The 71798-nt window shown below is 45.7% G+C and overlaps 4 protein-coding genes and 2 pseudogenes across 12 annotated transcripts in view; 3 read left to right on the forward strand and 3 right to left on the reverse strand.

Moving 5' to 3' along the window:
* Positions 1 to 29289: 29289 nt before the first annotated feature.
* LOC136470111 (FHA domain-containing protein FHA1-like) lies at positions 29290 to 29940 on the forward strand (annotated as a pseudogene).
* Positions 29941 to 30444: 504 nt separating this feature from the next.
* LOC136470112 (uncharacterized) lies at positions 30445 to 33316 on the reverse strand. Its single transcript, XM_066468069.1, has 2 exons — positions 33307 to 33316; positions 30445 to 30869 (listed from the first exon to the last, which is right to left on the reverse strand). Exons 1-2 carry the CDS (start codon positions 33314 to 33316, stop codon positions 30445 to 30447), a joined length of 435 nt encoding a protein of 144 aa, XP_066324166.1.
* LOC136473905 (uncharacterized) lies at positions 33312 to 35165 on the forward strand. Its single transcript, XM_066471537.1, has 2 exons — positions 33312 to 34150; positions 34345 to 35165. The coding sequence occupies exons 1-2, from the start codon at positions 33770 to 33772 to the stop codon at positions 34939 to 34941; spliced, it is 978 nt and encodes a 325-aa protein (XP_066327634.1). The 5' UTR covers positions 33312 to 33769; the 3' UTR covers positions 34942 to 35165.
* A 6349-nt stretch (positions 35166 to 41514) lies between these two features.
* Positions 41515 to 44552, reverse strand: LOC136473906 (pentatricopeptide repeat-containing protein At3g62890-like; annotated as a pseudogene).
* A 2504-nt stretch (positions 44553 to 47056) lies between these two features.
* On the reverse strand, positions 47057 to 51311 carry LOC136473907 (transmembrane 9 superfamily member 1-like). Of its 2 annotated transcripts, none has more exons than XM_066471538.1 (12): positions 51125 to 51311; positions 50340 to 50532; positions 50132 to 50236; positions 49963 to 49980; positions 49795 to 49883; positions 49563 to 49715; positions 49260 to 49394; positions 48968 to 49134; positions 48462 to 48556; positions 48000 to 48373; positions 47581 to 47854; positions 47057 to 47506 (listed from the first exon to the last, which is right to left on the reverse strand). In XM_066471538.1, the coding sequence occupies exons 1-12, from the start codon at positions 51209 to 51211 to the stop codon at positions 47439 to 47441; spliced, it is 1758 nt and encodes a 585-aa protein (XP_066327635.1). In that variant the 5' UTR covers positions 51212 to 51311; the 3' UTR covers positions 47057 to 47438. The 2 variants fall into 2 exon arrangements, with proteins under 2 accessions (XP_066327635.1, XP_066327636.1); XM_066471539.1 differs by lacking the exon at positions 51125 to 51311 and adding an exon at positions 50652 to 51079.
* A 19201-nt stretch (positions 51312 to 70512) lies between these two features.
* LOC136477472 (uncharacterized) overlaps positions 70513 to 71798 on the forward strand; it is an 8032-nt gene continuing 6746 nt past the window's right edge. For 7 of the 8 annotated variants that reach the window (XR_010764024.1, XR_010764020.1, XR_010764023.1 and 4 more), the window contains exons 1-3: positions 70513 to 71040; positions 71122 to 71344; positions 71606 to 71693. The gene's annotated coding sequence lies outside the window, so the exon portion shown is untranslated. The remainder of the gene's footprint in view (positions 71041 to 71121; positions 71345 to 71605; positions 71694 to 71798) is intronic. The other variant, XR_010764026.1, reaches the window with a different exon arrangement.

Consider the following 71798-nt stretch of genomic DNA (forward strand, 5'->3'; position numbering starts at 1 on the left):
TACCTGTCACCTGCGAGCTTTAAACGGGATTTGATTAACTTATGTTATCATGTGATATGGGAATGTGGAGTAATATATCTAGACCGGGTGGACTCAATGTGTGTGAGCCACAAGACATGGAGGTCTTGTGAGCAGGTTCTTTCCGCCTGTGTCGATTAAGGCACGTCCGTTGTTGAACTGTGTGCGGTGAGACTTTGTAGTACTAACCACATACTCTGGTAAGCCTGATCTTGGCAATTCTATTACGAGAATGGCTACTCGTGCACTAGGAGTGGAGAGATGGCGGGAATAGCGTGTACCCACGTGGCAATGGGCTGGATTGGTGGAGTACTATATTCTCGGGTGGCGTGGACCCATTCTTGCTTTAGAGGATCTGAGAGTAGGTTGATATATGTAGGTCGGGGACCTGCATACGTCGTGTGGTCTGGAATCCCCAGCTGGGTTTAATCGGTTCGAATCATCGTTGCTCCTCGGTTATGGAGACTCACTTCTCTGTTCATCATCGTAGTACTAATAACTGGAACTCAAATAAGGCTTGTGAAGGTGTTGGATATGAAGTTTCATGATCTCAACATGGATCGTGTCAGCTTTGTATATGATTTTATGAAGTTTTCTATATAAAGAATTTTGTTAAAGAGCTTTTACGTAAAAGAACTTTGATTATTGTTAAAGCCATACCTTGAATCCCATGAACCGGCATTCCTGAGTCCTATCAGTTTTATTTTGGTTGAGTCTTGTTGAGTACTTTTGTACTCAGGGTTCGTTGACCCTTGTTGCAGGTGAGCCTCATGAGCAGATCTATTTTGGATCATGCTGCATGACAGTTGTACCTTGCGATGACGATGAGAAGTAAATGTGTGGCCCTTAGGCAGGGCAGTTTCATTGTGTGTTTTGTATTATATTATAATGCCACTCCACTATTTCGTTTTGTAATAAACATCAAACCTAGTTGCGAGGTTTGAAATTACTGTTTTGTAAATTATGTTATTGTAAGACTTCTGATGTTTTTACTCTAGTATTGATGTTTGAATAAATGTTGTAATACTGCAATGACTCTGTAACATGATCCTGCTCGGAAATCGTGGATGATTCGGGGTTCCCCGAGGACACCCGACAGTCTTTTTAAGTTAATGGAAACATATGCATAAATGTCAAAGGTCATCGGACAGTGACAGGTGCATGTGGGCCCTATAACTTAGGAGGTTCTGCCACACATCCCTTTTAGACATGTTAAAGATAGAACTTTTCTTTTTAGATGCCTTGGTGGGGGTTGTGCTAACGGTTTCAAGATTAGCAACTTTATTAGTTAGCTCATCACAATGTTTGCACATGGTTTCCATTTTAGCAAGCAAACTATTATATGCTTCTTGTGAGCTAGCTAACTTTTCTTTTAATTTTTCATTTTTCTTTAAGAGTTGCTCATCATTGATTGTGCATGCATTTGTTGTTGCACTAGTCTCAAGTTTCTCAATTTTAGTAGATAGTTCAACATTGAGATTAGCAAAGTTCTCATATTGTTCAAGCAAGGTTTTGTATGCTTTTTGTGAACTATCTAGCTTTTCTTTTAAACTTTTGAGCTTCTTTTGTTGACTAGTGCAAGCTTTAGCATAATTAAGATTTTCTTGCACAAGTTCATGATAAGAAGGCATATCATCATCACTATTATTCTCACTAGAGGAAGAGCTTTTGTTACCTCGTGCCATAAGACACACACGAGAAGAGCTTGATGATGAGTGCTTGCGGCCTCGCCTCTTGTGATGGGGTTCTTCTTCACTTGAAGAATCATCCCATGATCTTATTGATGTGAGGGCTTGGTTCTTGCATGCCTTCTTCTTTGTCTTGGGTGTGGGCTTGTTTGGACAAACTTCCACAAAGTGCCCCAACTTGCCGCATCTATAGCATCCTCTCTTTCTTTGCTCGTTTCTTTGATTAGTGAAAACGAGGTCTTGAATTTGGATGGGAGTACCCTTGACATTGAGCCTTATGATCATCTTCTCCACCTTTTTGATAAGTTTGATTGATTCTTCATCAAGGTCGGAGGTGGAGGAGGAAGATTGATCATCATCACTTGATTCTTGTTCATCATCATCATCATCCTCATCTTCTTCTTCACTTGAGGAGCTTGAGCTTGAGCTTGACTCAATTTTCTTGCCCTTCATCTTTTTCTTCTCGCTACAAGCGAGAGCTTTGCCTTTGCTTGATGAAGATGCTTCTCCTTGACCCATCTTACGTGACATTTCAAATGCCACTAGCTTGCCAATGACAATGCCCGGGGTCATAGTGCTCAAGTTCTCCATGTTGTGAAGGATGGTGATGATGCTTGCATATTTCTTTTGTGGTAGAACAGAGATGATCTTCCTCACGATGTCCGCATCATCTAGCTTTAATAATCCTATTGAATGGAGCTCATTGATGATTAGATTCAATTGAGAATACATATCACGAACAAGCTCATCATCATTCATAGCAAAGGAATCATAATTTTGTTAGCTAGACAATGTTTTTGCTCACGGACATTACTTGTGCCGTCATGGAGCTCTTGGAGTTTTAACCAAATTTCATGTGCCATATTTAAGGTGAACACTTGGTTAAACACATCCATGCTAAAAGATTCAAACAAGCAGTTCTTAGCTCTAGCATTAAAATGCATTTCTTTTTCGTCACTCTTTGTAGGCTTTTCGGGATTCTTAATGGGTTTCATCCCGTCACGAGTGACTCTCCATACACCCAAATCAACCACCTCAAGGTGGCAAGCCATTCTAGCTTTATAGTATGGGAAGTTAGTGCCATCAAATTGTGGAGGCCAAGCGGTATCCATCCCAACCACTCTACAATAGCGTCGGCTCAATGGCGGTTAAGCCAAAGGTCCAAATATGAGCCAACCGGCTCTAATACCAATTGAAGGGACTGTGACGCCTAAGAGGGGGTGAATTAGGCAACTTAAAAATTCTAACTCTAAACTATGGCCTCTTTTTCTAACCTTAGCAAAACCTATGCAAAAGATAAACTATCTAAATATGCAACTACAGTTTTGCTAGTGTGTCGCTATCTCTACCGCAAATGTAGTAAAGTAATCAATGTAAATGCGAAAGCTAAAGAGCAAGGTAGAGATATGCAAACTCCCATCGATGACTCCGGTATTTTTACCGAGGTATCGAGAAGCGCGCAAGCTTCCCCCTAGTCCTCGTTGGAGCCCCTCTCAAGGAATTCCTCACAAAGGCCAAGCTCTCGGTCGGGCAACTCCATGGATAGCCTCGGGCCTTCCCCACGCGCAAATGGGTCTTTGACGTGCCTTTCGGCAAGCCTCTCTTGGATGCTCCCCACCGTCTTCACTATCAAGCTTCCGGCCGAAACGCCGTGGGCCTTGTTCCCTCCGGTACACGGTGGCGGCCACACCACAAACGCGGTTGGTGTGATCTCGCAAGACTTCAAGCCCCTCCGATGTACAACACTTGTGCTCGCAATCATGGGGTGGCAATAGGTATGCAAACCTCACAAAACACTAGGCATAAACCTAGAGCAAGCGCATAAGCGGTGGTCTAATCAACCTAAGCACTTCGCAAAGCACTTATGCTAATCACCTAATAAAACACTAAGCACTATGCATGTGGAGATCACTAAAATGGTGTATCAACACCCTTGGTATGTTTCCTCAGCTCCACACCACTCAAATGGTAGGTTGGGAGTTGTATTTATAAGCCCCACTAAGAAAGTAGCCGTTGGGGTTGGATTCCCACGAAACTACTACTGACCGGACACTGAATCGTCCTGACCGGACACGTCCGGTCATCCTGACCGTTGAGCCGGCAAAATACTGATCGGACGCTGACCAGCGTCCGGTCGCCTGCCACCGGACGCGTCCGGTCGTAGATTTGCCACTATGGAACCTCTCTGTACTCGATCGGACGCTGCTGTCCTACGTTTGGTCGGTTTCCGCCAGCGTTCGGTCCAGTGTCCGGTCGCCTATCTGCTAAGCCACTTGTCCAGTGTCCGGTCACAGCGTCCGGTCCTGCATTCGGTCACCACAGTGAGCTCATTTCTTCGCGATCTTGCGTACGGCTTGGTTCCAATCTTCATGCTTGGACTTTGCTTGATCTCTTGGGTCTTTTCTTGTGCTCCTAAGGTCTTGCTTGAGGTGTTGATCATTGGATCATCACATCGCCTTTGTCCAAGTTATGTCTTGCACCCTATTGAGCTACAAAACAAACACTTGCAAATTCATTAGTCCAATTTGGTTGTGTTGGTCATCAAACACCAAAATCCAAAGTAAATGGGCCAAGAGTCCATTTTCCTTACACTCTGCCAGCTGGACGGTGGGCGTACTGGTGCTCGGTCCTGACCCTAACACCTCGGAGATGACCACCTCCACGATGTTATGAATCTAGTTGAGCTCTCCCTCGAGAGCGTGTCACTTCTCAAGGGACTGGGCCAGCGCCAGGCCCTGACCAACCGCTGACTTGGTCGTCTCTAGCTCCTGCTCCAAAGAGCTGATCTTTCCACCTAGTTCTAGAAAAAGACGACAAATTCATAAACAAAGGAAAGGAAAAATTATGGTATCAACCGAAGGTAGAATAGCTATGTACCGAGGCAGGCACTTTTGAGAATGGAGAGCCCTTCCCTCTTGCCAGGTCACTTCTCGAGTAGTCGAGCGTTTGACTCCTCTGCCCTAAGCATCTACCCCAGAGCACAGCCACTTCTTGTTCAGCGTCCGACTGGGCCTTCCGCTCTGCCTCTAGTGCCTCCAAGGACTTTTGAAGTGCCACCTCGATCATCTCCATGTGGACCTTCGCTGCATCGAGTTCCTGCTCGGTAGCAGTTGCCCGCTCGACTGCACGTAGTTCCGCCGCCCATGCTCCTGTCGCCTCGGCCGCCTAGTCCTGGGACTCATGGCTGGCGGACTCTAGCTGATGCTTGAGCTCATCGACCCACCACAATGCCGTTGCTTCCTGCTCCATCCGACCATGCTCCTCCCAAAGAAATTAGGACTTGCGGATCGACATCATCTCTAGATCTTGTGGGGCAAGAAGAAGGCATGCTGAGACAACTATTGAAAGGCCAAGGAGTCAAGGACAAACACCAAAAACATAGAGAGCTTACCTCTGCAATGCATGGCAGGTCGACTATCATGGCTTGATGGATGAGCTCAACCCTCTCCAAGGTCTCCATCAGCCTCGCCTTGGTAAGGGCGAGATCAAACTCCATTGATAGTCCTCTCTCCCCGAGCAGGTGCTAGAGCTTCACCCCTCCTCATCATGAAGGATGAACCAGGCTCTTCCTGGCTCACCAGCGCATGGTCACACCAGCTCGCGGGTCGCCCTCGAGCCGCTAGAAGATCTGACCATTGTAGCATCACGCAACGACTGGATCATCACCAACTCCCACGATGGTGGGATGGCCGGTGGCTCCACCCCAGTGTCTTCCTCATCAGAGTAGGGGATGTCCACCACTAGAACTCCACGGCCTAAAAGTAGTTGCTCTACCTTCGGTCTGACCGTGGTCCCTCTAGACTCCTCTAGCTCCGACTAGGAGGGCCAACCATGCGCTCCTCCGCCAGGCAATGCAGGAAGCCTGGTTTCCCTCCTCTCCTCCTCCATAGCCATTGAGGGTGGGACCGTGAGAGTCACCTCTGACCTAACCTCCACCATCACTATGGGGATTGCCGCCATCATAGTCGCTACCACTGTCGCCATGCTCGCAACTGGCCAAGAAGACATAACCCCCAGCAAGGAAGGTCATGCCACCGCTAGCCTACTTCATCCACCACTCGTCGCGACCCACTATAGGCTAGGTCTCCACTCCTCTAGCATGGGAGGTGGGGAGATTCCTAGTCCTACCAGCCCCTGATACTGTCAAACAAAGCACAAGTTAGCCACACTCAAAAACTCAACTATGAGAACAAAAGGAAGCATTGATGCATACCTGGATGAAAGCGACAGAGCCCTGAAGCCCCAATCAGCTGATGACAAGCCAACCGGACGAGGACCGCTCATGGGTTGCGACTCATGAGCCCTTGTATTGGCCAAGAGAGGAGCCAACCCGGTCGGTCCCTAATCAGCCCATGAAGGACCACGACCGCCAACTCATGGCGGAACCACCGGAGCAACTGGCGGGGCATCTCCCCATTGGGGGTCGCACACACATGCTGACCCCGAAGCTGCATAGGAATGGTCATGTCCCCCTGACCAACCGGCGTGCTCCACCACACTCGGAGCAGGGGGACACGAAGTCGATGACACCTCCGAAGGGCATGGCGACTACACCCACTTTGCCTCTCATTTGAGGCCAGTGTCTTCGCTCGCAGCGTGCTTCCTTGACTCAGGGACATCACCGCGCGTCTCTATATCATGCCTACCACCGATGGATGTGGCCGTAGGCTCATGGTGCTCCACCGAGGTCACAATTGTGCCCCTGTCTCCTTCATCTTCGGAGGCACTCACGTCGCCACCCATCTCCATGGGCTCCTCCAACTCGAGCTCTGACTCCACATCACTCCGGCTCTCACCCCACCAGGCCCGCTGGCTGATTTTCTTCTCCTTTTCGAATCTTCTCTGGGCCTTCTTAGCTTTCTTTTTCTTCTTGGCAAATGTTGCCTCCCTCTGGGCAGCTTATCGAGCTGCGCCCTCTGGCCCCCTCGGAAGATGCGGTCGGGATTTATAGCCCGAGAGTCCCTTCGAAACAAGCAACTCAAAATTAATCAAAACATCAAAACGAGGAGGATAAGGTCATGGGAAAAAAGCATACCAGATTAGACAGCTTCGTGGCATGAAGAGGTATGGTGTTGCGACAACGCGCGCCTCCCAGGCTGACCTAGATACATAATGACAGGCCAGGGCAATGATCTGGTCCCCGACCGGAAGGCCTAGCCAAGGTGGGGACACAGTCCAACTCCAACCTCCTTTTCTGACTAGGGATACGCCAGACCTCTGCTCATGATTCTTCGCCAACCAACATGGTCGGGGTCGACTGGGAACGACCGACCAGGGACGCCCGCTCGGTGAGGGCCCGAGGATCAGGCAGAGCAGATAAGGTAAGGTGCTCAAGTCAACCGCAATACCAAGGACCATACCCTGCCATACCCTACACACCTACAGGACGGTGCCACCAGGCCATGCAGACGGGCACTATGCAACCTTCTAGGCATGTCAGAGCACAAATAGTATTGTAGGTGCCAACGTTTGTGGTACCAGGCGAACACGGTAGAGGTTGCCACATGTGTCTGACATAAACAGTATTATGGGCGCCGACAACCGTCTCATACCCGACAGCGTGGGCAACAAGACTAGGTAGCACACGTATCCATTCTCTCTTTCTCTGACTTGTAAGGCCATCCCCTTCAACTATAAAAGGGGATGTGCTCTCTCCTCTCTAGGGAACATTCTCTCTGCCTTGCTCTGGCTCTCCCCAAAAAGAGAAGCTAGGCGATTCAAGGACTCAATGACCTGAGGACTCGAACAGCTCAGTTGCTCTAAAAATCTAAAGCAATACAGAGCATATGCTCCGATACCTAGCGCATGTTAGAGCACCCATCACTCTCTACCCTTTGGTTCAAAGTTCGACCGGGCCTTTAACACCCCCCCCCCTCATTCCTACTCGTTTGTAACCCCACAACAAACTTCGAGCACCTGGACTCAGGAATAAAGTCTCCGACCGACTAAAATTGGACGTAGGGCACGTTGCCTGAACCAGTATGAATCCTATGTCATTGAGTGCTAGGCCACATCCGATCACAATGCATGGTAAAACTACAAATATTTACTTGTTGGTCACTTTTCGCACTGACACAACTGTATAATCAATCAAAAACATTTGTGAGGCCTTCTCTTTGTCCAGATCTCTTCCACCCCCTATGTGTTCTTCTTTTCTTGTTTCCATGGCATGAGAATGCACCCTAGCTAGCTCGCCGATGCTAGAGCAACCACCCAAGGTGTGCTTTCCCCAACGGGGTCCTTCTCGGACGAGCGTTCATTGGTCTGTCCTGATGTAATTGGGTGGTCCGGTTTTTATAGACGACACTACAAGGTGCGCCCTCTGTGGATTTCATGTCACATGCTCATGTAGCGACTTGTGTGAACACCCCTATAGTATAATAGTTATCATAAATGGTTATAGAATCTTGTAGTAAAATTATGGCCACCATATATAGGCACTCGATCTCAGGCAACATGGAAACTATACGTGAGGAGAGGTTACGAGTGCCTATGTCTATGTGATGAGTCATTCTATATCCGCTTATTACATTTAGAAAAGCATTTTTACTTCTCAGGGATTGTTTGGTTGCACTTCAATCCACCTCGGTTTATATGGTTTGGAAGGGATTCAGGTGCAAAGTTAATTGGAGTGAAGCTAAACAAGCCTTTAGTGTAGAGCAAATAGCCCACCCAACCAAAGCCTCTTGCAGAAGAATATTGTGATACTCTTACCATTGTAGCTACCTTTGACACGTCGACGCTCAACTGCCTAATGTCAAGGGAAAAACCATAATGTTGCTAGTTAGCCTGCCGCTAAACCTATGGAGCACCATGTATGAGAGGTTGTAGATGATAGATCACCTACTGTCTTTGTTTCCACATGCCATCATCATATTCACGCACATAAATTAAAGAGCTACTAAAATGTACCATTATGTATGTGCGAGCCACGGGCCTCGCAGTGGTATTTGGGTACGTATGGCGTACACACAAATTCAAGTGACAATATAGTATGCACACAAATAACAAATTTGAGATGTGCACAAATAAATGTTTATGAAATTATCTCTAATATTGATTGACAGGCATGCCACTTTTTAAATTGTTTTCCTCCCAATATCTTCCCTTAACTCTAGTGTTTGGAGGCTTGATTCATACTCTTAGTTCTAAAATAATATTATGGACTTTCAATTGTTTCAAGTCAAATCATCCTAAGTTTGATCAAATTTATATAGAAGAATATGAATTAACATCTACCATATCAAAAAGGTAAATTGTGGAATACATTTCATAATATATCTGATGAAGCTCATTTCATGTCGTAAACATTCAAACTTAGGACAATTCAGCTTAGGACACAACAAAAAAATCCACTGTATTTGGATACAAGTTGGTTATGTGTTTTCATAAAGCATCGTTGTAAAGCTAGGCATTTTCTAAAGATGTGAAGTAGTTGGTTATGTTTTTGTAGATGGATCATTTAGTGCATACTCCAAATTAATTTGTCCAGCATTATTGGCGTATTGTCGTGAAAGTGGAAAGTTGGAAAATATATACGAAAGAGATATGGAATTCTTTGGATCCTCTGTGTTTCGATGGTATGTCTGCTCCGGTTCGGTCAAGGTCTTTTGGAGGAGTACGGTGTGCTTAACGCTATCACACTATGCAGGGGCGGATCTACAAGGGGGGCTGGGGGGGCTCCAGCCCCCCCCCCCCCCCCCCCTACAGCTGGTACATCAATGAAAATATAGGGAGGGTGATGGAGAAGAAGAGGTGGAGGAAAGAAGAAAAATGGAGAGAAAGAGGAAGAAGAAGAGATCAGCCCCCCCTTAAATCTTGTTCTGCATCCGCCACTGACACTATGCATCCATGTCATGTGCCCATGGGCAAGGGGGTTTTGTCATCTCACTACAAATGTTGTGACACAAGGGGGAATTTCTTTGCAACATTAGCTAGTCCTAGAGGTTTCTTTGTGTTGGACAAATAAGCTGAGGTAGAGCCGTTCAAAATACACCTATCAAACGCTTGGCAGACACACAGATGAGATGGACCGGCAACTGCCTCCCGATGTCGATTGGAACTGAAATTGCCAGGACAGTGCACGGCCAGTTCGAAAGCGAGGATGCATGGGGATGACAAAGAGATAAGGGGGATAAATTAGCTCGGCAACAAGTCTGCTCCCTGAAAAGAATTGGTCGTAAACATAACGTCCCAAAAAGAGCACTTCTAGCTTAAGTGCTAAGTCAAACAATTTTCAGTTTAAACCCAAAATGTTCAATAATATATAAATGTTTATAATATTAAATAAATATCATTAGATTTATCATAAAATATATTTTCATAGTATAATATATTTAGAATCATAATCATGATATTGTTTTATATAAACTTAGTTAATTTTAAAATAATTTGACTTGTACCGGATCTAGAAGTGCACTCTTTTTAAGACGGATGGAGTATAGGGGCAGTTCGGCTGGTCAGTTTTTCAGCCGGAATTTACTGTTCCCAGCTGAAAAACACTGCTCACTCTCTCACAAATTCCTCCAGATTCCTCCAAATTTCTCCAAGCGAACAGGGCCATAGTGTGAGAGTGGATACTATTTTCTGGAATTTTATAGTTTGAAATTACCTTTAAATTCAGCCACTTGTAAATTCGGCCAAAATTCCCATCATTAGTTCCCAATGGAAGCCGCCGGGGAGAGAGGCGCAAGATATTGCTAACTTTGAGAAGAAAAAAAAGGGTATATGCCATTTTTTTCAAATCATGTCATGAAACGAACACCGGCAGAAGAAAATTCTTAGGTGATGATCTATGTCTTCTTCATTCTTCTATGTTTTTTTTTTTTTTTGGAAATTGTTGTTGCAGGCTAGAGCATTGCCTTTTGGAAGTTCACAAGCACACCACTCTAGGTAGCCATCTTTTCCAAATAGCACGTTTTTAAGATACAACGTGCGCCTAGTGGTTTGGACATTTTTGCCCTAACCTCCTGTTTCCTCTCTCTATATGTCTACCTTCTTTCTAGGAGGGGGAAAAGGCACATGTGACAGAAACTTGATATACCTTGTCTACCTTCTGCAATGTGTTTTTGGCCTCACCTGTTTGAAGAAGGCGTTTGCTTTCAAAAATAGGGAGTGAGGGCAAAACCGTCCCAGTGTCAAATGAGCGAGTCCAGGTGCTATTTTGGCAAGATGGCAAGGGGGATCAGTGCACATGTAATTTTCAGGGGAAAGAAAGATAGGGAATATTTTCATTTTTCAGCAAAAATTTGGCCAGCTACTGGAGTGATTCAGGATTATTAATAACATTTGGGGCATAAAAGAAACCCGTAGTGTTTGAGTACTCGTGGCTTGAGACATAAGGCAGTGATTGAGATATAATGATTATATTCAGAGAATTAACAATAATACATGGTGATTTTCACAGGGTCTCTACTAGAGAAACTATAAACATATGCACAGTGCAAGAAAAATATCATTATTATCTGGGTTTGATTTAGTATATCATTAAACAATAGAAGTGGTCAGCCTGGCAATAATGAGTGAATTGCATCATTGGTCCTTAAACTTTCTGCATTATTATCTGGGTTTATGTACTCTTAAAGTGAACGTCTAGGTCCTTCAATTTTTTAGTGGTTCATTTGAAGTTTGAGCTAAGGTCCATGATCCACTTGAGTAGTTTGAGAGTTTATGGATCTAAATGAAAATGTGAAAAAAGTTTATGGAGCTACAGTGCATTTCACTCGCTAATTAAAATACAATCAATAGAGCAGTTGCAAGAAAAAAGCACGGACTCAAATTTAATGGTGAAAACAAATACAACCCTTAGAGTTCAAACTTAGAAGAAGGAACCGTTGCATAATTTTCACTTGGAAAGAACAAATTAGGAAAGTGTGTATATATATACCAAAAATTTGCAGGTAGCATAATGACGTTTGGGAGTGTGAAGAAGGCTAGCTTTTTTCCATTTTTAATAAATATAACTAGGCAAAGAGATTTGCATGGAGGGTCTGATGAGGACATTACTCCTTTGGATGTACCCGTTGATCCTCCAACCGTCATGCAAGGTCCAATGACCCGGGCTCGAATGCGTCAACTCAATTTAGAGGTGAGCTCGTTCTTAAGCGATCATTTTTCATACTTTTGAGAATAGACTACTACCTAATGATGTTATCTTGCTTAGGAACATTGGAGAGGGTCATGAGGGACTTAGAGGAAGAGGTGGAAGCGTTGATGACCAGCAAGAACGTTCAACAAAAATCGGAGGCCCAGTCCAACATGATTTCGAGTCTGCCTCGGCCTTCAGGACTAGTCTGCCTTAAACTAGTCACCCAGGACGCATCCGGACTCGGTTTTCGACTATCCATATATGGTTGGAAAGCTAATTTGATAAGGAAGCCAATCCAAGTGGTCTCACATCAAAATACCTTCAGAATCAACGGGAATCATCGAAACAAGTTAGCGTCTAGAATCTGCCAGGGTGCTGCGACACCGTCTTTTGGCCCGTTGGACCGTGTATCGTGTTTGAGCCCATTAGAGGGCGCGTCCAGGGTAGGCGACGACCCTAAGACCTTTATAATCATATGCCGCTGCTGTCATTAGGTTTTGGGTTTTGCTTAGATTAATCTGTCAAGAACAGTTTCGCCGTTCGTCGGTTTGTGAGACCCCAACTTCGTGAGATTAATTATTCATCTGCAATTTGGTTGCTTTCTTTCTTGTTCTTGCTTGTGTTCTTCGTTGCGCAGGCAGGGATTAGCCTTCTTAGCGAGGTCAACCGGATCCGTGTCTCAGTTGATAACCAGAGGAGTTGTGGTGCTAAGATTGCAGGGCTCGATCTTTCGATCTGAAGCCGGGTCGGTGTGTCATTCTCCGCCACAACGATAGTTACCTCTACCTGACGGAAGATCGGGATCCCGTTCCCATTAGGGCCGACATGCCTTTCTTTGAGTCCGAGTATCACTTTCTCCTAGAACCTACAAACATCAATCTCATTTAGCTAATTAACACTAGTACATAAAAGCTTTTTTAGGGGCGGTTAAAACAGGTTCTCACGGGCAGTTTGAAAAACCCGCTACAATGCCACCAATTGTATAGAGCATTTGTAGCGTCGGTCATTTAACCGTCCCTATAAATACATTTCTAGGGCGGTTCTGTTAGGATAGCCGCCACTGAAAATGGTATTATCAGGGGCGGTTGCAATACGAGAACCGCCCTTGATAATATATTTTCAGGGGCGGTTGTAGTAGGAGAACCGCCCCTAAAAATAAATTTTCAGAAGCGGTTGCTGCACTACAACCGTCCTTGAAAATGGATTTATCAATGACGGTTGTTGCAATGCAACCACCTCTAAAAATATATTTTTAGGGCTGTAAATTGAACCGCCTCTAAAATCAGTTTCAAACTTTTGAATTTGAAATTTCCCACCATATTTCAATCGCATTTTCCCACCAAATTTCAGACCCGATTGCAAATGATTCAAATTAACTTCATACATACTACACAATAGTGAACTAGTTAACTAATACACACATGATCAACAAAGTATTTGTAGCACAATTACAAATACACATTACAAAATACTAATTACTAATTGTGCTCCCGCCCAAAAATGAAAGGAAGGGATGAAGGCATGCAACATGAAGAGACTCAAACTTGGGATCTATGGCATACTCCTAGTCAGGATCAAAGAATAAGCCCCCTGGTTTAAGAACCTCACGCATCAAGAAATTGCAGAAATCATCTTGAACTTCTTGAATATCCTTTTGTTCAATTTTTTAAGCCAAAAACGATTGACGCTGCACGAAACAAAAGGGGCAAAATTAGCTAGATTCAAATTAATGAACATATGCATATGATATGGTTCGACAGATCAACTTACTTCTTCAGGGTGATTGTAGTAATACTCGTTGGTTCTCATCCATTGACATACAAAGTAGCCACAAAGCATGGTTCAGGGAGGCTGCCTCTGGCACTGTAGGTCAGTGACATAAAAAACAATATATATAGTCAAACGTATTGTTGTATATAATCAATATTCACGTTGTTTGGGTTAGAAAATGGTCGTATCCATGGATGAAAAGAAATAGTCACCCTATCCTTCTTCTCTTGGTCATGCACTCCACCTTCTTTAAGGTAATATCTATAGGCACTGTTCATAGGAAAAAATAATCAGTTTCGATATAACAACAAACGGATGCAAAAAAAATAGTATCACAAGTAGTAAACTACGATTACTTACGTCTGTAAAACGCTGATGAAACCTTTGTATGCTTTTTTATCCTTTTTCATAGAGTCAAAGATGATTACGCTTCCAAATCTCAAATTGATGCTTAGAAAGATGAAGTGATCGCTACATTAGTACCAAAAAGGAATGGTATCAATGTAAACCAAATTGCATGAAATATGATATTGGTGTCACTGGGCAAACGTAAACCAAATGTCGAAGGAAATAAGATAGTGGTGGATCTTACCCAGAATGGTACGGGGCAAATACATATTGGAACCTCTGATGAGCTAGGAGTGCCTTCCCAATATATACTGTAGCTGCTTCCTTTGCTTGTTTGTGCGCAGCATGCCTAATTTTTTTATTTTGCCATGCCCTTGGCACCCGTGAATGTGGGATGATTATCTACCCAAAATAGAGGTCCAGCGTGACTTGCCTCGCAAATGACATTTGGGTCAAGGTATGCGTTCTTCACGTTCAACTTGGCCGCATCCATCCACTCTTTGCTACATGAAAAGAAAGCACATGTGTGGTCAAAAGGATAGCACATGCACATATAACCAAATTTGAGGATGAGTTTAAGGAAACACTACTTACATGCACCATGTGGATCTATTCGTCGTAAACAATTGAGCCAGATCAGAAGTAGTTAATAAAAAATTTAACAAACAATTTATGGCTTTAAAATCTTTTTGTTTTTGTTTAAATCTAAAAAGAAATATAGAAATAAATATCAATGACCATACATCCCCTGGGTATCTCATCGAGATGTTTATGTCGAGCTAGCTCAAGAATTCCGCCCTAATCGTCTGGCCAACGGGGCCAAGGCTGACCCCTCCCAAAAGTGTCACCGTCACTCAGATTTGGGGGCTCCTCGGGTCCTACTATAAGTCTTCTCCCTTAAGAGCATCTCCAGCAATGCTACCCAAATCAATCTACCTATTTGTCTGTTTGGGTAGCCATCTATTTTCATACTACCCATATTTTGTTCTTGTCTCCAGCGATACTACCTAAAATAGGCTACCCAAACCCATTCTGCTAGAGAATGACATGTGGGTCCCACATGTCATGCTCTCACGTGTTCTTCTCGATGGAGCACAGATGGAGCCAGAGGTGCGCCGTTGCGTCGGGGCAGGTCTGCCGTGCCAGGGGAAGGCCACCGCGCTGGTGCAGGCCTGCCGTGGCGTGGGAATTAGGCCGCTGTGCCGGTGCAGGCCCGTTGTGCTGTGGGAAGGTCAGCGTGCAGGGGGGCAGGCCATCACGGCCAGTGCAGGCCTGCCTCACTGGGGGTAGGCCACCACGCTAGTGAAGACTCGCCACACCAGGGGAAGGCTATCGTGCCGGAGGCACAACCCCTCGGCTATATAAGGGGGATGGAGCACCCCCTACATATAGATAGAAAGACGCACAAAGAGACATCTAACAACAACACATCTAGACACATACATCACTCTTTGTAACACACCCCTACCCGAACTTCAAGAACTCATGGCACAACAATGAATCTCCTCCTCACACTAGATGTCAGGTTGGATTGCCTGAGCTAGTATAAATCTCTATTTCTTGCATGCTAACACGTTGAAGACACTGTGTGCAACACAAAACACAAAAATTTACTCATCAGTGGTCAAAACATCAACATTTGGCACGCCAGGTAGGGGCAGTGTGCACATATCTATGGCTTCAATGGGTTTCACCATCAACAATATCAGTGACTTCGCTCTCGGTAGCCGCATGACGAGAGTCTAATATAGGAGTGTGTTAAGTCCCTTATTAAGGGTAGGATAGTCTAGCTAACCCCGACTGATTCTTCAAATCAGCTGGGGGCTCAGGGGCTACACTAGACGTGTACGCTCGCACGTACACTCTGGGTATTCTGCAAATGGCTTGGTGGACCTTTAGGGCTAGCTCCCGAGAAGGCCTCGGCAGTCAAGGGACAAATCCAAGACACCTTGTTCCCGTCGAAGCCGTCTCTTGCTCGGGGGATCAGCCAAGGTGGGGGAATTCCTGACTTAGGAGAGCCCCGGCCGAGCCTAAGCCCTAGCAATTGTCCCCATCCTTAGCTCAGGGTGAATGTTCGCCCCGGGCGAAGCCAGAAGCTAGCTCCGAAATCTATCAGGCGCTCAGAGCCCAACAAGCGCAGAAGCACCACACCATCGTCCCGTTCCATAGCCGTGAGGCGTTATCGGCCACTCCCTCCGCAAGGTCACGCTTGGGGCATGATGCGTCAGGACAATGAACTCTCCTAAGCCCACGAAGTGGGAGGATCTAAGCCCACTTGGTAGCCCCTCCAGACAGAAGGAGAAGTATGGCGTGGTAAGGAAGCCAAGAGAAGGCCCACCCATGGAAGGTGTCGCTACAGCGGGTAGCACCTAGCTGTCAGCACTAGGCTGCAGTAATGGCATCAAGGAGTGGTTGCAGCTTTGTTAGCCCCTTGCTACAAGACAAAGGAGGATCGGCGGCACCAAGAAGAAGACCGAAGCTCAAGACGAGAAACTCTAGGATAGATCACTTTGTATCCCCATCACCTTCCTGGTATATAAGGGAGGAAATGGGCTCCTGTACAAGCAGGATCAGACCCAACGAGACTGGACCTGATCCAAACCCTAGATTAGCATAGCGCTTTCCCCTACACCTCACTCTCAGTTTCATCTCCACTGTAAGAACTCACGATTGAGCATTCCTAACACGAAGAACATCACTACTAGTTGTAGGGCTTAGAGGCCTGAACCAGGATAAATCCCTTGTGTTTTTAGTGTGTTGAGTGCTCAAGCCACCGGAGGCACACACATCGACCAACTGAAAGCACAATGCCATTAAATCCTGGAATATTCGCTCCCACGGGGAGTCGAATCTAAGAGGTCAGATGCTACTGGCTCTTATAACACTAGGCTATATGTCCTTTCACCCTTGCAATGGCCTGTTAACCTATCTGTCCAGATTCTTGTATGAAATACTCTGTTTCCGGTTCAACCTTTATTTTAAGAATTCTTACAACCGACACTTCTATATGCTATTGTTGTTCATCCACGCGTAACATGGTTTTGTTGTGTTGTCCAATAAAAAAGATGCTACGGAGTATTAGTCACTTGAATGGGAAAAAAACAGAAGTATATTCCAATAAAATATTAAGATGCATCAATTGCCGGAGGAAAAGCAGAGATTTGGCCCAAGCGAGAATCCAAAAAAGGAGATCTACATAGTGGTTCGAAGATATGGATTTGATGCAATGCACACAAAATGCATTCCCTAGGAGTGCTAAAGGACCAGAGCCCCCCGGGAATTAGGTTTTTGAGCAAGCAAAGGCAACCTTTTTTTCTCTCTCCTTTGTGATGGGTTTTGAGCAGGCAACTCGAGCATAAGAAAAGGAGGTATCCCCTAATACTTGCTCTGTCCGATTCATCATCTCTCACTTGATGCCAACAGATGTCGCGACGAAATGAGATTTTGAGATGTGAGAATCCTTGATGGTCACATGGTGAACCATGCATTCATTCCAAGGTCTTGAAACGAGCAATGTAAGAGATGATTAGTCTCGGTAATGCGAGAGCAGACGGCGATATTACCCACCGTCATCCTCATCGTCGTGAGTGGCACGGATTATCATCACGGGGTTGAAATGCTAGACGCAGATAAAGTAAAAGTGAGAGGACGAGGAGACGAGATGGAAGGAAATGAACATAAAGCTAATAATGTGGGCACGCCATGTAATCATTTGGATATCACACATATCAAATGGAATGTCTCTTCACACCAAGAGGGTCCGGCCGGCCTCTCGCACGCCATGTAATCATTTGGATATCACACATATCAAATGGAATGTCTCTTCACACCAAGAGGGTCCGGCCGGCCTCTCGCTCTAAAATCACCCCGTTCGGCTTACCCCATATTGGATTTGTTTGGCTTATTTTTTTAGCCGGAACATTGTTTTTCTCTCACAACAATTCAACCAAAACGACGTTTTTCAGCCAGTTTTAGCCAAGATTCAGCAAGCAAACGAGACCTCGTCAATCCAACCAATGGCCTTTGATTTTCTTGCCTACCAGCGCTATCTATATATTTAGCACCATCGACAATCACCTTCCTCAAAAAGAAAACGGGAAAAAGAGAGACAATCACTTAACAAGATTGGAAGATCTTGTCCAGGTTTCTCCAAAACAAAAGCAAATAAGTCTCAAATGTATTTGTATTATTAGTATATTCACATAAACAGTTAATGTTACCTTTATAGACTTCCAACTTCCACAAGTTCCTTCCCTTTAGGCCCTCTTTGGCAGGACTTCATCGGCTCGACTCCGGGTAACACGGAGCCGGAGAAGCTCCAAATCATGGCTTCACCGGCTCCGGCTCTCTCCAGTTCATTTTTTTTTTTTTTGCCTCGATTTCCGAAACGGCTCCTGCTACAGTGTCGCTATAGTGAATTTGAGGAGGAGCCGGAGCCTCCAAGAGCCCTGCCAAATGCGGTCTTAGTATGGAAAGCCCAGGAGAAAAGGAAATTATAATTAAGAAGCTTCTTTTTCAGTAGTCCATATCTCACTCTCACTTTATGGAGTAAATATACGTAATTAACAAGTAGAGTAGTAGTAATGATACACACTATCTTAATGAAGAGATTAGAGATGGACCAGATGTTGATACCCCATCACAACATAAATAAAGAGCATGTATTCTCCTATATATATACCAATGCAAGTGAGAAAAAGGAGAAAGGAATGCCTATCTTTTTTTTGTAAAACAAGGGGAAAATGGGAAAAGGAGGCATCATATCTGTTGTACGAGTTCGGCGATGTCTTGTTCACCAACTAAAGAATCATTCTTATTTGTCAAAAAAAAACTAAAGAAACATTCTTTGCAGCCCAAATACCATCAATCACCAGCACGACATCACTGCTACTATTGATAAACAGGAGAATGTATGTACTCCCCACACACTAGAATATTTGAGTAGGAGTTGGTAGGTCCTCCTATTATTCTGCGGAATAAACTACCAGCAACAAGTACTCTGATCTGGGAAATGAAGGCTGTCCCTGTTTAATTTGCTACTGCATGCAGTAGTACTTGTTTGTACGCCGTGACTAAAATTTAGAAGGTGTTACGTGAGAGTGTTGTATAGAATGTTTGGATATTAATAAAAAAACAAATTACAGAATCCGTCGGTACTCCACGAGAGGAATTTATTAAGCCTAATTAATCCGCCATCAGCATATGTTACTGTAGCACCACATTATCAAATCATGGACTAGGTTTAAAAGATTCGTCTCGTAAATTAGTCGCAAACTGTATAATTAATTTTATAATTAATCTATATTTAATACTCAATGTATCCAAATATTGATGGGATAATGACTACAATTTAGGAGTAACAAACACCCCACCCCCTAAGCTAGCCAGGATGATACCGTGGTCCGCGGTGGTTCTTTGGAGTGACTGCATGCAAATTCAGGGTCATGATCATCATCCCCATGGCCCCATCGTGCCACTGTGGGTGGCCATTTTGGAGGGAAGATTCGGGTCAAGTCATTAGTCAAATTTGGGTAAGATTCTCCATCATTTACGTTCTAAATTGCTAGTATTACACGGAGTAATCTACGGCAAGTCTCAGTAGAGAGTTTTATACCGTTGTTTCCAGGAATGGCACGTTAGATAGAATGTAATAAAACTAATGAAACAATTATTCTCGATGTATAGTTTCATTCTATAGTTTCATTGACATTTAATTACATGACTCATTGCAAGTTGGTAACTGTGCCGGGAGAGTTTCATCCCCATAAAACTTATTTTTCTCTCTCTTCTTAAATATGGTGTCACATCATTAAAAATGTCTTCATGGCAGCTCATTAAATGCGGATAAAACTCCCACTAAGATTGGTCTAAGTGTATTCACCTCACATGATACAATTGGGCACGGTGGAATTTTCAGAGCCACTACACTTACTGGACAAAAAGTTTGTTAAGTTAGCCTGTGGCTCATTTCAAAATCGTTCTGATTGTATTAATTTTCTTTTAATACAAAATTAGCGTATCTTAAATAAAAATGGCTCAGATTGTTGATACTTAGGGCCCGTTTGATAGGGTTCTATGATTCTTATAGAAACGTTTTAGATTTAGATTCTCTAAAGAAACGTTTCAAGTGGTGAATCAGAATCGTTTCGTGAAACCGTTTGGCTGTTAGGCTGGATTATGTTTCCTAAATAAATGATTTTTATAAAAAAATCATATAAAATAAAAATATGTTTCACAAAATCTTGATTTTTTTATGGGCAAATAACAACCTATATGCAATCCATTTAAAAATTGTTGCAATAAAAAAGAATAAGGAAAAAAACAATCGCTAGTGCATATGGGGGAGAGTAGAATCAGAACCAGCGAAACCAGCCAACTCCCATTTCTCTCCTGCAAGCAAAGAAACCACGGAACGGGAGAAATGTTTCAGGCGCGGAGCGTTTCGCGGCAGTGCGTTTGGCGCCGATCCTTTCGTTTCTGGCCAGAAACCGAATCGTTTCGGCCAGCCAAACGAGCCCTTAGACTCGGCTCATCAAGCTCTGTGTAAAGTGAAGTCTCAAACAAAACATGAAACTATAATAAATAAGAATTAATTAATTACAAGAAAAACTCGAAAAGAAAAAGAACTTTCCCTGGCTCGTTATCTATCCTTCTCATGTGGCGAACCCTTGTAACTACGGTGGGCTTCTCGCCCCTATCCAACCCTGAAATCCTGAACCCTAAGCTTGCTTCCTCATCTGCATCTCCTTCTCATACTCATTTCGTCTCAAAAGAAGTGTCACTTAGGATTCTATGCAAGTTAATTAGTTTGACTAGATTTATAACACTAGCCTCTAACAATACGTGATTCTCATCTAGGTCCCCAAACTATGAAATTGCATATCTAAGTCCCTAACAGATTTAAGTATCCCATCCTGGTCCAAAACAGCCATGTCACTGTCCATTAGCTGACGTGGTGCTCCAGTATGGAACCAACATGTGGGTCCATAGCTCATAATTACAGGGACGGCCCCTAAACTATCATAGGATTCTAACCTAGGTCCCAAACTATAAAATTACTTATATAGGTCCCTAATCTATTAAGGTATTACAATCTTAGTCCAAAGCAATGTCTTTGACGCCATATGCCAGTACGAGGGCTCTGGGATGGGCCACTACGGGATACTGTGTATTTACCGAGTGTGAGTAACACTCGGCAAATAGTGCTACACACTCGGCAAACTCTTTACCGAGTGCCACACTCGGTAAAGTGGACTCGGCAAACAACGACTCGGTGAAGTTATTTTACCGAGTGTCTAATATCGGCGCACTTGGAGCAGAGAGTTACCGAGTGCTACAATGACACTCGGTAAACAATTATGACTTGACGGTCGTCAGCCTCCAAACTGACCATTAACGGCGACGTTTACCGAGTGTCACTAGCAGCACTCGGTAAATAAATTAGTATTTCGTGATTAAAACAATTCCGCAAATAAATTTTTTGAATAATGTTTAGCGAGTGTAGCTCCTAACACTCGGTAAAAGAATAACCATTTTCGTGATTAAAATAATTCCGCAAATAAACTTCAGGAATAATGTTTACCGAGTGTTCCCACTCGGTAAAAAGTAGTCAAATATTTCCGAGTGGGGACGCGGCACTCGGTAAAAAATGGCACACTCGGCAAAATTCACAGAATCAGAACCAATTTGGTTCTGTTCGCTGTTTTACCAAGTGCTACACTCGGTAAAACTAACAGAATCTCTGTTTTACCGAGTGCTACACTCGGTAAAATATGTCCACAGAATTTTTTTTGTTTGTTTCAGTGCATATCCAGTCACAATAAGCAACAAAATCACAGGAAATTATAATAACATGACAGATAGGCAATATATATCACATATATGTCCACAAATGTCACATCCACTCACAATAACCAACATATGTCGACAAGCACCATGCAAAGTCCACAAACACCATCAACATATGTCCAAAGTCCACAAAGTTCAACCAAGTCCACAGTTCAACATACAAACCCATCAAACAAGGTCGGATGGCCTGTCACATGGTCGGAGGCCTGCGGAGAAACGGAGTCAAGTCCAGGTCTTGATCACCCTGCATATCGTTGTTCGATCCAGCTGTAGAAGGTCCCTAGAATGAGATTGCACATGTGAGTTATCTGGATCAAAGCAAATTCTAAGGTCTAAGCTATGGTAGGTCAAACTAAGGTATAAGTCGAAGGTAGCTCTATATGACACGAAAGTGAAGAGTGCATCTAAGTGACTCACAGGAGTGCCGTCGCGCGGAGGTGGAGGCACCAACGGTATCATCGGTGGCGGCGGAGGCGGTGGAGGCTGGCCCATGCTCTGAGAAAAATGGGCCATGTACTCGTACCAGTCCTTGTGCGCCTGCTGGAAGGCCTCAAGCTGGGCCTACACTCGCACCCTCTCCTGTGCCAACTTGGCCTGGTGCGACAGCTCGAGGGCCTGAAGCTGGCTCTGTGAGGCCTGTTGTGACTCCTGCAGGGCTTCAATCTGGACCTATAATTATTTATCACATAGTTAGAATGCAAATAAAGAATGAGTAGAAAATGAATGGACAACGAATGCAACAGAACTAACCTGGAGTGCTACCACCTGGGGCTATGAGCGTGGGCGTATGGCCGGACTCGAACTCATGCTCCGGGCTCTAATCTGGGCGAGTGTCTGAGTGTTGGCCGTGTCTATGGTGCTGTTGCCCATATAGTACTGCCCGTGTGGCTTACCTGGTCCCAACCTCATGACGATGTCACCCTCGAGGTCAGCGGTGCTCGGATCAAATTCTGACCCATGGATCTCTCTCGCCATCGCCATGTACTCGCTGAGGTGCCTGTGCACGCTCAGGTTGTTGTATGCCTCGGGCGGGTCCTCCGCGTTGTAAACGAGGTCGGGGTCCTTTGCCTTGCCCTTGTGTGCCAAGGCATATGCCTTGAACGAGGCGCACTCCTGGCCAGGGTGGAACCGCGTCTGCAGGAAGAAGCACAACAATAAGATATTATGCATTCAGAAGTTAGCATAGCAACAACGAAATGAAATCCGCGTACATATCTGGCTGCATATTCCTTGAGGGTAGTGGGGCCTTGTTTGTGCGAGGAACCCTGCATCATCGCACGGCAACGTGAGCGTACGGCGTGATATTGCTCGTACTCCTCACTCAACCACTTGTCCACAATGGCCTCCCAGCAGTTGTCCATCCCCGCACACCAAGCAGGAGGCACCTGCACGTACACGAGCACATGACAAATCATAAATCAATTTCAGTGTAATTAATCGCAGACGATGTAATCTCATGTTTACCGTCAAGTATTGCTCCTTAGTCAGGGGTAGGTGCACTGCCTGTGCTCTGGTGACTCTGTGTCCTCTGCGGGCATGGTAAATTCTTCTACACAGGAGCTTTGTCTCGTAGAAGAGGTCCTGCACTCGGTAAACACAGACTCTATTCACCACGTCATCTGCGTCCTCCCTACGTACTCCCTCCGCTAAGGTGTAGTAATCCTACAAGCAAATACAGTCAGTAATATACAATTAATGTGATGTTATTATCAGCATAGTGCGATGAACACGTACCCATAGCTCTTTCATCACCCGGTCGGCCTTGCTGTTATAACACCTGCCAGCTCGATCAGTCTGATCGCTGGTGGCGTGCTAGTGGGACCACTTCATGGTGGGCTGCACAACACCATCGATCCTCACCATCCCGGGGTAGTTTGCCCTACACAGAAGACCCAGGATCCCGTTTACTCGGCGAGAGTGACTCCCTGGGATCACCATTTCCCAATCCCTGCACAAAGTTATTGAGATTGAATATTAGTTTTTGTTATAACTTAAAAACCTGTGAAGTAGTGTTAACATGCAAAAATTACTTACTTAGTTCCGGAGGGTCGAATCACTGGCCGTCTCTGTATGGGTAAGTCTGGGAGGCGCGACGACCCTCGCAGCCAAACCGTAGGCACCCCATTTTCCTCTGCCAGCAAGTCGGCATCCTCCTCGCGCTCAGCCCGCTCAGCCTCATCCTCCCTCCGTGCCTCCTCCACCGCCTCCGCTATCTCCTCCCTGGTCTCCTCCTCCTCCTCATCCTCCTCCGTGGCCGCTACGAACTCATCGTCATCGTCCTATGGAGGAGGTGTCAGCTCTCGACGCCCTCGTCGTCGCCGTCCTCCTCCTCCACCTTGGGCTCCTCCTCCACCCTGGGCTCCACCTCCACCCTGGGCTCCACCTCCCTGGGCATGCCCTCGTCGTCGTCCTCCTCCTCCCTGGGCACGCCCTCCACCCTCAGTCTGTGCACGCCCTCCTCCTCCACCCTGGCTGGACCCCTCGCCACCAGCCAGTAAGGTCATAACCGACCTAATCTTCCTGATTCCACCGCCCACCATCAATCACCTGCAACAAAAGGAATAAACTATCAGTACGCATATACAAAAGTAAATGTATCATACATGTATAAAAGAGATGCAAAATAAGTAAATGTATCATACATGTATAAAAGAGATGCAAAATAAGTAAATGTATCATACATGTATAAAATTGCCATAAGTACTACAGATCTTACATGTACTAGAAATAATCATCAAGATCATCGATAGGTGGGCCAAAAATCTCATCATCGCTATTGTCGACGTAATTATGATCGTCTCTCAAAGTCTCATCACTAGCGACACTGCCTGAATGGTGTTGCTCAAGTAATAACAAGTCCTTCGCGTTGTGAACCTCCTCTCCATCATCCCCGTCAACAATGACCGTATCATTGTCTACTTCCATTGCGAGATCTACATCTAAGACAATCTCAAAACTCCCTTCTAATCCTTCTTCTTGAAAGAACTCTCCGTCATATGTGTTTGCATCGATGTTATAATCATCATCGTTTGGGACAAGTACTTTACCATGCGGCGATACCTTGTACACAACATCATACGCCTTAAGACGGTCTTTGGTTTGGCACGGGTATGAGAGATAATAAACTTGCGTGGCCTGTTGGGCCACAATGTACACGTCGTCTCCTAGCAAGATGGATGACTTTAGAACTTCGACTAACCCAAGCTCAGGGGTCTTTATCACTTCTTTGGGATCAAACCAATGGCATTTGAATATGACAGGACGAAGAGGTACACAACCAGGAAACTTGAGTTTGTATATTTCTTCAATTATTCCATAGTAGTCCAACCCATCTGTGCCTGGCGTGAAAACACCGGTATTTGTGGTTCTTCGATTCGGCCGACTCTGCTCGTGCTGAGTTGTGTGAAAGCGATATCCATTGACATCGTACACAGAGAATGACTTGACCCTAAATTCAAATCCATTGGCAACTTGCCTCAACTCGGCACTCATAGACACGTCAGTTTTGGCCTGCTAGTTCAAGTAGGATGATTCGTTATATATTTGTCAAGTTGAGAGTTAAGTACAAACAACAAATGAAATTGAACAGTACCTCCTCCTTGAACCAACAAATAAAAGTGGGATTTCGTTCTCCCGCGCCATGTCTTAGAAGGGTTTCAACTTCCGTTTTGATGGGTTCCCTCCATGATGGACGATGGTAGAGGAGAACAAATTTGCTGTAACGGCCGTTAACAAGAGGGTTGGATGGGTGCATGCGAAATATTGACAAGAAAAGAAACAAGTTTGTGTAAAACTTACGCAATGTACGGGCCAACCTCTTCAAGGTTCTGCAACACATACAGCTGGATAGAGCGCCACTCTTCTAGGCTCAACATCTTCAAGGTAGGTTCACTTGCACTTCCGAGTTGCCCTCGGAAAAGGCTGAGGGTCGACTGATTGTCGACAGCATTGTAACGAGGGGGTGGATTATGCATGTTAGGAAGGTTGTCGGCATAGTATCTTGTTGTGAAGTATGACACCTCCTCCACAATGGATGCCTCTGCACAGGAAGCTTCAATTTTGCATTTATTTTTGCATTTTGTTCTAAGAACCTTTAGGCATCGCTCAATTGGATAGCACCAACGGGCATGCACAGGGCCCCCCATTTTTGCCTCATATGGTAGGTGTAAGAGCAAATGTTGCATCGGATTGAAGAAGCCAAGGGGAAAGATCTTCTCCAACTTGCAGAGCAACACCGAGGCCATTCTTTCCATTTCTTCAATCTCGGTCTGAGATATCTCCTTAGCACATAGCTTGCGGAAGAACATGCTCAACTCTACCATCACTCGCCAGATGTGATCAGGGAAATAGCCACGAATCATCACCGGAAGAAGGCGCTCAATCCATATGTGGTAATCATGACTCTTGAGCCCTGTGATTCGCATGGTACTTAAGTTCACACCCCTCCTCCAATTCGCTGCATACCCGTCAGGGAACATCAACGATTGGAACCATTGAAGAACTTCTTTCTTTTGGGCCCTCGTTAGGACGAAGTCGGTCTTAGGCTTCTTCCATGACTTCCCGCGTAAGGGAGGCAACATGTTTAGCTTTGGTCTATCGCACAGCGTTGCTTGATCCAATCTAGCCTTGACATTGTCCTTTGACTTTTCCCAGTCCATGATTGTGTGAAGGACCGCCTCGGCGAAATTCTTTTCAGTGTGCATTACATCAATGTTATGTGGAAGAAGGAGGTCCTTAAAGTAAGGAAGCTTCCACAAGCACGACTTGTGTGTCCAGGCATGCTCTTTTCCGTATCCCACGAAGCCCCCCTTTTCATTGTCGACCACAAGACCATCTAACATCTCAAGAACCTGGGCACCTGTCATCATTTCCGGTGCAGAGTCTTCCACTGTGACACCTTTTCGAAAGTTCTTCTTGTCTCTCCTGAATGGGTGGTCAAGAGGGAGGAATTATCGATGTTTGTCAAACGAAGAAAACTTGCCCCCCTTCTCCAACTGAAAGAACTCCACAGCTGACTTGCATATCGGGCATGGCATCTTCGTGTGAACACACCAGCCACAAAATAACCCATAAGCCAGGAAGTCATGCATGGAATAATAGTACCAAATATGCATTCTGAAGTTTGTCTTTGTGAATCGGTCATATGTCACTACCCCTTCGTCCCATGCACGGACCCAATCGTCTATCAAAGGCTCCATGTACACACTCATATTAGCCCCCGGGTGTCCTGGAATTATAAGTGACAAGAAAATATTTTGCCGTTGAAAGGCAACGCTAGGTGGGAGGTTGAGAGGGATGACGAATATGGGCCAACATGTGTATGGTGAAGAACCCATTCCATAAGGATTGAACCCATTAGTTGCCAGTGCAATGCGTACATTACGAGCCTCATCAGCTTTGTCGGTATGCTTCCGATCGAAGCTTTTCCATGATTCACCATCGGACAGATGTATCATCTTGTCAGTGTATCGGCGTCCAGTTTTGTGCCACGTCATCTGTTTTGCGGATTCCTCGCTCATGAAAAGCCGTTGGATCCTCGGTATGAAAGGCAGGTACCTCAGGATCTTTGCGCCGACTTTTGTTTGCGTCTTCCGACCATCACCAGATTCTAACTCAATGTACCTAGATGCCTTACACTTCGGACAGTACTTATCGTCAGCATGTTCTCCCCTGAATAAGATGCATCCGTTCGGACAAGCATGTATCTGCTCATACGACATCTTGAGTGCACGAAGGATTTTATTTGACTCATACGTGTTCTTTGGCAGAACGTGATCATCCAGAAGTAGGGTGCCAACTACTGTCAACAGTTGATCGAAGGATTCTCTACTCCAGCTAAACTGGGACTTCACAGCCATTAGACGTGCAATGGCATCTAGTTTAGAAACATTGGTGCGCCCGTGAAGGGGTTGTTGTGCCGCATCCAACATGGCGTAAAACGCCTTTGCAGTTTGCTCTGGCTCCTGCTCTGCACTTCCTTCATCGAAAGCCATGTCATGGTCGTTTAACATTTCTGCCACCCCGGCTTCAGAATCAAACTCCTCGATCCGTTGTCTCACGACCTCTTCTCTCGCACGATGGCGTTCACCATGCATGGTCCACCGGGTATAGTTCTCTACAAATCCATTGTTGACAAGATCTTTAGTCATCTCCTCATATGTTTTCATTGCCTTGTTCTTACACTTCCTACAGGGACACCAGGCATGTCGCCGTCCGTTTGCAAATGCCTTCGTCATGAAATCATTGGCCTTCTCAATCCATTCATTTGTGTATTGACCCCTCTTCTAATAGCCCGTGTACATCCACTAACGGTCATCCATCCTAACATATAGACGATATTGCAGTTTAGAGCAATAGAGTAGTAGTGCTAGAGAAAAACCATATGAGATGATAAAGAGACATTCATGTTCTTGGTCGATTCACATAGAAGATGTTTGCTAGATTGGATGATGAGATTTTACCTAAGGTTGAAAGGCCGCTATGTCACTTGTAGATGGAGGAATACATGGAACCAATTTTTTTGTAGCCACAAACATCACTAGCAAGATTTGTTCAAAAAGATTTGTACAGTATATATTATTTCTCTCCTTGCTTCACAACCATCAAGGCTATTGTGCAGGCATCACTATCAAAAAGATTTGTTCATATGGTCTCGTAGCCCATCATTTTTGTTCAAAAAGATTTGTACAGTATATATTATTTCTCTCCTTGCTTCACAACCATCAAGGCTATTGTGTAGACATCACTATCAATAATCAAAATCACAGGCTAACTGTGGTCCTTCATGTATTTTTACATTATTACTTTGATATATCATTTTTTCAACAGTTCTGTTTTTGAATCTTGATATAGAGAGTTGCTATTAACATATAATTTTAGGGCCATGCCATTTTTTGAAAGGCATTCATCTTTTACCTTGTTAGAGGTTGATCCACACATTATGATAGGGGAAAATAGTGTTGTCAGCTGTTAGTTGTTACCCTTCAAAACACAATAAGGCAACGTACGGCCAGACACTTGGAAATACAAGCGTCACGGTATCTGTCTGGATCTAAGAAGCATAGTGTAATTGCACACATAATCTTATATTTTTATCAATAGCACTGATAGATATTGGAACAAAATATGGAACTTTTGTTCCCCAAAACTGTATCTTCGTGAAATCAAAGACATTACTGAACTATATTAAAGTCACAGTGAAAATTGGTTTCATTTGTACTGTGCACTATGTCTTATGTGGAATGATTTGAAGGAAGCAAAAAAGTCTACTTCTGTAGTTACCTCCAGTGTATTCTCTAATAGCATAAATTTGTTGTTTTGGACCCTTTTCTCATATCAGTATGTTTTTACAATGTTTAGTTCATCTAACATCATTACCTTAGCTGTCTAGCAAGAGACTGCATAGACATATAATGCAATTCAGCTAATATAATCCATTCATACTGTATTTTAACAAATAACCTATTTACTCCATACAAGAAACTGAAAGTAAACACATAATGTTTTCTTTGACTACCAGGAACACCAGAGATGGCAGCCTCAAATTCTGCAGTGACATCTATTGGCCAGAGTCAAAAGGTGCCTGGTTTTGCCAAGCTTCAGGGTGAAAATTTTGTGTACTTTATACAAACTTATTCAGTCATCTTGGGGCGCAACACTGAAAGCTATACTGTAGACTTTGATCTCTCAAAATATGAATGTGGAAGCCAACGAGTTTCCCGTTGCCATGCATGTATATTCTATGACTTTAAACTCCACCATTTTGCCATTAAAGTCATTGGAAGAAATGGATGCACCATTCGGGAGGTCTCTTATCTCCCAGGTAGTGTCCCTATTAAATTGAATTCTCAGGACCTCATTGAGATTGCTGGAATAAAATTCTACTTTCTCCTACCATCTCGCTCCATCTTTGCCACTCTTGCTGCTCGGGATACTACTTCCTTGCCTCCACAATCTTCATCCCTTTTGCACCCTGCTGATTACCCTGGGCATCGAAATGCTAATGATTTTGGCCATAGCAATGGTGAGAATGGGGCCAAAATAATCAATGACAGGCAAGGAAAGTTGGTGAAACAAAATAGGAGTTTTTCTGGAGAATTGGAGATATCTAACTGCTAAGGCATCAGTAATGCTGACCCCATTGGAACGCTTGATGGATGCGGTACGCTATCTCTGCTATAGTCTTATGCTAGATCCATTTTTCTCCTTTTTTTCCCTACATTCTAGCATACTAACAGAAAGTGTGGAATCACAAAATGACTTTATCCACATGGTTTATTTGCCAAATAATTCAAGTATACCTTGACTGCTATATTGATTGTTGGCAGGCATTTCCTCTCTTTTTTTATGCTTTGCAATAATATACATTTGCCAGTGCAGGCTTGTCTTATTTTTTAATTATAGATGTATTTTTTTAATTACTAAGAATGAATATTGATAATGGGAAGGCTTCCTTTTTGTTGGCCACAAAATATGAATATGTTGTAATTAGTTTTGAACCAAGTGTAACGTGAATGACTTTTCCTATGCCTTTTTTTGGAGAGGGCAGGAAGGATTGCCCCCCTACTGAGAGAAAACATCAAAACCAAAAGTAGCAAGATACAAGAAAAAATGAAACAAGAAAGAGATTGCACAAATGCATATAGTCATAACTCGAAAAAAGGAAAATATGGTGGCTTAGGGCATTTACCGGTGGCGGCGGCGGTGGAGGACCGCCCGGTGGCGGCGGTGGTGGAGGGGAGGAGGCGGCCGCGGCGGCGGCAGTCCCGCGGTGGCGGCGGTGGTGGAGGGGAGGAGGCGGCCGCGGCGGTGGGGAGGCGCCGGCGACAGCGGGGAGGCGGTGGGGAGGCGCCGGCGACAGCGGGGAGGCGCTGGCGACGGCGTGGAGGGAAGGAGGCGGCCGCGGCGGTGGGGAGGCGCCGGCGATGGCGGGGAGGTGCCGGTGTCGGCGTGGAGCGCGCGGGCGCGGGCGCGGGCGCGGGGAGGCGCGGGCACAAGTGCGGGGGACTGCGGGGAGGCACCGGCGATGGCGGGGAGGCACCGGCGCGGGGGACGGCGGCGGTGCGGCGGGGATGCGCGGGCGTGTGCGGTGTGTGTGTGTGTGTGTGTGTCTGTGCACGATTTGAGGGAGAAACGGCTAAGTGTTGAATGCTTCTGTTTACCGAGTGCCTAGATGTACGGCACTCGGTAAACTCAAGCACCGCAGCCCAATGACATGTGTGCCTGGTACATGTTTACCGAGTGCCCAGATCTACGGCACTCGGTAAACAGAAGCACCGCAGCCCAATGACATGTGGGCCTGGTACATGTTTACTGAGTGCCCAGATCTACGGCACTCGGTAAACAGAAGCATGGCAGCCCAATGTGGCAGACAGGTGGGCCGTGGCTAACCTTTACCGAGTGTTTGAGGTCACACTCGGTAAAAGTATCCATTATTTCATGCAAAACAAAAAAGAAAAAATGTCAATTTAATCCTAAAATTCACCAAACTTTCACATGAACTATTTCATGTCATCTATTTACTATCTAAAAAATTCCAAGTTCAAATCATAATGTTGAATTTCACTCTTAATAGAAATCCTACTCGTCATTGTGAATGTTTAGCGTCTCTTTGGGAGATGTACCGGTTCGGCAGCGACGAATGTAAAAATACTTCTGAAACGTTATGAAAATTTTTCTATAACATAGATGTATGCTTCAATGTTAATTCTTCCAATCTCGTGATTTATCGAGTTCGATTTTAATTATTACAATTAAATTTACACAATATGTACCTAATTTTCATAAAGAATGAAAATTTTGTGAAATATAGTAAATAAATCGAAATAAACACCATATTTTGGAATGGAGTACTAAATATCATATGTGGATAGAGGAAAAAGAATGAAGGGAAAAACAAGAAATTTGGTTGAATTTTACAGAGTGTTGCGCCAATACGATAGTGTTTACCGAGTGTTGTGCACTTACACTCAGTAAAACTTTATTATTACCGAGTGCAAATACTTCTACCGAGTGTGACACTCGGTAAATATTTTTGGTCTTTTTTATTTGCTATGAGCGCTTGATGGGCGGAGCTGTTATTACCGTGATGTTTGCCGAGTGTATGCTCATAACACTCGGTAAACATGTCATGCCGTGACGCCGTTTGACGCACGGTTGCTATCCTAGGTGACGTGGCACCTCAATACCGAGTGGTTGTTTTTACCGAGTGCGCCCCTTCGGTAAACTTGTAGTTTTAACGAGTGTCTGAAGTTACCGAGTGTGCTGACTCGGTAAAGCGGTCGACTACTAGGTGTTTATGTTTTCCGAGTATTGGGACTCGGTAAGTACTGTTTTCCGAGTGCCCCGACTTTTGACACTCGGTAATTGTCGGGGCACTCGGTAACTACACAGTCTCCGGTAGTGGGCATTGTTCTCAAGTGTGTGCTAAGACACCTCACTCGCTCATGATGGCATGGAACAACTGGTCAGCAACAACTTTGCGGCTATGTTGGTTGGTTGTTCCATGTCACCGTGAACTAGTGACGTGTCTTAGCACACACACTTGATGGCTATGCCCACCAGCGCGTCCCCTTGTCCAACCCATACCAGCAGATGGCGTCAAGACGTTGCTTTCCAAGATAAAACGAGAAGCAGTATCTAGCAATCCACGCGACGATGAATAGAGTGTGAAGAGGTTGCTTTGGACTCGAATTGCAGTACTTTAATAGATAAGGGGCCAAAATGTGTATTTTTTTAGTTTGAGACCTAGGTGAGAATCTGATGATAATTTAGGGACCACACATGTAATTATAAGCTATGGATCTATGCTGGTTTTACCTTGGAATGCCACGCTAGCTAATGGACTGTGACATGACTACTTTGAGCCAGATGTGACAATTAAATAGTTTATGAACCTAGATATGCAATTTCATAGTTTGAGGATCTATACAAGAATCGCGTAATAGTTCAGAGATCGTCTGTGTAATTTACTTTAAAAAATATTATCAATATTTATGTTTGTATGAAAATATCAGCTAATCCATAAATATTATTAGTTTTTTATATATGTTTGATTTAACTTCTCCAGAGGTGTGGAAAGAAGTCAGCGCGAAATGACATGATTCTTCTTTTACCTCGTTCGTTTGGAAGAATTCTGAAGAAATCTAGATGAATCTGGAGGAATTTGTGAGACGAAAACACTATTCTGAATAAAAAAACGGATCTAAGCCGAATTTAAGGTCACACGAACGGTAAAAAAGGCAAGGCATCCGACTCCACTCCTTAATTCCAAATTTCCAATCCTGCCATATGAGATGAGGCCATCATCATAGCTCGCCTCTCCGGAACCGGAACGGTGGTGGTAAACCGTCCGTGACCGACCCCGGCCGGCCCGTTCCGTTCTCTCTGCTCACTACTGCATCCATGATGGATCCATCGTCATCCCTCGTGCTGCTGCTACTGCTGGCTCTAGCAGCGCGTGTAGGCTAGGCGGCGCTTCACCGAGTGGCCGCCGGCCCTAGCTATATAAGACGCAGCAAAGATTGCCCTCCAAATCCAAACACCTACCCATCTCCATCCTACACTCCACCAACGGCTGCCTAGCTAGCTAGCAACCATGGCGCCAAGCAGGCACCAGCTAGCACCACGCATGCACCTGAGCTGAGAGATGGGCCGACGCCGACCGATCGAGAGCCGCTGCTTGCCTGCCTGTTGTGTGGTACGCGTACGTGTTCCTTCCTCCACTGCACCGGCCGATCCCTTGCGTCGTCGTCGTCGTTCGTGACTAGCCTAGCCACCTAGCTAGCTAGCTTACAGCCCCGTCACTGTCACTGCCTATACTAGCTTCTCGGTTCCCTTCCCATCGAGTAAGAACAAGGTCGCCGTCGCTCCAGGCAACTCATCCATCCATCCCGCACGGTTGCACCGTCGCGCTCGCGCCATTATCTATCACAGCTAGCACTGTCTGTCGGTCCTCCTCTTCCTTCGGAGCCAAGCCAAGCGAGCGAGCAGGCCCGCCGATCGATCGGCCATGAGCGTCAAGCAGCCACCGTCCTCGTCCACGGCGGCCGCCTTCTACGCGACGCTGGCGCGAGGCCTCGATGACCTGGACCGGGCGCTGGCGGCGTCGGCGTCCTCGTCGGCGTTCCTGTCGCTGCCCACGCTCCGGGCCGTGCTGGCGCTGCTCCACGCCGCACACGCGGGCCTGGCCCGCCTCGTCGCGTCGCTCCACCTCCCGGGGGGCGCGGCCTGGCTGGACGAGTACATGAACGAGGCGTCGCGGCTCTGCGACGCGTGCCGCGTGCTACGGCTCGGCGCCGCCGCCGTCGAGGGATACGCCGGCAGCGCCGCCCAGCTCGCCTCGCTCCTCATGCAGGCGCCCTCGAGCCCCCACCTCTCGACACACACACAGGTAAGTATATTCTTATTCTTATTCTTCTCGCGAGCAACGACGGTCGACGGATATAGCAAGAAGCAACCAACGGGCCTGATCCGCTGGCTGATTTCGGTCAATAATTGGTCTGCGAGGAAAAATAAGCCGAAATAGCCGCTGAAAAGTAGTACAAGCTGGCGTGGCATGGCTGATGCCTGATGGCACTATGGCAGGTGTCGCGTGCGATCAGCGTGTGCAGGCGCGAGGCCATGGCGCTCAAGGAGGAGAACCGCGCGCTGGTGGAGACGCGCGCGGAGGCGCTAGCGCTGCGCCTCAGCGAGGGCGTCCCCGCCAACGCGAAGCTGGGCGGCTTCAACGGCTTCCGCGGCGTGCTCTGCGCCACCCGGATGCTCACATCCTTCCTGCTCACGCTGCTCTCCTGGGGCGTGCTCCACTACTGGCCCGCCCCGAACGCGGGCGCCGGGGGGGACTGCGCCGCCTACTTCGGCTCCGCGTTCGCGTCGGCGCTGTCCCGCGCGCAGCAGCGCGCCGCGGCGGAGGCCGCCAGGTCCGTGGCCGCGCCCGCGCCCGGCGGCGGCGGCGCCGGGGTGATGATGCACGAGTTCCGGCGCGCGCGGACGGCGGTGGAGGAGGCCAAGGACGCCGTCGAGCGCGGCGGCGACGTGGCGGCGGCCGCGGCGGAGGTGGGCCTGCGCGCGGGCGCGCTCCGCGCCGCGTGCGAGGACGTGCTGGCGCTCATCGACGACCTGTTCGACGAGGTGGTGGAGGCCAGGAAGAAGCTGCTGGACCTCTGCAGCGGCGGCAACTGAACCGATCGACTGACCAGCGCACACACGATGAGGTGCATTGGCAAGAGGCCATGGTTCTTTACGTACTCCTTGTGTTCTGGTTCCTTCCTCCTCGGTCGACTGTTTCTCCTTGCTTCTTCCCTCTAGATCGATGGATATCTCTCGTGAGTGTCCTCTACTCGAGCATGTCATGATGTCTTATTCATAAATGCACTTGCACAATTGAGCCTCGGTTTAGTTCCCAAAAATTTTCACCACAAACTATCACGTCGAATCTTATAGCACATGCATGGAGTATTAAATATAGACGAAAAAAACTAATTATACAGTTTGGTGGAAAATCGCGAGACGAATGTTTTAAGACTAATTAGTTCATGATTAGCCATAAGTGCTACAATAACTAACATGCGTTAATGATTGATTAATTAGGCTTAATAAATTCGTCTCGCAGTTTCCAGACGAGCTATGTAATTAGTTTTTTATTAGTGTCCGAAAACCCTTTCCGACATCTCCAGAACATCCAATGTGACGTCTAAAATTTTTTATTTCGCGAACTAAACTATGCCTGAATCTAAATGCAACCAAAGAAGTTGGGGAAACAGCCTTGCTTAGTTTCAGTGTCCATCGGGTGTTAAATGAAGGTGTCACACGGGGTATTTGGATACTAATAAAAAAACAAATTACATGATCCGTTAGTAAATTATGAGACGAATTTATTAAGCTTAATTAATCCGTCATTAGTACATGTGTGTACCGTAGCACTTTATTGTCGAATCATGAACTAATTAGACTTAAAAGATTCATCTTGCGGAGTAATCGTAATCTGTGCAATTAATTATTTTTTAGTCTATATTTAATACTTTATGCACGTGTGTAAATATTCGATGTGATAGGGTGTAAAATTTTGGGAAGGAACTTGACAAGGCCTAACTGATAATCCTAGTCCTAGGATGTGATGAAGCAATTAAGGTTAGCTTGTCTCGCAGTTTGACATGCCATGAAATGCTAAACAAATAGTGACCTATGATGTGCACGACGACGAGATCACAAGTAAGGATGGCAACGGATCGGGTTTGGGGCGGATATCCACGGGTTTCGGGTTCTGCGGGTTCGGGTTTGGAGATGGTTTTTCACCCATGGTTTTCGGGTTCGGGGCCCCGAAACTAATCGGGTTCGGTTTCGGGTTTGGTTTTCCACCCGTGCATATCCAATGGATATCCGAAATAAATCATTTAGAATTAAAACTCATATTTTATAATATACTAATAATAATTTATTTACTTAGATTATTAAATTTATTTAAAGTTGACTCATGAAAAATATTTATTATTTGTTGCCTCTTGTTTATACATGTGAATATGTGTATATATATCCGCGGGTTTCGGGTATCCATTCGGGTTTCGGGTATCTGTTCGGGTTTCGGGTATCCGCGGGTTTGGTTTTGGTGATGGATTTCCACCCGAATCGGTTTTCGGGGCGGATTCGGGTTTCGATTTCGGGTTTCGGTTTTGGGTGCACGGAGACTCCACCCGATCCGAACCCGACCCGTTGCCATCCATAATCACAAGTTTACATATCACAGCCATGTGTAGGGGCCGGGAGTCTATGACCCCCCCTCCTCCTCCTCCTCCTTTGCACAGACTGCCTACTCACCAGCACTGTACCTTGTTTCACCGAGACGAGAGCAAGGCCAAGCACAACAGGCAAAGTCAAACCTCTGTATGTTTTCATACCGTTTATCAGATCGGAGGAAACAACTGCACGCTGGAAATGAAACTTTTCGACAGCTAGCTAGCAGCAGCAGGTAGCTAGAGAGGGAGATCACTCCAAGTCTTAGAGCACTTTGATTCGAACTCTAGTCCATGATAGTAGAGCAGGGACCTCCGCTCCCTGATCTGTTTGTTGCACGGCAGAATCCCAACTGAGACTCCAACGGCGCACGCAAAAGCCGATGCACAGTGTTTTTACTTTCCAAAATCACGCTCCAACAGAGGACGCATTCAAGCCAGCCATTTTGCGTGGCAGCGGTGTCGGGAGGCAAAAAAGCGTCGTCGTTCTCGACGACGCAAAATAGAGAGAGAGAGGGAGGAGCGACCGACGCCGGGGCCCGGCACAGGGGCGGGGCCGATGGAGGTTGGTGGAGGCGCGGCTGCCGTCGTGGAGTCCAGATCCGCCCGGCCGCCATCAGAGGGAGCAGGGGTAGGCGGCATCGGGCAGGGGAGGGGCTGCGGTCGCCGATGGAGGTCGGTGGGAGCAGGGACAGGCGGCGTGGGCAGGGGAGGGAGGATCCCGCCGGCGAGGTCCGCCTGCGGTGGAGCAGCGCCGCCGGCAAGGGCCGCTCGCCGCCCTCGCAGCAGCAGCGAACCGCTCGAGCTCCTCGGAGATGTCAGAGTTGAAGCTAGAGGTCGGAGAAGTCCCGCGACAACTCGAGCAGCTCCGTGGCGACCGCATTGATGGTGGAGGACGACTTGGCGATGGCCGCCGGGTGCGCGGGCCCTGCGGTGGCGGCGAGCTCGCGGAGGTGGATCTAGGAAGTAGAACACCGCATGTCCGCCCATGGTCCGCGCCCGTAGCTTGCTAGCCGCGGAGGCCTGCGCGACGGCGGCGCTCGCGCCCGCGGCCTGCTCGCCAGCAGCGGCGGTGCCCGCGCCCGCGGCCTGTAGGTAAAGTGGCGGCGGCACCCGTGGCTTCCTCGGGCCCGCACCCGTGGCGCGGCGGCCTGGAGAAGACGACCATGGGAGGAGGAGACGGAATCTCTTGCCTCTGGCTCCATCGCGCCTGCTCAGGCCTACGAGAGGAGGAAGGGAAGAGGTGGCGGCGCTCACGAGAGGAGGAAGGGAAGAGGGCTCTGTCGCGCCCGACGGTTGGAGAAGGAAGTTTATGGGTCACGGACCCTTTCACTGTGCGCGATGTAAACCGATGAATGCGTCTTGTTTTTAGGTGCTCTTTGTTGGAGTCGGTCCGAAAGTGTGTGCCTGTGTGGACTGTGGAGCACCTGCAGGTGCAAGTTTTTTTTTTTTTTTTTTGCCAGGTTTATCTAGTTGTTGACCTTGGGGGCAACTGCTGCTGCAGGGCGGCCAGGACAGGTACTCCACTCGCGGTAGGAACTGGAACTGAGCAGCTGCTGTAGCCTGTAGCAGTAGAGTACTACAGTAACTTCACAGGGACAGGGGTAAGGCTGCCATGGAAGATCTCTGCTTCTCTCTTCTCTCTTCTCTCCCATCCCATGACTGCCCGTCCGTCCGTCCGTCCATCCATCCATCCATCACGAGCCCATAGCTTGATCTGGACTGACACTTTCTATCTGATACTCTCTGTGATCTCCCTCGGGTCAGTCATCCCGTACAAAGTTGACCCCCAAGTCCCCAAGAGAAGAGAACAAACTTGGCAGGTGTAAAGTGTACGTAAAAGCAGTGGCCACAAGTGGACAAAGCTGCAAGGAATTCTTCTAGTACTCTTTCATTGACCATGTGAGAGCCTGACCAGAGTTGAACTGCCTCCTTTGGATTGCAGGTTGTGTAGGATTTTTATAGGAATACTATTTGTATAGGATTTGTTCCTATCCTATTATTTAGTTTGCAGGAAACATAAATAGTACTTCATAGGAATTTACTCCTTTACATGCCGATTCCGAAGGAATGGTAGCATCCAGAGCTCTTGGTAAAGGGCCTGTTCGGCTGGTATTAAAGTCGGTTGATAAGCTGGCTGAAGTTGTTTTTGTTGTGAGAGAAAAATACTATAGATTCTAGCTGATAAGCCGGCTGATAAGTTTTGTGATAAGTATTTTTCTCTCACAACAAAACAGCTTCAGCCGGCTTATCAACCGGCTTTAATACCAGCCGAATAGGCAAACATACAGTATGCACGATACATACTTGTGTGAGTGTCCATCGTGCATACCGTATATTTTCATATTCATCCTGCACTTTCTAAAATAGTGAAGCCCAGCACACCACATGCTACACTTTGTTGCGTACACAATAAAGTAATAAACAGCTCAGAGTGTCAATATTGCTTGAGCATGTCACAGAATAGACATGTGGTTGGGAATTTTCTTCTCCTTTGCTGCAATGCAACAGAATGAAGACACACTGAGTAAAACACTTACAATCAAAGTCAAGAGATATTTCCACGCACACTAAAATGATATTCACCGCAAGGAAAACATTCCCAGTTAGGAGCAGAATTGCAGAAATATGGAATATGACAGCACAAGTATGCGCAAACCATCAAGTGTCTTAGATATTGCAGTCTGGATTATGATCATGTAAGAATGTGCAAACATATGCAGCATCTTGGGAGCAAAACAGAAAAAACATAATTCTCTTTATTTCTGACGTGTTTACAGAAACACCAGTTCAATTTTACAAGCATTCAATCTCAGTTTAGCAAACCATGGTACACATATTAGCAACACAGGAAGTGCTACTCTGATTCACATCATCACTGGGACTTCTAGGTAACATCTATTTGAAGCAAAGTACTATAAACAGCCTCCTCACAAGTAACACATTAATACATTTATTCCCTGGCAACCATCCAAAAAAGAGCGCTCTGAAGCTGTAATATCTTCTACAACATCTATTTGAAGAGTAAGGTAGCCATTTGTCTAGTGTATATGACGACAGTATTCAGTTCCCTCATAGTGCTCATATGTGTGTATGCGAGTCTCCCTGATCAAATGAAACATAACAAAGGTCAAAACAAAAGCATTTGATCGCATATTCCTATGGCATCAACAGCAGAAGTGTTAAGCTAAGACAATTAATAACTGTCTGGTACTGTAAAGTGTAAACATGCAAGAACAGGAATACAACATCCCAGTGATACCTAACGGCATAGAAATGATTCAAGAGTACTACCTTTATCTCATAGATACTAGATCACCTCAATCAGAATATTTGACCCGTTGGTTAACTTGTGTGATCAATCAAGTGAATTTACAGAGTAGAGCAGAGTGGCACATGTATGCTAAATTGCTAATAACGATGAGATCAACTGCACCATCAGTCTAGTGTGATCAATTACCACATATTGAACAACCTAAATAGCCCTTCCAAATTTGTTCTCTCCACTCCACACACATCACATCTGTGTACTTCAGAACATAAACAGAGCATAGTAGCTTGAATGGAAACAACATAAGAGTGACAATTGAAGGCCGGGCCTGGTTCTAGACAGGAACTACTGTCGTTCAGAAGGAAGCATACAGTTTAAAGTCATCCCTTTCCTGGTCCCTACCTCCCTGGATTTGAAGGTACCCTAATTATACTGATTACAGGCAAGTTGCCAAAACATGCAGCGCTAAACCCTGAAGCTCTAATCGGTGCGGAGTGCAGGAACCTCTGCAGACGGGTCGATACGTCCCAACAGTTGGAACATCGAAGCGATCACACCACGATGAATCCAATCCAAACCACCCCCACAGTCCAGTTCGGGCTTCGGGGCAGCTGGCAGAGTGGCAGCCCAGACCGATCACGCGACCCACGGAGTAAGGCAGCTAATCGCGCCGGCGGCTGCCTCAATTCGGCATCCTCCGTAGTTCGAACCGAGGGAGCGCGTGACACGGAAGAAGTTAATCTACAGGAGGCGGTAGGATCGGCACCTGCGAGTGGAGAGTCCACGACCCTAGGCGTAGGCTGCGGCGCGGTGGTCGACGTGGGGCTCGTCGGGGAAGGAGTTGCAGCAGTAGCAGCAGCAGAAGCAGCGGCACCAACGGCGGAAGCAGCGGCAGTAGCACCACCGCGCCCGCGACCTCCTCGACGCCGACGCGCCACTCGAGTAGTCCATCGGAATTCAGGGAGAGACAGAGAGGAGAGGTGTAGTCGGGTTGGAACAGAACAGAAGTCAGAAGAGCAGAACGGGATAGACTGCTGACGTCTTGCTTCGGAGACGATTAGAAATGGCCTGGAGGAGGATTTTAGCGGTCTCTCTAAAATTTTGCCAATAAATCATTATTCAGATAGTCATTTAAATACAAATTATTTTTATATATTTATACATTGTAACACGCGCCTCATAGAGCCATTCTTGCTCTTTAACTTTGACTAGCGAAAAATTCGAAATAAAGTAGATCTATATTTGAATATTCAATCGAAGAGGTCGTTGAAAATTTTTTTCCAAAATTTCTTTTCTAATATAAATTAGAAAGGATATAAAGAGTCAAGGAGTTGCTTTTATTTAGTGTTTGGTTAGAGTAATTCTATGACCCTTCCTTCCTAATTTATAGGAATATAGATTTTTGTAAAAAAATACCCTACAACAGCCTCTTTAAATTGGATCACAACCTTTTTAATTATATTCCAAATATAGACATTCTCTGGTCCAGATTTCTCGCTAACCAAAAAATAGAAAATGATGACGACTCTCTAGAGTACGCGTAGATACTAAAAAGCTTTTGGATGATACAAAGGCCTTGTTCACTTATCAGCGGTACAGTATTTTTCTCTCATAATAAATCAGCGAACAATACTTTTTGGCCTAGCTTTTCAGCGAAACGAGCATGGCCTTATAGAAATCAACTTTTACTCAAATAATTTCCAAATAATGATTTAGAGACTAAATTTTAAAAAGACTCTTGAAGATGCTCTTAGGACGTTTTATATTTGTTTTACAAACATTAGATGTGGAATGAGTATTGGTGACAGTAGACTCCATGTATCAGCATGTTATTTATACTATCTTCCCACCGATCGTTTAATTTCAACGCCATCACAAGAAAAGAAAAAAACACCAAACGTGTCGCTCCTCTCTCCGACTCCGTTGTCGCCTTCGCCTCCACGCACCTCACTCAACCCGTCGGCGACGCCGGCCCGTGCCTCTTCCTCCTTGGCTCCTTACCAGCGCGGCTAGGCTCTGCACCCTCAATCTCGGCCTGCGCGGTCACCCGTGCAGCTCGACCGTTTGCTAACCGGCATGGCTCGCTGATGTGCCTCTTCCTCCTCCCCGGCCATCGACCTCTCGTACAGGCTATCCCCGACCCTCTTCTTCCTCCGTCACAAGCATCTCATCCCCGGTTTCCATATCGGCACACAGCACAATGAACAGATTGATAAAGTTGGTTCACATTCCATGCATGTCTTCTGTAAAGAAAATTGAAGGTTATTATTCACTCATCCAAAGAAGATGGCAAAAAAGACCGTATGCTTACCAATGCCAAATCCAATACATGGTATTAAATTATCATAACCAAAAGGTGACAACTTGCTCATATGAATTTAGGATGCCAGTAAGTTTTCTTCTAGAGGAGTGCCTACCTGCAGAATTCAGAAGAGCACTTCTTTAAACTTCTTTGAGAGACAAAAAAAGATGACCTTAAGTAAAGTTGTTACAGAGCCAAGACGTAAAAGGAAATAGGATTACAGAACTAACCGGCACCTGACCATCAATTTATTTTCATGAAGTCAATACCAAGAATTAGATTTGATGTTGTGGGGCCAGCTTTTCTAAGTGAAGTATTGACCTTCATAAATCAAAATGAATGAAAATTATACAGCAGCATATAACACAACCTTCAGAAAAAAAAAAAGAAAAGAGGGAGAAAAAAGGGAAGGCAACAATTGAAGCCATTTACATGTAAAAAAACCTCAAAATGCTCATTGTTTCACGTAAACAAAACACTATCCATGATGTGTTATTAGGAAAAGTATTATGGATAGAGAAAGTTTACCACATTCTCTCTCATATCTCACCCTCCAAATACATGGTTGCAACAGTCATGTGTCATGATCATCCTTTCTAGTTGATGTTTTCAGAATGATGTCCATAACTATGCCATACCCAATAGTCAGTAACACTGTCACCAGAAGTCATTGCAGGAGCAAACTCCACCACGGAACAAGTGGAAGCGATGGCGGTCACGCACAATGATCTCACGTTGGTAGAGCTTGGACACAAGTTTGGCATGGACATGGCAGTCACGGCACACTCGAAGATTCTTGACAATTCGAATAGGCATGTCATGGGGAATATTTAGAATACCAAATGCTAATGCAAGCCTCTCACTGTGGTACGACAAGGTATTTCCCTTATCTTCCTCGTCGTCCATGTCCATGAGCACTTGGCCAGTATCCTTGACATAGCCAATCAGTTGTAATCTCTGCTCCATATCTTCCAATAATGCATAGATCAGCCTTGTTTGGGGGTGTCTTGTATCACCTGATCTGAACTCATGGACCAAACCATTCCACTCTATAAAGCTCAAACCTGTCTCCTTATTGGCTCCCCTCTCTTCCATCATCTTACGAAGAGCTTTTGCATCTTCCCACAAACCATTGACTGCATATAGATTGAACAGAACAACATAGCGTCCACCATCATCTGGCTCTAGCTCAATAAGTTTCTTTCCTACACGTTCACCCACACCAACGTTATTGTGCATCAGGCATGATGACATTAGAGCCCCCCACTGTGATGCATGTGGCTCCATCGGCATGTCCAGTAACACAGCCTCGGCTTCTTCCAGGAGCCCTGCACGTCCAAGGAGATCAGCCAAGCACCCATAGTGCTCCCTCCGTGGCTCAATGCCATGGTCACGCATGGACCTGAAAACATCCTTCCCTTCATCCACACGACCTGTGTGGGTGCACGCACACAAGACAACAACAAACGTTGACTCATTCGGTACAAACCCCCTATCAAGCATCCTTCTGAACAACTCAAGTGCGCGTTTTCCATGGCCATTCATTGCAAGCCCACCAATCATTGCATTCCACAACACCACATCGTGGCTCTGAACTCCATCAAAGACCCACCATGCCTCATTCATGCACCCACACTTGCAATACATATCGACAAGCGCTGTCTCAAGCATGACATTCCCTGGCCTCCCCCCAAGCCCCTCTGCTTTGAGAAACCTATGAACCCACCGCCCCCTCTCAAGAGCGCCCAGATGCGCGCAAGCCTTGAGTATGCTCACCAGCACCACGGTGTCTGGCCTGAACCCATTTCCCGTCATCTGATCAAACACCCTCAGTGCCTCGCTGAACTCCCCGGCACGCACGCTAGCGTCGATCATTGCGCTCCAGGAAACCAAGCCCCTCTCGGGCATTCTGACGAACATCTCCCGCGCGGCCTCTAGGTCGCCGCACTTACCGTATCCAGACACCATCGTGTTCCAGGAGACAGCGTCCAGAGCGGTGGCACCACTCGTATCGAACACCATGCGCGCGTCGGGGAGCATGCCGAGCGCGCAGTAGAGCTTGAGGAGACAGTTGGTGACGACGGGGTGTGCGAGCACGCCGCAGCTTGAGCGCCTGCGCGTGCGCAAGCCCCGCGGCAGCGAGTCGATCGAAGACGGCAGCGGAGGGGGTGGGGGAAGCGGGAGGGGGAGGAGGAGGCGAGGGAGGCGAGCAGGAAGGGAGAAGGTGTAGGGGGTCGGCAAGGTCGCAGCACGGATGCGGGAAAAGAGAGCGAGCGCGGCGGCCGCGGGGGCGCCGCGGCGCGCTAGCGCGGCGTGGAGTGGACACCCGCGGGTAGGAGCCGAGGAAAAGCCAGCGGCAGCGGTGGCAGCGCCGGTGGAGCGGAGCCCAACGAGTGCGCGGAGGTGCCGGCGGTGAGCGGGCATGGTAAACGGGCGGACAAGCTGCTGCCGCCTGCTGCTCGTGCCAAAGCCAGTCATACCCACTGGCCACTGCGCGCGCAAGGATTTGTGCCAAAAACTCATTCGATTTTGCAACTTAACAGTGTATATCATGCGCCCCCACCCCCACCCCCCACAGGGGGAAATTGGCCAGTAACATCACAAAATCATTCGAGGCGTAATACCAGCAGGCTTTTTTTTTAATTTATGATCTAATGTTCCATTTCAGTAATGTCAAGTTTATAATGTACTCATCTGTCCCTTATTAACTGTCGGTTGGGAAGCGTGTTTCTCTCACAAGCGCAGTTCCCGAGCGACCAACAAAAAGAGACGGAGGGAGTACGGTAACTTCAGATTTATGCATCTGATACAATTACAATCTATCGCTGGTGGTTTCTGAACTCATAAGCCCGGCTGGTGCTGGTTTGTTGTGAGAGAAAAATACTATTAGCTGGCTGATAAGCCCTGGCTGAAACCAACAAGCGAACAGGCCGTTAGAGCATCTCCAAGATTAAAAAAAAAACCTTCCCTATCCTTGTTTTGGGTAAAAGACATTTTTCAACCTCTAACTCGCATTATAGTTCGATTTTTAACCTTCAACTATGAACTGGGTAGCAGACATCCTCCAACTGTCAAAACTAGACAAAACTGGTCCTCTGTAGATTTAAAAAGCGATTTTCTATTTTCTAATAATAATAAAATCGAGTTCAATCTCTAGAAGTTTGTAATTAATTTATTTTAAATTAGAAAAATATGAAACTACTTCATGTTTTGTTCTAAAAATGGTATATATATGTTGATGCTATATTAAAAAATTATACTAGATTTTGAATAGAATTTAATTTCGCACGGAATTAAATTGTCCGCTTTTTGTTCTTTTACGTTCCCTGCCTTCGTCTCCGCACGCACCGGGTGCCAAGCGTTGCTTTTGGCCAAAAACAACTCGAGAGCGCGGGCCGCGAGCACCAAGCCCTGTATTAATATACTCCCTATGTCCCCTGAATAAATAGATTCCTGGAGTTGTGTTAAGTCAAACTTTTTTAAACTTTGACTGAATTTGTAGAAAAAAAATGTCAAGATTTATGATATCAAACTAGTATTATTAGATGTACGATAAAATATATTTTCATAATGTGCTCATTTTATGCCATAGATATTACTACTCTTTTCTATAAAGTTAGTCAAATTTAAAAAAGTTTGACTGACATCGGATTCTATGAATTAATTTATTTGGGGTTAGAGAGAGTATACAGTAGCATTGCTATCCTCGCCGACATTTATTTTAGATGAAACTAGTACATTTTTCTAAAAATATCCCTATTGCTTTATAGCATCAACATATATATAACATTTTTAGAAGAAAACATAAACTAGTTTCATATTTTTGTAATTTAAAATTAATTAATTACGAACTTCTAGAGATCAAATCGGATTTTTATTATTATTAGAAAATAGAAAATCACTTTTAAAACTGGCCGAGAACTAAATTTGTCCGGTTTTGATAGTTGGAGGGTGTCTGATACCTGATTTCATAGTTGAATGTTAAAAATCGAACTTCAATGCGAGTTGGAGGTTGAAAAATGTACTTTACCCCCTAGTTTTTTTTAGCAAAGATAGGAAAAAAATCCTTCTCCTACCACTCCTAATCCGTGACACGAAAAAAAAAACACGTCCTCTTAAAGTTGCGCGCACTCTGTCGCGCGTATCCTCCTTCCCAGCGCTTTCTCCTCCGTGGCGCCGTGGGAGTCCGGCCGCGACATGGTGCCGTGGGAGTCCGGGCGTGACATGGCACCGTGGGCATGGCGGCCCACCAGCAGCAGCAGGTCCGCGCGGCGCTTCTCCGAGTTGGTGAGGCAGACGCGGCGCGCCCTGTCCACGACGGCCTCGGCCATCTTGCGAAGGTCGGCGTCCACGTACCTGAAACCTGATGGGCTCGATCGCCGGCTCCTGATGACCGATCGAGCACACATGCCATGCTCCTGATGACCAAACGAGACTGCTGCTTGGATTGGAGTGGGCTCTTTGCCTCTTTGGATAGAGCAGAGCATGTAGCTACTAGCCTACGACTGCCGCTGCCTGTGATGATCTCGAGGTGAGCTGCAGAGCAGGCATGCCGGAGCTCGCCGTGGCCGGCGGACTCCGCGAGCACGTGCAGGTGCAGGCCACGAGGACGCGTGCCGACGTGCTGCGGAAAGACAGGAGCCTCGGAGCGAGTGACCCTGAGGAGAGGTTCGCCACTGCGAGCAGCTCCGACGTGGGACTCGAGTCCGCGGACAGGGCGGTGGTGCCAGCGACCGAGGAGAGACGGGCCAAGCGACCAGCGACCGAGGAGAGACGGGCCAAATTTTGATTTTAGGAAGCATTATTGTGTACTTTTGGAGATAGCCTAATTTATTCCTCCCAATCTTTTTTTTTAGAAGTTGAAAAAAGGTAAGGCTTTAGGGAAGAAAATATTAGGTACTCCTGGAGATGCTCTAATGTTCCATTTCAGTAATGTCAAGCTTTTTCCTTTGATCACTTTGCCTCTCAAAAATCTCGATCCTCCAGTACCAAATATGATTCTTTTTGAACTGTGTTCATCGTCAAACATCAGGTAATATAAATGTTACAGTTTATACCCATCAATCTGAGGTATCATTGGGTTCAAGGATAACAATTGTGGTATATGCTACAGACCTACTACTCAACAACTACAATTACTACTGTATATAACTTAATTGAACATGAAAATTTGTTGCCTGTCCAAATCCAGAAGAGATCGGAGAGAAACAAAAAAGATAAGAATAGAAAAACATAGCTTTCAGCTCGGTACCAAACAATGATCAGATTCCACACAACGCCCTGGCTTCTTGGTTGTAGAATTAGTGATCGCTCAATCAAATAAGGCTCTACCAGAGTTTCTCTGCACTGACCCAAAATGGGGCGATATTATCTTCACTTAGTCACACTTTATGTTCCTGTAGATCCTCCTCACAAACAATGTAGATCCAAGATATCCGACGGCACCTAGAAAAAGCACCAAGCAGTATTAAACTAACAATACCATGGTTTGTCTACCACAAGATTGCAGAAGAGCTTACCGCATAGTGTTCCTAAACCTAGGCAGAACATTAGAGTGTAGCCGAAGTAGAAGCTTGTCTGGAAGAATCCTGACATCTTGGTCTTCATGTGGTAATAATATATGGAGTAGAGATAAACATACACAGCAGTGGAAGCAGCAGAGAAGAATGAAGTCCATTGCCAGTGGTAGTTCTCCGCATTTAGCAAGAAATATGTTCCGACAATTGTTACACATATGGTGACAATTATGAGGATTAGAAAGACCAGCAACATGAACCCGTAAACATAGTATACCTGTCAGTGGTTGATCAAAAAAGAAGAGCCATCAATGTCAACTCCAATGCCTCCTTAGTAATGAAGCTTAGAGATGTGTGTGTGTGGGGGGGGGTGGTGTGGGGGGGGGGGGGGGGGGGGGGGTGGACAGGCTTGTCTTCCATACCTTATAGTTCCAGAAGGATGTGAAGACAAAGTACATCTCAATAAAGATACTACCAAAAGGAAGCAGTCCTCCCATAAGCGCAATGACAGATGGTGTGAGGTACCATTTCTTCTCAGGAATAGGTCGAGGAATAGTCTTTACCCTACAGGGATTGTTTGGGGCGCCACTCCAGTTTCTACCAACAACAGTTCCCAGAAGGGCAAGAGGGAAAGAGATGAAGGCCCACAGGATGAAAACAACCACCATCGTACCAAATGGTATGGCAGCTAATGATCCATAGAAAATAGCAATAGTGTTAAGCACTAGGCCAATTCCAAAGCACATAAATGGGAAAAGTGATGCTGTCATGGCCATCGCCTTGATCCAGTTTTTCCCTGCTCCCACAAAAGGATTTAAAACAAGTGAGCACCTTATAGAACTATAGGTACACAGTTCAATTTTACATGATAAATAAGCCCATACCTCCATGCCGTGAGTATAGTGCACCACTGACATATCCAGAGATGAATGAAGTAAGAGCATAGCAAACAATGAATGTTGTGACAATAGCTCCTCGCCTGGCAGAATAAGTACACATAGTGAGTGACATTTTGAGTAGCATAACAAAGTACAGTTATCCCTCAAGAAAACAAAGTAGAACTAGAATGATTTGTTTTTGCAGTTGCTTGTGATTCCTACCCTACATGCACAAACTCCAAGAATCAAATGTTTCTTGATGCATTGCCTTCAAACATTACATCACTAGGATGAGGCAACACAAACTATAGTGTTAAAAAGTACTAGTTTCAGAAAAAAAAAATTGTATGTTTTATGTTTATAATATCAAATGTATATGATCTTTGGCATGCAAAGTATCATAAAACAAGAGTCAGTCAGGCAGCTCCATTAAAATGCAGGTTTTACCAATTACTACAAGTGGCTTGTAAAGAGAATGATGTTTTATGAAGCAACATAATAAATTCACATACCCAATGTACAGCATTCCAATGATTGCCAACAAAATCACTAGTAGAATCAGTGCTGCCAACTGTGTACCAATACCAACAAGAGCTGAAAGAAGAACTAGATTGCAAGGAGGCCGGAAAACATCACCATGTACAAGCTTCCATCCAGATTCTTCATTGACATCTCGTTCCTAATACAAGCTAATGTATATCAGCAAAGGATACAAGAGGTAAAAATAATTAAAAATTAGAACCTGCATAAACACTAAAACACTACTGGAATAACACTGTGAATATCATCTATATAGAAACTCACCAGAGTTTCAATATCATCATCATCACGGGCATACTTTGCATAATCATTTCTTAGAGTCCGCATCAGTATCATTGACACTAGTCCAGTGAGAAAGATAACCATCATGAAAGAATTGAAAATTGAGAACCAGTGAATCTGCAATTACAAGAAATAACTTAGAAATTAAGAAGGTATGCTTCAGGTCCTTTCAAACATGCATGACACAGTTAACGGGAAGCAACTAGAGTGAAGTTTTGTATTGTAATTATGAGGAGCCAAGCTGCAAAGATTTCCTTAATTGCAAAAATGTAATACCTATATTACCTGGTGTTCAAAGAAAGGATAGTCCAGATACACATCAAAGCGGTGAGCAAATGTTATGTTTGTTGGTTCCCATTTGACAGAATATGTCATGTCCAATGCCTTGTCCACATCAATAAGCTTTGGGCTTTCTTGAGTAAGATTAACATGGATAATCTGCATGGAATGGAAGTAGCAAGGATGATAAGCTATACTAATGGCTATGTGAGGAGATATAAGCTCGTGATACACAAACCTGATTGCCGTTGTATCTGATGACGATATTCTTGTGGGTGAATAGGAAATATTTGTTATCATTGTTTCTGTCTGCCTCTCCAACAAAACCTGAAGATTTGAAAAAGGTAAGCCTAGAGAAGGTCTTACAGAGAGCACATACAGAAAAGAACAAGGAGTATATACATACCCCACAAAGGCAAATCATCTTGATTGTAGCACAATAGCAGGGGGGCAGCGCATCCAGAAAAGGAAATCATAAGTCAGTACATCAAGTGTATAGTGCATACAGATTTAGTTGTTACTAAAATGGCGAGCAGGCACACGAAGTTAATCAAAAGAGGAAACAGATAACTCACCAATGAAAAATTCAAACCAATATGAGTTCTCAATCGCATCTGACAATTGCTTAGCCTTGACAAGATCCAGGTCAAGCAAACAAATTGTGGCCTTATCAACATTCTCTGAGACAAAACGTGCCCAAATTTTAGTCATCGGCCTCGTTGCATCTACCTTACCCCTTCAATGTTAAAGTACTGAAGCAGGACAAAAGCAAGGATCACTTACTTCTGAACTTTATGTCGATCTGGCTGTCAATGAGTTCATTCCCACCAAGGACCTCCCCAAGTCCTCCCCACTTATGCACATGGTTTTCTGACGCATGGCAAAATGGGAGGCTGTAGTAGTTGTATGTCTCCTGGGGATTGTTGTACGGACCAACCTTGTTCACCCAGAGCGTCACAGGCTCCTCTGCTTGGTACTAAAATAAACAAACAGCAGCAGAAAGCAATCGTAAGGATGAGAAGGATTAGACAGCTTGTAGGCAAAACGTAAAAAATCCTCTGTCTAGCGCTGGGACACAAAATTCACCAAACTTACACAATGGAGGCAAAAGCAAGGCATTGCAGACCACCTAGACTACATATCACAAGCAATAGGCACCTGAACTGAATGCAGCAAAGAAAAATTAGTCATAGAAGATGCACTTCGATCAGTCTAACGCTAGAAGATTACTAATCGACACAATGGCCTGAATGCCTCCACACTGCTGTTTCTCCCCACCCATTTCACTCCTAGCCGCAATCGGCCACTAATACAGGTAAGATCTAGCAACCGCCCGACAGCTCGATCCGGCGCGCACTACACAGAGATCCCGCTCGCCCGGACCGGCGCCACGCAGATCTGACCCCAAGCGAGCGCGGATCTAGCGGCGCGCGGAGTGTAGCGCGCGAGCCGAGCCAACCGCTGCCGCTGGGAGGCACGACACCACGGGGGCCTGGTTTTCCGACCGCATGTAGTGTGCTCGTTTCGACGGAGCGAGACTGGGAGATGGGGGGCGAGTCGTCGAGTACCTTGTGGTCGGAGTCGGAGGCGGCGGCGAGGGGTAGGAGGACGAGGAGGGTGATGGCGGCGGACACGGCGCCGGCGGCGGAGGCCATTGCCGGATGGAATGGCCGGCCGGCGAGGAGCGGTGGTCGTCTCTCTGTTTTTCTCGCTGTGTTGGGCGGAGTGCGAGTGCGACGGAATGGGAAGGAAGGGAGACAGGCTGCATGGAAGGCAGGGGAAGCCCGAGGTTTTTGAGGAAAGGTGCAACACGCTGAGCATACTGCAGGCTGCAGGGAGACCGTCGGATCTCCTCTTTTTTTTAAAAAAAAATATTTTATTACTTATTTTATTTATTATGTCTAGTTACGACTAATCTTATTTTATCAAAATGTTTCTTTTGATTCATCACTACTTGAAAATTTATGAATGGGAACTAATAATATCTCGTAATCTTAAAAATTGGCTTTTATCTGGTGATTATTTTTCCATCTTACATGCTAATACGGTCCGAGCATTATTTCTCCTTAGATCGCAATTTGCAACACACCGTTATCTCTCTTGATGCTCCCCTCTCCCAACATTTTACCTTTAGTTATCCTTTGCTACGGTTCTTCTTCCGTTAAATTTGTGAGTGTCGTCCATAGTTAGTTACTTACCCTAAACAGTATACTTGAGGCTCCTTATTTTCTCGATACTACCCATTGGTCCCACTCTACCCAGGACAATGGCATTCCACCTCATGTATTTGTCCATCATGTGTCTCCTTCATTGGCAACACACGCACCTACCTACCGTAATTCAAAACCTCACAAAACCCTAGTCTTAAGCCCTGAAGCCACCACTGGCCATTGTAGTTGTCAGGTCCTTATATGAAAAACTATCTTGTCCACCATCACTCACCATAATTGATGTCAAACATCACACCTAGTTTCTAGGAAAATTAAGTCTTTTGAAGCTCTAAGGCAGTGGCAGAAGCATATTCTAGGGAGTTTTGTTAAGACGGAGTGGTAAATAATAGTATTGTTAGATTTCCTCATCAAAAGATAAATATGTTATATTGATGACAGTTATGTGTGCATGTCTTTGTTAAAATTTTGTGGTAAGCTTTAAACATAAAAAAACATGATTTAGAGACCATTGGCAATGCACCTACGACACTTCTTTTAATTTTGCTTGGGCATTGCAGCTCCAAGAAGCCCAACTCATGCCTATGCCCAGTAACCATTCGAGAGTTTTTATTTATATATAGATCTAAGGAACAGAGCTGAAAATATTTGTACATCTCTGATTGAGTGAGCTTATGGAAGGTCTCGCCCTGCCACCTGACAAAATGGTCCCATCTGGAAACCCTATTAAGAATGCGGTGGAGCGATCCATAGATCTCCTATAATTCAAAAATAAAGGAAAGAATTATAATCCGTGGTTGTGGGACTAGATGGGACTTGTAAAGGTTTAGTAATTAAAGCCATGAACCCATCCATTATAAGGACAGTCCCAATGAAAGAAACTAGTAGTTTCTATAACATAGGATACCGCACCAAAAAAATACTGCTTTTCAACCCATGGTTTCTATGAGTAAGGGCAGTCCCAATGGTGTATTGATGATGATTTCTATCCTCATTAAATGACTTGCCACGTAGGCAAAACACTGACATGGCAACGTAATTAATGAAGAAAGAGAACAAAAATCATAGAAATGGTTTCCTCATGAAGAAATCAGGTCTACTCTTGACCCAATGCACCAAAAAACCATGATATCGCCATTGAGGAGAAACCACCAGTTTCTAGGGAGCTCGTGTCGCACTCCAATTGGAGGAAGAAGATAGAGTTGGGAGAGAGAAAGAGAAAATAATTATTACTCATAGAAACCATGGGTTGAAAAACAGTACTTTTTGGTGCGGTATCCTATGTTATAGAAACTACTAGTTTTTTTCATTGGGACTGCCCTAATAACTATTTTCTCTTTCTCTCTCCCAACTCTATCTTTTCCTTCAATGAGAGTGCGACACGAGCTCTCTAGAAACTGGTGGTTTCTCCCCAATGGCGATTTCATAGTTTCTTGGTGCATTGGGTCAAGAGTAGACCTGGTTTCTTCATGAAGAAACCATTTCTATGATTTTTGCTCTCTTTCTTTATTAATTATGTTGCCATGTCAACGTTTTACCTACGTGATAAGTCATTTAATGAGGATAGAAACCATCATCAATGCACCATTGGGACTGCCCTAATCGCATTAGCTCTTGCAGCTGGGTATTGTCGCGAAGTCAGACGAGGGCATCTCCCGCTCGCTGGAAAAGTCGCGAGTGGCTCTAGACTCTGGAGCTCAAAGCGCGAAAAGTGCCAATGTCAGACGAGGGCATCTCCCGCTCGCTTTCCCCTTTTCACTCCTGCACGGGCACGGCACGCGCGCCGTGGACTGGCAACTGACAATAAACAACCTGCGTCAAGCGAGCCAGGGGGGTGTTTAGTTACTCCGGATTCTAGAATTTGATATTATACAAAAAGAAGATTCCCCGTTATATTAAACTTGTGATACATGTATGGAGTACTAAATGTTGACGAAATCAAAAACTAATTGCACAGTTTGGTTGTACTTTGCGGAACGAACGTTTTGAGTCTAATTAGTCAACATTTGAACAATTATTACCAAATAAAAACAAAACATCACTGTAGCTACAGTGTGCCTACCATGAATCTGCCGCCGCCAACTCTGCCCAACTAAAGGAGGGCCAAGCTCAAAGCACCGCAATCTCTCATTCTTCCCCAGGATCGGCGACGACGCCGCGAGATGGAGAGGGGGATTCGGGCAGCCTCGTGTTTGACGCGGCATCTGAGGGCCTGTTTAGTTCAAAAAAATTTGCGCAGTATCTATCACATCAAATCTTGTGGCACATGCATGGAGTACTAAATATAGATGAAAAAAACTAATTGCACAGTTGGGTGAGAAATCGCGAGACGAAACTTTCGAACCTAATTAGTCCATAATTAGACACTAATTGCCAAATACAAATGAAAGTGCTACAGTAATCCAAACCCAAAAAATTTTGCATCTAAACGCGCCCTGAGTTCGCAAGGCCTGCCGCCTGCGTCGGCGTCGCATAGTCAACACGTCGGTGTGAATCGAACAGACTTTCTACCGAGCGGTGAGTCAACTCATACGAGTAGCGAATTCAGCGTCGGTAAGCAAAGGGCGATCGACCTTTTTCAAATGATGGAATAAACGTATCCTACACTTTTTTATCTAGAAATGCCTGTGGCTTCTTTTTTAAACGGCTTACACTTACGACAAAAGCAAACAGATGTTTTGCACAGAGTATAATTGTTTAATACTCTTCCCGTCCCAAATTAAATTAACTTCTACAATTATTTTAAGTCAAACTATTTTAAATGTAATCAAATTTATAGAAAAAACATCAATATTTATGACACCAAGTTAGTATCACAAGATACATCATGAAATATATTTTCATAATGTGTATTTGATGTCATATACAATATTATTGTTTCTCGTAAAATTAGTTAAACTTAAGATAGTTTAACTTCAGCTAATTTTAAGAATTGATTTATTTTAGGACAATTTGGTTTTTATATTCAAGTTCAAGTTTCAAGCTTTTATTTACATTTAATTCCAGTGCCGGTTTATTCGGAAGTGTAATTTGGTTCTTATGTTCATGTTTATGTAAGTAAGTGCTGACCCTACTTACTCGGCTTTACCAGTAAATGCTAATGATGTATTCAAGTTCGTCCATTTCAAATGGAAACTACTATTTAATTGATGATTCATTCGATCGTCTTTGCTCATGGATTCACGTGTGGTATTTGTTCTTCGGGTTCTGATTGTAATTGCTAAGTGTTTTTACACGCCCTTGTGTTATTTAGTTTTTAGGTACCAATCCATCGTGACATACATGGGACTGAGAGTAGCACCTTCACGAGAACCACTTAGTTAAACATACTTAATTCTCTAATTCGAAGTATTTGCAACTATAATAGTTAGCAGAGGTTGCTTAACTGTAGTTTATGGTTGAGACAATCTTTGCTATTGAGATGGTTCTTTTATTCTATCGTTGGGTTGGGCTGTGATGCTTATGTCAGTGCTTATGAGATTGTATTATCTACGTGATGTGTTTTTTACCTGTATTATCTATATGATGTGTTTTTTACCTATTCAGATGCCCAGTTTACTGAAGAATCTCTGTCAAAATTTGTAATAATTTCTAGACTTAGTATAGTTTAGGTGTTGATTGGTAGCGCCGCCTTTGTTGGTTTTTCTAGCCGGGGTGTTAACAATACGAGTGACCAGGGAAGAGCGGCGAGCAAAGGCAATTGGGGAAGGGTCGTCTGTACGAGCTTGATGGGGAAGGGTGGCACGTCAACGGGGGCTCGTTAGGGAAGGGTGGCACATCTGCGCGGGTGGACGGGTGTGATAGAGCCGCCTAATCTAATGCCTCCCAAGAGCGCTTGTCTTCCATTAGACACTAAGCACCCAGAGGAGAACACCAAATTACTCGGTTCCGTCGGGCACACCCCAGGGGAGAACCCGAAAATCCACATTTTTGCCATTAGGATCACAAACGAGAGAATAAAGCTTACATCATTCTTAATCATTTCTTACTTCACTTTTAATACAACATCAGAGTATAATATTTATTATTATAACAGCGGAATGTAATCATATTATCAGAGTTATGAACAATTTAATTTATCAGCGGAATATAAACATATGATCAGAATTACAGCGGAAATAAGTACATATTCATGACATGATGAAGTATTGATATATATAAACTACGACAACAGATTATGAAACTTTCCTTTATAAAAGCTTTTGGTGAGAGTTATAAATAACAACTACGATCGCAGCGTAAAGGAAATCATCGCTGAGCCCACCAGGAAGAATCCACACACAATGGTTAGCCTTAGCATCCACCTTTCACCTGCAACAGGGGGAATAAAACCCTGAGTACTAAATTATACTCAGCAAGACTTACCCGACAGGAGAAAAGAAAAGACTCCAAGGATATGCAAGGCTATCTGGCTTGTGGGCTCATTGCATTTGCAGGAAGCATTACTAAGCGTGCGTCCTTATATTTGATTTTTATTAACAGCTACATTGGTTCATTAACTAACCATTCTATGTAAACACCTGTGCTACTTTCAAGCAGGTGGTAAGCAATAAGATTTCATTTTTCCATCTTCCATCTTTCATCTTTCAGTTCTTACTACGATGCTAAACCGTAGACAAGTCGTACCGGATTTTTTGACGATTCGTGAATCAATGCCCCCAGCTGGGTACCCCGAAAACACACACCCCGCTTGTACCCCAGGCACAAGCAGGACCAACCCATCACTCTCCTGTCCTGGGTGTCCAGGTCCCCGTCCAAACTGGGACTCTAAGACCCCGCCCCTGAGTCCCGGACTCAGTGCGGTGCAAGGACCTCCTCCACCAAAATAAAACCCTGACAGTCGGTCCGGAAAGAGCCGGATCCACGACAAGAGAGCAACAAGTCTTTCAAGCGCCCATACCCAAGTATGTGCTCGGGATAATAAGTCTGTGACTTGCCTAGAGCCTTATGCAACGATCGGTCCTTAACCGATATAGACAGGAAAAGCAGTGTAACCAAGCCATGCCCCGCGTCCACGGCGACACAACCTCTTATACCCACCAATACCCAAACCATATCCCTGCCCGATCACCATTTTTCCTTTCCACCATTTATATTTTCCAAGTGATAATAATTTAGTAATATATTTCCTATCTCTCACGAGTGACAGCCATCACTCGACTTCTGCCGGAGTCCTGTAGCATAGCATTCTACACGATCCTTTCATACTAGTAAGACTCATAGGATAAAGATATATATGCAAGTGGGTTTCATTCAACTCCTTAAAACTTAATGCACAAATATAATTTAAACTACAGAAACATAGGGGTTATGCATCGGGGCTTGCCTGGATAAGATATAACCAAAAGTTAGCATTCCATTTCCGTGACATGATCACCATAGCATCATCTTTCAGCTACTCCAGTTGATCCCACGATCCCACATCGTTCCTCCGTTGGCGTCCTCGGCAAACTCCTACTGGCAGTCCGGGATCTCGGGTATGGCCTCGAACTCATGGACTAGCCTCGAACGTCCTCGTTCTCTGGCTCGTTCACTCCGTCAGTTAAAAGCACGCAACGATCGAAACAGGCAAATAAACACAAATAAATATTCACATAAATTCAAATGAGCTCTAAACATCGTGAAATTTATATGAGAGATAGAGTTTGATTTTAGATGAATTTAAGAAGAATCGATGGAATCGGATTTGGCATTTGGTTGTGCGAGGTGGCCGCAATTTAATCGCGCGGAAAAAGACTAATGCGTGATTAGGGAATATTCTTTGGTCTTCACGTGGGCGTTTGGCATGGTTCTTTTGCATGTGTTGTTGCTCAGAGCCCACGCGTCATATACACATGCATGGGATGGGAGAGAGAGAAAGCTACGAGCGTTCTTCTTGCTTCATGTGTGAACGCCATGGCCGAGCTCGTGGAGCTTGTGGGCAACTCGGGTTGGAAGGAGAGGAGCAAGGAGAAGGTCACGGGGGAAGTGAGGAGAGCGAGGGGATGCTCATGAGCTGCTCACCTCGCCCGACGAGTAAAGGTCAACTCCGACCCGCATGCAGCTTGCAGACAGAGCAAGGAAGTTGAGAGAGTGAGAAGAGAGCTGGAGCTATGGAGAGCAGAGGCTCAGCTACTCGGCGTATCCTTTTTAAAGGCAGGAGACGCGGGGATGGAATTAAGCAAGAGGAGAATAAGGAGGACAGCGAGAAGGTTAGACATGGCTACTATGAATGAACTAGAGAAGCGTAGGCGCGACAGCGACGCGTCGTAAAGTTAGTGGCTAACTAGCTTGCTTAAAGGTCATAAAGCACTGCTTGTGCACGGCGTGATGCTCGGATGAACAGTGTTTTCTATGGTGAACAATGTTTCTGCGGTGCTGCAATGATTCTGCTGTGCTACAGTGACCGGCATGCAAGCCGCAGTGAACCGTGTTTGGATTTCAGGCGATGGACTTGAGTGGTCTTTGGTCTTTCGACGTGTCAACTGGGCTAGTTGATTCATGATGGACTTGGACTCGAGTGTGTCCTTGTCGTGCCAACGGGGCTGATCAACAATAAAGAGTGTATGCGTGCTAATTAAATTAAGAAGGGAGAAGGAGATGATCATTCGCAGACTAGCTCAAGACAAACAAGCAAGGAGACGCGTGCGGGCTCGGTTACCTCTTAAACACGACGGCAGGACGGTCAGGCCCAACGTGGCTGGCAGGGCGTGCCGGTTGGCACGGACAAGACCGCGGCCGCAGAGACAAGCAAGGCAGGCAATCAGAGAAACAGAGACAAGCAGCGAGGGAGGGAAAACAAGGAGCGGCTCGGCAAATGTAGACAGAAGTAATCAAGTCAGAGAGAGAAGCAAAGCAAAAGCCAAGGAGCATGGATGCGGATGGATGAGGAGACTTTGCAATGCAGCAAATTGCAGGGCCACGATGAGAACGAGACAGTAATCAAAAGTAATGCTAGGCGAGTACGTTGTACGCCGGAAAAATAAATGAAGCTGCTGCGCTCTCTTTCTCATCTGTTCGTGCTTAACAAAATAAACCCGTGAGTTTATATATATGTATCGTTATATTTATTAATGTATTTTATTTTATTTATAAAAGTTGATTTTCATGCTTAATCTAACCGAACAAACCGCTTGCTAGAATCGTTGTCGGACATTCCTAAATATTTCTATGCACTGAGTAATTTAACTTGGGCGTTTATTTGAGTCATGAAACTAAGTCACACATGATTCGCTTATCGCCTCAAGTACGTTTTAAATTAAAACCCCGAGAAACTCGTTTCAGAAATTTTTCTTAGGCCTAAATCGCGGTGCTAAATGAACTCGTAACACCAGGGGTGTTACAACGGGGAAAGGCAGTGCGTTCAGGCGCTCGAGCATGAGATGCAGTGGCACGCGCGCTCGAGTTGGAGACGTGAGATTCTGCACGGGGAACGAGTAGAAAGTGGGGCCAAGGAAGGCACGCATGAAAATTGCCAAAACGGTGATTCGAGGACTTGGTCGAGAGCCCCAAGAATGAGGGCTAGAATGGGATTTAACGCCCCCTCAAATTTAAGGGCTCCAGTATAGACTTTGCTAGACCTTGTTTTTTTTTGCCTTGAGCCCTTGGTTTTGAGAGCTCAAGTAGAGGCCCTGCTTGAGTTGCTCTAGGGGCATTCCCAACAAAGAAACTAGATCTTTGTCACACACAAAAAAAACAAAGAAACTAGATGATTTCTATATTATTCATTAATTAGTGTGCCAACTAAGAAAAATGATGATGTGACAATGGAATTAAAGAAGAGAGGCGGGAGGAAACGGTTTCTTAGATAAGAAAATATGTCTATATAGGAACCAAAATATAAAGATACGTGATAATTAGATGATGAAGAGAGGAAACTTATGATTGGATAAAAAATTACGAGTGAATTGCATTGTAGGTCCTTAAACTCCCCTTTCTCACCTAGGTTCATGCACTTTTTTCGTCATCTGGATTCATGAATTATGTATGCGTCCTGACCACCATCCAAATCAGGCCACATAGAACTATGCCGCCTACATAGCATTTGACATGGGGGGATATGGTCGTGTGTGGTGCCACGGTGGCATGCAACGAGCGCAGTGCGTGGCTGTGCGCTCGCTGATGGCATGCCGCCCCCCATCGCTGGCCACTCTCGACCTCGAAGGCCGCAGTGAGGTAGATGGAGGTGCTCTTGACCTCTGAGGTATCTTGGAGATGGCGCAGACCGTACGGGCGAGCGGCGGTGAAACTCCAGTGAGGCTTGGAGATGTCCCATCCCGAGGACTGATACACATTATGGAGTAGCATGGCTAGCCCTTGCGATGCCGGTGAAGGAAGAATTAGGGAAGAAGGAGGTCAGTGCACGGAGATCGGGGCACGGTGGTGGCGAGTTCGGCCATGGCAGTGGACGGGGTTGGAGATGGAGTTGCCAGTGTAGATTCTTGACGAGGCAAAATGGTCACAACTCGCCGTTTTCTTGCGAAGCCAACAGAGCAAATGACCAGTCAAATGGTGGCATGTATATGAAGATTGATGGTGGGGCAGAGAGCTCGGGCGGTGATTATGGTGCTCAGTGATGGGGTGGCGGGGAGGTAAGGGAAGCCCCTTAGTCCAAACACCCCCTTAGTCAGTGATCCAGGAGCTAAAGGTTAGTCCGTGTCACATCGGACGTTCGGATGCTAAATAGAATGATTAAACATGAGCTAATTATAAAACTAATTGCACAGGAGTAGACTAATTTGCGAGACAAATTCATTAATCCTAACTAATCTATCATTAGCAAATATTTACTGTAGCACCACATTGTCAAATCATAGACTAATTAGGCTTAATAGATTTGTCTCGCAATGCCTCAATCTGTGTAATTAGTTTTGTAACTAGATAAATGCCCGTGCGTTGCACTGGGACCGTATAGTTTTTGTTGGCACTTACGGTGATGGATTTGCAGAAAACAATAAAAATCATATTTGACACAGACAAGTGGATCCGATTTTTGAAGCGGAATCAGATAGGTTACCATGAGGACGTGTAAATTCTAAGTGGGGGGTGATTCGTATCAGACGTGGACGATTGAGGCGGTATTGTTTTTTCCTTAATGACGTCGGAGGAGGCGATGAGGATATCTAGTGCAGCTAAGGTGCAAACTCCGGACTGCCAATTAAACCAAGATTGATTTGGCTCTTTCAGTCTCGAAATTGATTCTTTCTACCATCTTGTTGTATAGTAACATGATCTACTTTGACAGTTCGTACAGTTCTGTTGGTGGAGCAGGTTTTTTTTTTTTACTTTGGCTGGTTGCGTATGACGGCGCACGTGGTTTGAGGCTAAGATGAACACGCTAAGAAATCTATAACTCTAACTACATAGAAAATACAAAGCCCGTTTCTTTTCAATGCCATCAAAACTTATACCCAATCTTTTATGCCATTGAAAATTAAGCATTTCCTTCAATGCTATATGAACTTTAATTTTGCGTCCCATACATTACATGTCATGTTAATGTTCCTTGACTGTGATGCGAAAAGTCAAGTTTACCCTTATATGGCTTTTTTTTTCCAAGCTGAATTGATGCATTTGATAATGATGAGATTCCATGCTGCATATTGGTTCTTATCTGCTCGTATATACTTTTGCGGCTGGCTGTTGGGAGCAGTGAGCGAGACCGAGGATTCGACATGGCGTGTAGGAGTCAGGCCTCGCTTCATTGCGCCTCCTTGTCCATGCTGGCATGGCATGTTGCGTGCAGGCCGGCCGCCGGGGTGTGCGCTTAGGCGGTCGCAAGCTCGCAACTACTGAACTACGCCCTGCGGCAGACCAGCGGTTCGAGAGTTAGGCACGAGGAGCAGCCACGAGCCTACGAGGGCAGTAGGCAGATTCGATTCGAGCAGAGCACCAAGCTCGTCGCCGGCTGGAGCCGCCACTCCGAGCTCGGCAGATTCGATTCGAGCCTAGCAGTGGGACAGCTGTTTCCTCGGTGGACACGGCCGTCCTCAGGAACGACAGCTGCGAGCCTTCGACCTTGCGGCTAGTCCTGCACCACGATGACATGCATCTAGGCTTCCAAGAAGCAATGAGACGACGAGGCCGCGAGTGGGCCTTGGGCGCCGGACGCGCCACCGTCTCTCCTCCCTCTCGAACGGCAGCGGACTCAGCAGCGCCGGGCTTGGGGGGAGGCGTGGGACAACGTTTGGCGGTAGGGAGGCGGCAACCGGCAGCTATTGTTGGGGATCGATTGATATCTGGAACGCGAGGAGGGCAGGGGGTGGCTGCACGTGTGGAGGTTCCACCGGTCGGCCAACAGGCGCGTGTAAGAAGCCATTCCATCAAAGTTATTAGCACCGGATCGGAGATCAGGAAGGCGTCGGTTCACTGGTCCAACCATTTAGAACCGGTTGAACTTCCGGTTCAATTATTTTAGACCGAACGAATTGAATCGGCCACAAAAACTCTGAACCGGTATATATATATGCTATATTTAATAATTAACCGGTTCAATTGTTTTGGACAAAAACTCTGAACCGGCCAAAAAAAAACTCTGAACCGGTATATATATGCTATATTTAATAATTAACAGACGATAAACAACACAAATTTAATTGCACAACTATAAGGTTCATACATATGTATATATAGAATGACATGTTCTTAATTCAAATTAGCAACATATGATTGATCATATATACAAATAAACTAATAAAAACACAATTATATAACCACCTTTGAAATAATCTAGCCACAAGTCCACAACAGGTACTCCAAAATCAACATTTGTCTGTTGACGGGTTTTAACTCAAATGATCAAATTGTTAAAAGATAATAAACAACATCTCATAATTCATCGTAGCAAGATAGACCTTAACTTGACAGGTTCTAAAAAAAGGATTTAAATAGCAATTCAAATATTCAGTATTGGAAAAAAAATCTCAATGCTGAGATAAAGTGTACCATTGTGAAGAGCTCATCGAAATAATCAAAATAGATATATTATTTATATATTTTAGAGCTAGAATGAAAAAGATATTAAATTTTGAAATTAATAAAAAAGCATCAAAGTCAATCTCCTATAACTAAAAAGAACAAAACTTGGACACTTTTTTGTGCGACAATTGTGTCGTCGCTCTGCCTCCCCTTGCGATCCCGCGATCAGCCCACTATCCCTCGCGCACGCAAAAGGAAACTACTCGTCGGTCCGCGGAACCTGCGACCAGTTCAAATGCACGGTGCCGGCAGGTGGGACCTTATGGCAGAACCGTCTAATCTAATGCCTCCCAGGAGTGCTCGTCTTTCATTAGACACTAAGCACCTAAGGGAGAATACTAAATTACTTGGTTCCATCGGACGGACCCCAGAGAAGAACCCGAAAATTCATATTTTTCCATCAGGATCACAAATGAGATAATAAAGCTTACATCATTCTTAGCCATTTTTTATATCACTTTTAATACAACATCAGAGTATAATATTTATTGTTACAACAGCAGAATGTAATCGTATTATCAGAGTTATGAACAATTTAATTTAACAACGGAATATCAAAATGTGATCAGAATTACATCGAAATTAAATATCTATTCATGACATGATGAAGTAATGATATGTAAACTATGACAATAGATTATAAACTTTTATTTATAACAACAATTAGTGAGAGTTATAAATAAAGACTATGATCGCAGCGTAAAGGAAATTCTCTCTAAACCCACCAGGAGGACTCCACACACAAAGGTCAGCTTTAGCATACACCTATCACCTGCAACAGGGGGGAAGTAAAACCCTAAGTACTCAATTGTACTCAGTAGGACTTACTCGACAGGAGGAAAAAAAAGACTCCAATGACATGCAAGACTATCTGACTTGTGTGTTTATTGCATCTGCAGAAAGTATTACCAAGCGTACGTCCTTATATTGGATTTTTATTAGTAAGCCGCATTAGTTCATTAACTAACCACTCTATGTACGCATCTGTGCTACTTATAAGCAGGTGGTAAGCAATCAGATTTCCTTTTCTATTCCATCTTTCATCTTTCAGTTCTTACTACGGTGCTAGGCACGAAACAAGCCGTGCCCGATCGCCCGACGATGCCCCTAGCTGGGTATCTCGAAAACACACATCCCGCACCCTCCTGTCCTGGGTGTCCAGGTCCCCGTTCAAACTGGGACTCCAAGCCCCCGCCCCTGAGTCCCGAACTCAATGCGGTGCAAGGACCTCCTAACACAAAAAACAACAAGACAGTCGGTCCGGAAAGAGCCGGATCCACGATAAGAGAGCAACAAGTCTTTCAAGCGTCCATACCTAAGTATATGCTCGGGATAATAAATCTATGACTTGCCCATGATACTTTATGCAACGACCGGTCCTTAATCGACACAGACAGGAAAAGCAGTGTAACCAAGTCATGCCCTGTGTCCACGGCGACATAACCTCTTACACCCACCAATACCTAAACTATATCCCTGCCCAGTCACCATTTATATTTTCTAAGTGATAATAATACAGTGATATATTTTCTATCTCTCACGAGTGACAGACAATCACTCGACTTCTACCGGAGTCCTATAGCATAGCATTTTACACGATCCTATAATACTAGTAAGACTCATAGGATAAAGATATATATATATATATATATATGCAAGTGAGTTTCATTTAACTCCTTAAAACTTAATGCATAAATATAATTTAAACTGCAGAAAAGTAGGGGTTATACACCGGAGCTTGCCTGGGTAAAATATAATCAGAAGTCAGCTTTCTATCATGGCGACACGATCTCCAATTGCACTATTTCTCCAGCAACTCTCGATGACTCCGTGATCCATCGACGTCCCTATTATGTTATGCAATGCGATGCAATGCAAGAAGTAATTAATCAACTGCAACCGTGATTCGTAAAATACGATTTACGCTTCTCAAGTTAATGAGCTAGTTCTAACAACAACCGTGTTTATCTACGTATCCATGCTGTCGAAAAAGGCGTTATTTTCCCAACAAATATTTTAGTTATACAACCCAAGTTGTTTTTTTTATTCCATTCTTTCAATTTAATCTTTATTCGGAATAGGGCATCATTATCTATTTAGCAAACTAATTATTCTAGAGCTACAAAAATTACAGTGAGTACCTAATATTGCTAGGAGCCTACTGTATAAATTTCAAATCCAACACTATTACCAATTTATCACAACAATTCCTACAAGTTATCTTTTTACAATATTAAGTACCTTAAATTAATTATATAGCTTCCAAGAATATTATTAAACTATGTGAACAAAATATACTAACAAGTAGATCATGATTTTAGGAGACTAACAAAATTAGTTTCATCATTTTTAGATTTCTATACCATTTTATATTGATTTTTACAATTTAGACTAGAAACCTATTTTAGAAAAGCACTTCGGAAATGGAAAGGGCCGGCGGCCACTAACTGGCCCAGCCGCCCGCTCGGCCAGGTACAACGGTAGACAGGACTAGGTGGCTTGGCACAAGACTGGCCCAGCGCTGGAACGAGGCGCAAGCAGCCCAACGGAAGTGACACCCGACTGGCCTAGGCGCAAGCGGACCAAAGCCGACAGCGCGACATGGCCCTAGACGCGCGCACGGCCTAGGCGGCAAACGGACCGCCGCCCAGCGCGAGCAGGCCAGCCCATGCGCGGACGAGCGCGGCCCAGCGCGCGGCGGGCGCGAGCGGCCCAGTCAAGCCAGCCCGCGGCTTAGGCACAACAGCAGCAGGCCGGCCCAGGCGGCAGATGGCGCGACACATTTGCAAAACGGCCCCTGCACTTTTCCTAAATCAACCCGCGATACTCTAGACACTATTCACCCCTATTAACATGAGTCATGTATTTGCAGTGAGAACCCCGTATAAAACTTCTTGGATTCTCACCCATTTCTTCATCCTCCAAAGCAGAGGAGGCACGGAACGGGCGCGGCGACCGCCGGCTGACGGCATACCAAGGCAATGACTCTCTAGGGGCTCGGTGGCGCGGCTGGCTCTGGGACGGCATGGGGCATCGGTGGCTCCAGCGCTGTACACGGCGGAGGCGAGGCACTGCGGCTCGGGCGCGCGATGGAGGAGGGCCGGCACCGGCGAGTAGACCTAGAGCAGGGCAACGGCGGCATGCGGTAGTAGCGCGGGACTGTGGGGTTCCCTTGCATCGTATGCAGTGGTCGGCGACGGGAGCGCGGCCACGGCGACGCTGCGGAGAAGTGGTGACGTGGTGCATGGCAGCACGGGCACGGTGGCAGGGAATCGGACGGAGTAGCGCTGGGAACGAGGTGGTGACGCGCGCGGACGAAGTGCGTAGCCGGGCGATGGAAGGCAGCGCGCCGACCGAAGGGTGGTCTACCAACGGGCTTGGAGACAGCAGAGCGCCTGTGCAGGGAGGGGCTGATGCCGGCAGCGCGAGAGGAGAAGCGAGGAGGGGCGCCGGTGCTCACGTGGGGTGACGCTGTGGGCACGGTGTGTGACGTGGAACAGTGGTCCGGAGTGGACCAGGGGCTCGCACGCGGGGAGGAGTCGAAACGGCAGTGGCAGCTCGGCTTTTGGCTTAAGGCACATGAGGGCAGCAGCAGCAGCGAGTGTGGCCAAGGTCTAGAAGGACAAGAGCAGGGCCGACGTGGAAGCAAGCACATGTGGATGGCCGGCTAAGGCGTGCGCAGGGCAGTGCCAGCAAGAGCAGCACGACAAGTTCACAAGTTCGGTGGGACAACGGAGGCAGGCAAAGAGACAAGACAAGAGAGTAGAGAGCAAGTGAGCAGTGGAGCTGGATGGCTTGGCGAAGCAGAGGCGACAAAGATAAGCAAGGACAGACCCTAGAGCCAGGCAAGACAAGACCGAGGCAGCAGAAATAGAAAAGAAGGAAGAAAACAACGTGAGTGACCCGACCAACTTCATTAACACTGGGATAGGACGGCGTGCTTCGGCGGCTTTGTAGATCGGCGGGATGATGCGAGCAGCAGGCCGGCCATCTTTCTTATAGGCAAAAGATAGCGGCCGCGTAGCAGCAGCAAGGACGCTCGCACAAGGCGCCGATCGCATGACATAGTAGCATGGACGGGACGACGCATAGTTGCAATGCCAGGCGAGTATGTTGCACGTCAGGAAAATAAATGAAACTGCTGCTCTCTCTCTCTCTCTCGCCAGTTCGTGCTTTCACACCATCACTTGAATTTGTGAAGCTGCCAGACGGACAACTGTCGTGGGTACGTTACCAATTTATCGTAGGGACTAAAATGAGCCTATATATAAACATGTCACTACGCGGATAGACATTCCTAAATATCTCTACGCGCTGAATAATTACACCTGGGCGTTTATGTGAGTCCACTAAACCGAGTCACACAGGATTCGTTTATCGCCTCGAGTATATTTTAAATCAAAAATCCGAGAAACTTGCTTTGAAATTTTTACTTAGACCTAAATCGTGATGCTATACAAGCTCCAGACGTGTTACATACCTCTTCCTGGTGACTCCAAATCTCCGCTCCAAAACATTCCTTTCCAGTCGCGATATCTCCTCCCCACCGATCGCTAGAGGTCACGCTGCCATCAGGAGTAGCCAGGTCGATCCCATCGCGCCCCTGCGATCCCATCGTGCCGCCATCGCTCGCTGGGATTTTTTTAATTTTAACACTTTTTCAAACTTAATTTTAAATCTAACACTCTTGTTTTTTTTTAAAACTAACACTTTTGGCCGCGCCTATTGCCCTGGCGTGGCCAAATGCCTGTGCCGCGCCATGCATGGCAGCACGGTAGAGGGCTGACGTGGCGGCGACCGGAAGCGCTGGCCGCTGATGTGGTAGGGCTATGCCATGCCACTGATCTTGATGCGGCAGTGTTGCGCCGTGATCCATGATGCGGACATTGCCGCGCCCTGATCGGTGGTGCGGCAGAGCCGGGTATAACCTCTGCCACGGCCAGTCCCGCTGCCCGAGCAGCAAAACGGCCTCCGCTCATCCAAGCACGCCGCGCCACGAACGGTGGCAGCCCGGCCCTCCATTGTCACCTTCCTCCCTTCCCTTCCATTCCCCGGCCACCTCCCTCCCTCCTCGTCCTAGTTCAAGGTAATGACGCACATTTTATTTTCGTTTGAATGGTGGATATGATATTATGAATGAGAGTTAAGTTTAGTAGGAAAATTATGTTTGGGAACTATGGTGAAGATATTAGTATGGGTTTGTCAATGTTAAGGTTAATTATTTAGTTAGAAGTATGTTTGCCATGTATATTTTTGTTGCTATAATTGTTGTTTATAATATTTTAGTTGCATTGCAAATGATTACATTTTGCATTAATTTGTGTTGTTTTGATTGGTGTTTAATTTGAACCGTTTTATTAGATGGAAGACATGTTTCGGGAGCAGTTATGGCGAAAATGGGGTCGTCCTAGAGAAATGTACCCCGACGAGTCTAGCAAAGATGCCCCCGTCCCTCCTGAACTCCCTGTCCCTAATTATGACTATGGTCGTTCGGCCGACGTGTTTCAATCGAGACATCCAGACACAGCGGCTCGTTGCTTCTACACGTGCAGTCGTTTTAATGTAAGTTATTATTTCTGTATATTTTTCTTCTTCATTTGTATTACTAGGTTACTAATATTTTGTTAAATTTTTGTTGTGTAGGCCCATGAGAGGTGCTTTTTCTTTCAGTGGATCGACGGTGCAGACAAGTTTGACCCTATGTACCTCCTTTTCGACGATTGGTGGAGAGGGCGACATCCACGAGAGCACTTCGAGTGGTGGGTTCCACCTCCCCCTAACCCCCCTTCAATGACGGCTAAGGAGAAGAACTTAGCCGCAGTGAGACAACTCGAGGAACCTCCTCTGTGCCATTGCGGAGACCGAGCCGTGATAAACCCTGACAATACGTTGGAGTTTGTGTGTTCAAACAAGCATGAAGTAAGTGCAAAGTATATGTGTTGAAATATTGAGCTATATATGTCATGTACTAATGTCACGTTATTTAGGTGTATTCAATGACGAAGTGTCGTTTCAAGAAATGGTTGTATGGTCCTAAGAACAAATGGCCCGAAGAACCTCCAAAAGCAAAACAAAAGAAGAAAGAAAGGTTAATTTACAAAGCACCACCAGTCAAGTGCGAATGTGGTGTTAATTCTAACTATGACATAGTCTCTTCGGAGCTTGGAATAGGCCATTATTGCGGTCATATGGTTGAGTACGAAGAGGTTCGTTATTTTTGTGGTAAACATGAAATCGTATTTTGTTTCTTTTGCTAAGACATATATGATATAATATTTCTTTTGAACAGAGCACTAGGAAATGCAGGTGAGAACGTTACGATGGTCAAGCTAAGTTCTTGGATGAACTAAAGAAGAGGCAACTACTTGCAAGAAAGAGGGGATATGGACCTGACTACGTCAACCTATTCGTTAAACATCACAAAGAAAAGATACGTGAGTTTGCTAGACAGTGTGATATTTGTAACCCGATCGATGTTGGGCTTAACAAATGGGGATTGGAGAGACGGATGACGTTAGACGAGGAGAGGGCAAGGAAGGAGACAAGGGAGGAGACAAGAGTACAGATGCAGGTCTTGAACGAGCATGCTGCTGTATTATGTGCTAGTGAGTGCTTGAACGCCTATTTTCGTTACCTGATTGTAAATGTAATATAATCACATTGCTAACTGATTGTATTTTATACATGAAGGGATTGGATACAGCGAGGAACATGCTGCAGAGGTGGCTCGTGTAAGGTACGAGGAAAAAAAGTTAGATGAGCACAGAAAGCGAGCTGGTCGCACCGTTCAATCACCGATTATGTTGTTTGATGAGGGGGATGAGGATGAGGACGACACTGTCAGACTTAGTGAGCTAAATGCTGTAGCAGAGGCGGACTTGCAGGCGGAGGAGGATGAGGACGACACTGGCAGACTGAGCGAGCTAATCGCTCTAGCAGAGGCGGGCTTGCAGACGAAGGAGGATGAGGACGACACTGGCAGACTGAGCGAGCTCATCGCTCTAGCAGAGGTGAGGTTACAGGCGGAGGATGATGACGACACGTTCTTCACTCAGGCTGCAGCGGCCGCAGATAAAGCGGATGCCGCTTACTACAGGCGATAGACAGGTCAGAGCAACGCAGGTGAGCCTAGTCACAGCAACAGAGTTGTGGTTGAGGATTGGTACTTGGACGATGAGTTGCTTACTTAGTATGTTTCTGACTTAGGGTTTTTGATTACGCCGTCTATTAGTTTCATACTTTATTAATGATCAATGTAGCCATGTAGTAGAAATTCTATTGTGTTGTCTTATATTTCATTTGAACTAACGATGTATTGTACCCATGTATGATGTACTCGAATTACCCATGATCTATCTTAAGTGATCACATCTGTTTGTATCATGCATTAAAAATTTCTAAAACGAACGTAATCATTTGTCACGTCATAGCCCACGGCGCGTCTATGCTGTACAAAACTACAGAACTACAAGCGGAGGTGGGCTTACAGGCGGGCGGGCAGGCGCGGGCGAAGGCAGGCGTGGGCGGTAGGCCGCTTGGCTGCTCGGGCAGCGGGACTGGCCTAGGCGGAGGTTATACCCGGCTCTACCGCGTCACCGATCGGGGCGCGGCACTGCCGCGCCAAGATCGGTGCGCATGACAGAGCCCTGCCACGTCAGCGGCCAGCGCTTTCGGTCTCCGCCACGTCAACCCTCTGCCGCACCACCATGCATGGCGTGGCACAGATATTTGGCCGCGCCAGGGCAATAGACGCGGCCAAAAGTGTTAGTTTAAAAAAAAAACGAGAGTGTTAAATTTAAAATTAAGTTCGAAAAAGTGTTAAAATTAAAAAAAATTCCCCGCCGGCCTCGCTCCTCCGCCGTCGCCGTCGCCCGACAGCCTCGCCGCGGCCTCCCTCGCCAAGCCCCCGGCGACCCAGTCAGCCAGGGCATCGACGGTTCCAGACGTCGTCCCCCCTGCCGCCTCCCCTCCCAAGCCGAGGATGGATCCAGATGAGGCAGCCCGGCCGGTGAGCAGACCGTCGACCGTCGCCCTCGGTTGATCCGGCGACAAGGCGGACCGGATAGGGTGGAGGCGCTCGCCCTCGGTGGATCCGGCGAGGAGGCATCCTAACCTAGATGGAGGCCGAGGGTTCAGGTGAGGAGGCACCATGGGCGGGGGCAGGTGAGGGTGATCACCTTCTTCGCCGCTCCCCTGTCTCCGCACACGCCGACGCGTCTCTCACGGTGTGGCAGTGGTGAGCTCGGCGACGGTACAGCAGCAGTAGTGGATGTCAATTAGTTGCATTCGGTGTGAACTCATCCTCCTCTTCGGTTGAAGTGCTGGTCGCCAGCTAGCACCGTCATCGTCACTAGATCTCGGTAATCATTCCCTTTATCTGTAGTGTTTGCTACTGCATCCTACAAATTTTCTAGAAAATCATCATCACTTGCTTGGGGCAGGAGGTGTGCTATCACAGTTCGCAGGTGGGCAGAGGCAGCTGGGTAGATGAGGCAGACCTTAAGAGCAGGTTGCTGCTGCTGAGAGAGGATGGTGGTGCTTGTTCCTTGATTGTACGAGCTAGCCAGCTAGGCGTGTTGGATTGTACTTGAATATGCATTTGCTCGACCGGAGCCGATTAAGGATATGTTTTATGCACTAGCCTGCTCAACTCACGGTCTGCAGGTAAGGCGTTCGACTAAAAGGCCCTTAAACTCACCCTAAGAAGTTCTGTAGTGGTGGTTGTGTTGCTGCTCGTTGATGAGATGAATCAGTGCTCCAGTGTCCAAAATATGTCATCTGGGCTAGCATTTATATGAAAGAACCGTTAACATGATGCTCCGTATCTGCTCCTTTCCTTTTGAACCTGTCATCATTTTATTAGTTTGTTTCATGTTGCAGAAAAAAAATCTTATATGGGTTGTGCATTCTCTTCTATTAATGCAGCATTTTGGGCACTCCATATGAAGAAACTTGGCCAGGCATTGCTTCGTTACCTGATTACAAGTCAAAATTTCCAAAGTGGCCACCTGTGGTAAGTAATAAACAAGTTCTTTTTATTATTGCAAATAGTGAGATGGGGTTTTGAGTTGTGTGTGTGGATGAAAACTTTCACCGTGTACTGCTCCGGAACTCATGC

This window comes from Miscanthus floridulus, chromosome 8 (assembly GCF_019320115.1).
Source record: "Miscanthus floridulus cultivar M001 chromosome 8, ASM1932011v1, whole genome shotgun sequence".
Taxonomy (NCBI): Eukaryota; Viridiplantae; Streptophyta; class Magnoliopsida; order Poales; family Poaceae; genus Miscanthus; species Miscanthus floridulus.

Excerpts from the sequence above, each read along its gene's own strand:
- LOC136473905 (XM_066471537.1), top strand. The coding sequence starts at position 33,770 with ATGAGCGTCAAGCAGCCACCGTCCTCGTCCACGGCGGCCGCCTTCTAC. Across the intron at positions 34,151-34,344 it reads ACCTCTCGACACACACACAG|GTGTCGCGTGCGATCAGCGT; the intron begins GTAAGTATATTC and ends GCACTATGGCAG.
- LOC136473907 (XM_066471538.1), bottom strand. The coding sequence starts at position 51,211 with ATGGCCTCCGCCGCCGGCGCCGTGTCCGCCGCCATCACCCTCCTCGTC. Across the intron at positions 50,237-50,339 it reads GATCGACATAAAGTTCAGAA|AGAATGTTGATAAGGCCACA; the intron begins GTAAGTGATCCT and ends GTTTTGTCTCAG. Across the intron at positions 48,374-48,461 it reads ACTATACTCACGGCATGGAG|GGAAAAACTGGATCAAGGCG; the intron begins GTATGGGCTTAT and ends TTGTGGGAGCAG.